Source organism: Ranitomeya variabilis, chromosome 4 (genome assembly GCF_051348905.1).
Source record: "Ranitomeya variabilis isolate aRanVar5 chromosome 4, aRanVar5.hap1, whole genome shotgun sequence".
Classification (NCBI taxonomy): Eukaryota; Metazoa; Chordata; class Amphibia; order Anura; family Dendrobatidae; genus Ranitomeya; species Ranitomeya variabilis.
Genome location: NC_135235.1, coordinates 665,949,570 through 666,021,658, shown reverse-complemented (window position 1 = coordinate 666,021,658; position 72,089 = coordinate 665,949,570). Strand labels below are relative to the sequence as shown.

Here is a 72,089-nt window from a genome sequence, read left to right as displayed (position 1 = left end):
ACTTTCAGCTTTCATTTGAGGGTATCCACAATAAAATTGGATGAAGGGTTTAGGAGTTTCAGCTCCTTAACATGTGCGACCCTGTTTTTAAAGGGACCAAAAGTAATTGGACAATTGACTCCAAGGCTATTTCATGAACAGGTGTGGGCAATCCCTTCGTTATGTCATTCTCAATTAAGCAGATAAAAGGCCTGGAGTTGATTTGAGGTGTGGTGCTTGCATTTGGAAGGTTTTGCTGTGAAGTAAACATGCGGTCAAAGGAGCTCTCCATGCAAGTGAAACAAGCCATCCTTAAGCTGCGAAAACAGAAAAAAACAAGCTGAGAAATTGCTACAATATTAGGAGAGGCAAAATGTACAGTTTGGTACATCCTGAGAAAGAAAGAAAGCACTGGTGAACTCATCAATGCAAAAACACCTGGGCGCCCACGGAAGACAACAGTGTTGGATGATAAGAGAATAATCTCCATGGTGAAGAGAAACCCCTTCACAACAGCCAACCAAGTGACGAACACTCTCCAGGAGGTCGGTGTATCAATATCCGAATCTACCATAAAGAGAAGACTGCATGAAAGTAAATACAGAGGGTTCACTGCACGGTGCAAGTCACTCATAAGCATCAAGAATAAAAAGGCTAGACTGGACTTTGCTAACAAACATCTAAAAAAGCCAGCACAGTTCTGGAAAAACATTCTTTGGATACATGAAACCAAGATCAACCTCTACCAGAATGATGGAAAGAGAAAAGTATGGCGAAGGCGTGGTGCAGCTCATGATCCAAAGCATACCACATCATCTGTAAAACCCGGCGGAGGCAGTGTGATGGCTTGGGCATGCATGGCTGCCAGTGGCACTGGGTCACTAGTGTTTATTCATGATGTGACACAAGACAGAAGCAGCCGAATGAATTCTGAGGTATTCAGAGACATACTGTGTGCTCAGATCCAGCCAAATGCAGCCAAACTGATTGGTCGTCGTTTTATACTACAGATAGACAATGACCCAAAACATGAAGCCAAAGCAACCCAGGAGTTAATTAAAGCAAAGAAGTGGAATATTCTTGAATGGCCAAGTCAGTCACCTGATCTCAACCCAATTGAGCATGCATTTCACTTGTTAAAGACTAAACTTCAGACAGAAAGGCCCACAAACAAACAGCAACTGAAAACCATCACAGTGAAGGCCTGGCAGAGCATCAAAAAGGAGGAAACACAGCGTCTGGTGATGTCCATGAGTTCTAGACTTCAGGCAGTCATTGCCAACAAAGGGTTTTCAACCAAGTACTAAAAATGAACATTTTATTTAAAAATATTGAATCTGTCCAATTACTTTTGGTCCTTTTAAAAACAGGGTGGCACATGTTAAGGAGCTGAAACTCCTAAACCCTTCATCCGATTTTAATGTGGATACCCTCAAATGAAAGCTGAAAGTCTGAACTTCAACTGCATCTGAATTGTTTTGTTTAAAATTCATTGTGGTATTGTCTATAACCAAAGCTAGAAAAATGTTGTCTCTGTCCAAATATATATGGACCTAACTGTAGATCTGACCACCTCAAGGATGCTATTTAGTGATGAGCAAACGTGCTTGGATAAGGCGTTATCCATGCATGCTCGAGACCTAAAAGAGTATCTTCGGCGTGCTCTAAAACTATGTTTGAGGCGCCATGGCTCCATATCTCGCGACTGTTCGTCTCGCAACAGTTGTTGTGGCTGTTGAACAGTTGCGAGATATGCAGCCATGGCGACTTGAACATAGTATTAGAGCACACCAAAGAAACTCTTTTAGCTCTTGAGCATGCACAGATAACACATTATCCGAGCATGTTTGCTAATCACTAATGCTTTTCCATTTGTCGTCTGTAATTACACATACAATCAAGAGAATAATTTTCCCCATATTTAGATAGTGGCATTTTATAAAGTTCAAAAATCTTACCAGATGGTCTCCCTGAAATTTCTATTGTGCTTAGCATCATGTCTAACTGAATCTCAAGGTTTTTCATCCTGTTTTGTGTAGAAAAGGTGTCTAATCTGAATATACTGATAAAATTATCTATGAGAAAGGTAACATTCTCCTTTAATTGCTGAGATGAACAGACAGCATTATTAGACAATAGATGGCTAAGTCTCGTAATACCTGATGAAATCCAATTCTCAAACCCATCTAAATATACGACTTCAGGTAGGGTCTGGTTGTTCCACACAGTTGTATACAAAGTGAGTCCTTCAACGCCTCTTGTTCTATTTTTTACTACAATTTTTGGTTCAGCACAACGGTAAGCTGACTGGACCTGTGTGATGATGTGATATGGTATCATTCTATGTTCATATTTCTACTGATTTTAGGAGTGTTGTCGTGTTGCTCTGTATCCTTCTGTGTATTCCCCATCTGGTCTAGAGTCTTAATTACTTTACAAAGGTTCCCATAATTGAATTAGCTAAGTTACCATCTGCAGCCTGAATGTTTCCATGCCTCTTGATGAACCACTGCTGACATTTTCAGACTGTCCATTCATGACCCCTCTGCTCTCCAAATGCCGCAAATCACCCACAGTAGTGCCTTAATCTCTGAGGCACCGGTCCCAGGTCTGGAGGGCCTGCAAACTGTCCAACCTGTCTCCCTACCCCTGGATATAAGAAAGAGGTCCTGAGGAGGACATTGAGACCAGTAAGATAGATCGTTTGTTGGATGCTGATGCTAAAGCCAGCACCCCAGAGAGACTTGGAGAAACCCTGATTACCCTGGAAAATAAGGCCGGAGGAGCTCTATATGGAGAAGTATTTGGAGCCACACTGTCATATCGATCTCTAGCAGAGGATTGTGACTCTCATCTCCTGAGGCATTTATCCCATTACTGGACTGCAAGGCTGCCACCAGGAATTTCAGGGCCCCCTTGAGACTCTGCCCAGTCTATTTTCCTGCTCCACCTTTACTCAAACCTTCCACAGTTGCACCACCTACTCTTGGAAAAACTCTATTTCTGCACCACATCCTCACACAATATCAGTTCCTATCAAACACCATATCACCTTATCCAATACACTTTAGGTATATTTTATTTATTTTTCTTTAAGTGACTGTATTGCACACATTTTATAAAATGACCAATAATACCACATACTAGAGACAAAAAACGGTCACGCCACGACCAGACCACATATTACCACCACATAGTGACTAAATAATAACATACAAGGACCAAATACCACCACACCGTACCAAACCACATATTACCACCACATAGTGAACAAATAATACCACATACAAGGAACAAATACCGTCACACCATGACCAGATCACATATTACCACCACATAATGAATGAATATTACAATGCTGATCATTAATAAAAAAAACAATACTAATACCATAAGTGCCATTATACACAGGAGCTCTGTACATAATACTATACAGTGTATAGTGTCTGTACAGGTAATTCTATGATTACCAGTGACATTACACCAAGGAGCTCTGTACATAGTGTGTTATCTGTATACTGACACTACACGCTGACTCACCAGTTACATCTGTAGTTGAAGTCCTTCATCTTTGCTTTTCTTCATTCAGCACAGGCCTCCATCACTTCTTCCAGCCAGTACTCGTCTCTTCAGAAAATAGCAAACTTATCTAGAGCACCGCTTCCGGAGCACATTCCCCAATTTTTATCCAGCTTTTACACTACGTCAGATAAAGAAAAAAGTGACCGTGCCTCCATGCACAGTAACAGGACCCCCCTCAATTCATCATTTGCGCTCTGCCACCCTCAGGACAACCTTGTATGCGGATTGATTCATACGTCCTTTGCAAAGATTAAGCTGCCCAATTCCAGCCTAGCTGAAGCATCCCAAGATCAACACCTGGTCGTCTAATGGTTAGATGGAGACCTGGAGAGGCGTAGAAGCCACAGTGTCTTGCACCCACTGTGAAATTTGGTGGAGGATCGGTGACGATCTGGGATACTTCAGCAAGGCTGGAATTGGGTAAGTTGTTCTTTGCGAAGGACGTATGAATCAAACCGCATACAAGGTTATCCTGGAAAAACAGTTGATTCCTTCTGCTCAGGCAACGTTCCTCAACTTTGAGGATTGTTTTTTCCAGCAGGGCAATGCGCCATGCCACACAGCTAGGTCAATCAAGGTGTGGATGAAGGACGACCACATCAAATCCCTGTCATGGCCAGCCCAATCTCCAGGCCTCAACCCCATTGAAAACCTTTGGAATGTAATCAACAGGAAGATGGATAGTCACAAGCCATCAAAGAAGAACTTCTTACATTTTTTGTACCAGGAGTAGCATAAGATCACCCAAAAGCAGTGTGAAAGACTGGTGGAAAGCATGCCAAGACGCATGAAAACTGTGATTAAAAATCATGGTTATTCCACAAAATATAGATTTCTGAACTCTTCCTGAGTTAAAACATTAGTATTGTTGTTTCTAAATGATTATGAACTTGTTTTTTTTTTTTTGCATTATTTGAGGTCTGCAAGCAATACATTTTTTTTGTTATTTTGACCATTTCTCATTTTCAAAAAATAACTTGCATTTTTGCAATTGGGTTATTATAGGAACAAAAAAATCTGACTTTTTCTTCACCTCTAGAATACAGGGACCTAGAAATACATCGATATATACAGATGTATCTCTAAGTACCAGTATCATCTGCCTGTAGGTTCGGAGCCTGCAGTGCAGCTTCAAATATACAAAATTCTACATATCTTAGTGATTTTGAGATTGTTTTATTGTGACATGTACTTCATATTAGTGGTAAATTTAAGTTGACATGATTTGCGTTTATGAAAATATCGAAAATTTGATTTAAAAAAAATAGGAAAATTTCACAATTTTCAAACTTTTAATTTTTAAATCTGATAATTATACCACATAAAATAGATCATAAATAACATTTCTCACATGTATACCTTATACCACCACACTTTTTTGTTAGGAAGTTAAAAGTGTTAAGAGTCAGCAATTTATCATTTTTTGCACAATATAAGACATTTTTAGGGAACACATCACATTTGAAGTGACTTTGAGGCTCTATATGCCCCTATTTTAAAAAAAACTGCACCCCTCAAAGTGCTCAAAACTGCATTCAGGAAGTTTACTAACCCTTTATGTGCTTCATAGGAATTAAAGCAATGAGGAAAGAAAAAATGAAAATTTTAAATTTTCACACAAAAATACTGCTTTAGCCCCACATTTTACATTTTCACAAGGTTAACAGGATAAAGTGGACAAACAATTTGTTTTGCAATGTGTCCTGAGTATACAGATATCCCATATGTGGTGGAAAACTGCTGTTTGTGTGCAGGGCTAGGAAGGGAAGGAGCACCATTTGACTTTTGGAGCGCAAAATTGGCTGTAATCGATAGCGGACGCCATGTTGCATTTGGAGCCCCTGTTGTGCTTAAATAGTGGAAACACTCCACATGTGACCCCATTTTGGAAACTATTTATTGTGAGTGTGGTGAGCATCTTAAACTCGCAGGCGCTTCACAGAATTTTCTAAGGTTGAGCTGTAAAAGTTAAAAAAATATATATCGTCCTGTAAAAATGTTGATTTAGACCCAAATTTTTCTTTTTCAAAAGGGTAACTAGAGAAAATGTTATGCATACACAGATACCCCATATATGGTGGAAAACTAGTGTTTGGGTGCATGGCAATTTTGGCTAGAATAGAGTGCGGACGCCATGTCACATTTGAAGAGCCCCTGACATGCCAAAACAGCATAAACTCCCACAAGTGACCCAATTTTGGAATCCACACATCTGGAGGAATTCATATAGGGGTGTATTGAGCATTTTTACCTCTCAGAGGAGTAGTGAGCAGAAGCATTCGATTGACATCTATTTTCTAATAAGGTGTTTGTTCTTCCATGTGGGTGTGAGCGGACCAGTGTAGGATATAAATTGATAAAATATATTTACGTCCTGGACCATATGACGAAGAAAATTAGATGGAGCAAGGCAATATGCATCGGATTCTTGGAATTCAATCCAATCTATCCATATCACACAATATTTATCAACATCCGCAGGTGATAGAGCAATCAAGTTTTCCATGCTATTGAGGGGCGAGACTTGAGAGAACCATTCCTCTAGGGTGGGGGGAGAGCTGCTCTTCCAGTGATGGGGAATAACAGTTTTGGCTGCTTTTCTTAGGTAGCCTATCAGGGATTGTTTATATTTCCAGAAACTAGTTGGTAATATTAAAAGCAGTAGAGTCTAAGGTATATTAGGGCCAGATAGGCTAATGACTGTATTTGTGTCCACAATTATTTTTTTATTATAGGACATTCCCACCATATATGTGTCATCGTACCTCCCCCACTTCACAACTCCAACATCTATCTAAAACCGCAGGGTATGATCTATGGAGTACTGTCGATACTTGGTACCATCTAGAGACTATTTTGAAGGAAGTCTCATGGGCCTCGGTTCCAGTTAAGGAAAACATTTAGCTCACTGCCAATCATCAAAAGATTTAATCAATTCCGTTTCCCACATAGAACAGAATGATGAACTGACACCAGCCATTGCCATATTTTGAGAGTTATAATTTTCCTTTATTTCTGCCAACAGAGTCATGTTATGGCTTGTTTTTTTGCAGGAGGAGTTGTTTTTATTGGTACCATTTACTGGCACATGACATTTTTTTATCGCTTTCTTTTTCGATGTTTGGGAGGCAGAATGAACAAAAACCAGCAAATCAGGAATTGTTTTTTGTTTTAAATTCCGTTCACTGTGCGGTAAAAGTGATAAGTCAGATTTGGGAGGCAGAATGAACAAAAACCATCAAATCAGGAATTGTTTTTTGTTTTAAATTCCGTTCACTGTGCGGTAAAAGTGATAAGTCAGATTTATTCTTTGGCTCCGTACGATTACAGTGATACCACATTTACATAATTTTTTTATGTTTTGCCGCTTGGACACAAAAACGATTTCGTAGAATAAACTAAATTTTATTTGCATCGCTATATTCGGAGAGCTACAGCTTTTTTATCTCTCCGCCGACGGAGTTGTATGGTGGTTTGTTTTTGGAGGATAACGATGTTTTAATAGATAATATTTAAATATTTATTTATTTACATTTGACTTTTTGATCTCGTTTTACAGTATTTTTCTGACTATAAGACACATCGAACCATAAGACGCGTGTCTGGAGGAGGAAAATAGGAAGAAAAAATTTAAGCAAAAAATGTGGTCACTATTATAAGGGGTGGAGGGGGGACTCTGCTGCTGACACTGTTATAGGGGTAGTGTCCCACAAACCTGCACTAATATTTCTGATCCTGGTATGTACATGCCCATATAAAATATATATGATCCCCATACAGGTATACATGGCACCCTCATCCCCTTCCTGATATACATGGACCTCTCATCCCCCTCCTGGTATACATGGCCCCCCATCCTGGTATAATGGCCCCCATCATCATCCTGGTATTCATGGCCCTCATCATGCTGCAAACACAAAAACATTAACCATTTTACTTACCTTCCCTCAACTCCCTTGTAGCATCTTGTTTTGATGCCAGATTATTCCAGCTTGTAAGCAGCGCATGGCAGTGAAGTCATGCGCTGCTTACATGCTTAGGTCAGCTGCTGGAATACTCTCTGCTGCCCACATACGGGACTATGGTCGTGGAGAGCTGTGAATATTCATCTTCTTTGATAGCAGGCACACTGTTAGCTGCAGCCGCCGGCTTCCTGCAGCGGCTGGGTGATCATGTGTGCCTGTTATTAAAGGGAATGAATATTCACTGCTCTCCACTCCCATTTTCCCTCCCACCTCTCGGTGTCGGCTTCACTGCATAGAAGTGGGAGGGACTATGGGTGTGGGGAGCAGTGAATATTAATTTTCTTTTAACAGCAAGCACAGGTGTCACCCACAGCAGTCGGCTCCTATGACCCAGTGGTCCGCCACTGCCGCTCCCCCACACCCCCCTATCCACAGCAGGTTCATCTGGACTATAAGACTCACCCCCATTTTCCTCCAAAATTTTGGAGGAAAAAAGTGCGTCTTATAGACCAAAAAATACGGTATTCCACTTTTTTAGCACTTTTTTAAATTTTAATTTTACATTGCTCACTGAAGGGGTTAACTAGTGTGACAGTTTTATTGATCAAGTCATTTCGGACATGGCAATACCAAGTATGTGTACTTTTTTAAATGTTTTTACATAAATATATTTATTGATATAATTTTTTTAAATGTTATTTTTAAAAAAGTATTTTTCAAATTTTTTTTTAATTTAGTCTCTTTCTCTGACTTGTGCATTATAGCGATTATCGTTACAATGACAGAACGCCTTTTAGACCATGCCAGAGGTCATCAGGTGATCTCAGGTTGCCATAACTATCATTGGGCCCTGGTGATTACCTTGCTGGAATGCCAATCTCCTGGGAGAGGGACCCCCTTCCTCTCCTGGCCACCTATATGCAGCGATCAATATTTATCATGGCATTTAGGGAGTTCAACAACCGAGGCTTTGCGGGCACCGTGCCTGGCTGTGACAGCTGGGGCTCAGCTATCACTTAAGTTGAGCTCCTGACTTATCATGAGGGTACGAATGGTAGTCATGGGAACCTGAGGTCACATGATGACCTCTGGGTCTGCCAGCTATGGTGGCCGGTTAGACTATTCCATGGTCTAAAAAGTGTTCTGCCAGTGTAACACTGATAGCTGTAATGCACAAATCACCGAGAGAGATCATGGAGGCACAGATTCTGTGCCCTGCACAATTCCCATGATGTAGCTGTACGTCATGGGTTGGGAACCCCTTCCTGGCCATGACGTATAGGTATGTCAAAGTTTGTGAATGAATTAAAAAGACTTGAATACAAGAACTAAACTTAGTACAGCGATCAATTGTTATGGCAATTCAGCCCCGTATACAATTGTATCGCACAACCTAAAACTCCCAGTGTGTCCTTGAAATGGTAAGGAGATGCTGGGAGTTGTTGTTACAAGCCTCATCAGACTGTGGACCATATAGGAACCACAGTACTAATAAGACGTAGTCAGGATCACAAATAAACATTTACCGTATTTTTTCGGACTATAAGACGCACCGGACCATAAGGCGCACCCCAAATTTGGGGTGAAAATTGCAGAAAAAAAGATTTTTTATAAGATGGGGGTCCGTCTTATTGTCCGAATTTACAGTATCTTACCTGAGGGCTGGCGGTGGCAGAGCAGGGTCACAGGAGGCATGGTGTCGGCAGAGGTGGGGTGATGCGGTACGGCATGCACCTGAGCAGGGTCCCTTCCTGCTTAGGTGGGCGACGCCACGGCCTGGTGTCCATGGGAGGGTTGCAGCAGTGGTTACCGGCAGAGGTGCTGGGATGAGGAGGTGCTGGGATGAGGTGCTGGGATGAGGAGGTGCTGGGATGAGGAGGCGCAGTGAGAGGTATGGTGTCAGAGGGGTCCCTTTCCCAGGTGAGGTGATGCAGCAGCCCGGTAAGCAGCAGAGCTGGGTGAATCCTGTTGTTAGCGGTGGTGGCGGCCATCTTCCCGAGGCCGCGCGTGTGCAGATGAAGCGCTCTGCTTCCCGGGGCTTCAGGAAAATGGCCGCGGGAGGTCGCGCGTGCGCAGATGGAGATCGCAGCGGCCATTTTCCTGAAGCCAAGAACTTCAGGAAAATGGCTGCCGCGATCCCCATCTGCGCACGCGCGGCATCCCGTGGCCATTTTCCTGAAGCCCCGGGAAGCAGAGCGCTCCATCTGCGCACGCGCGGCCTCCGGAAGATGGCCTCCACCACCGCTAACAACAGGATTCACCCGGCTCTGCTGCTTACCGGGCTGCTGCATCACCTCACCGGGGAAAGGGACCCCGCTCACTGCGCCTCCTCATCCCCGCACGTCTGCCGCCACACCTCTGCCACCGCACCTCTGCCGCCACGGTAAGCCTGCATTGCGACTATTAGACGCACCCCCCATTTCCCCCCCCCCCTTTTTTGGGGGAAAAAGTGCGTCTTGTAGTCCGAAAAATACGGTACATCCAGGTACCTTATAGGTGACATCTTCTCTGATAGGGGTCGTCTCTTTTTTATCGTCTCCATCTTGTCTAGATGCCACGATGACTTTTCACTCTGCAGACTTCCCTTTTCTCTGGCCTTCTTTAGCACATCCCAAGACAGCGAGACAGTGCCCTTAAAAATAGGAGTATAATTCAAATGCCCTTTGCATTAAAATATCTGTCCATACTATGCCCTAAATAAGCCTCCTCTAGTATATGGCCTCCACACTGTCCACCTTAATGAGTTATAACCACCCTACTGTCTGCCATTATCTGTTATAACCACGACACTGTCCACCTTAATGAACTATAATAACACTGTTCACCTCAATGAGCTATAACCACCAAACTGTCTGCCATTATTTTTTTATTTATTTTACTCATTTATATAGCGACATTAATTCCACAGCGCTTTACACCAGCTATAATCATCACGTCATCCGCCTTTATGAACCATGGCCTATACCATGTCTGTCCCCAGTCTAGTTTTACCTTACCTTACACTCTCAACATTTCCATTCCATATTGTGCCTCCATTTCATGCCTCTTCTCCATATGCATTCTGTGCTCCCTCTTCACACTATGCCCTCATACTGCCTTCTCCAAACTGTATCCCCTCCTTCAATTGCCCCCCTATATGGTACAATGGTCACCACAGCTGCCTATACCAGTACGATATCGACAACCCCCAATATATACTATGATCACCACCAGAGACCCCATATATAGTATAATGGCCCCCAGTCACCCATACAGTATAATGGCCCCTACAACCTCTTATATACAGTATAATGTTCCCCACAGCACACAAGTCAATATGAAATCCACCACAGTTCCCTATCCACTATGGTCACACCAGACCCCAGTATAATGTCCCCAACAACACAATATACAGTATGGGCACCACAGCCCTTCATATACTATGAAGTCCCTCACAGCCCTGCATGGGATGTCCCCACACAGCTGCTCGTTTGATGTACACCAGTCTTTCATTTGATGTTCCCCAAACAGCTCATTTGATTTCTCCACACAGCCCCTCATTTGATGACTCCTAAACAGCGCCTCATTTGATGGCTGTGCATAGCCCCATTTGATGGCCGTGCACAGCCCCTAATTTGAAAGCCCTACACAATCCCTCATTTGAAGGCCCCACAGAGCCCCTCACTTGATGACCAGAACAGCCTCTCATTTGATGGCCCCTCACAGCCCCAATTTCATGGCCCATCACAGTCCCTCATTTGATGGCCCAGCACAGCTCCTCATTTGATTGCCCAGCACAGCCCCTCATTTGATGGCCCCACAAAACTCATATTTGATGGTCTGACACAGCACTCATTTGATGGCCCCACACAGCTCCCATAAACTGGTCACATAATATAAGTATACAAAAAAATCATATACTCACCTAATTCAGGTTCCCTATATACCGCCGCTACCGTCTCCTCTGCTATCCTGGATAGCAGTGGATGGCGCAATGCAGTGTTAACATAGAGCCGCCTGACATTCCCTGCATGCACCATCTCCAACAGAGCACAGGCCGGAAGTAGTCTGTTTTCTGATTAAGATCGCCGTGAAGAAAAGAGCTGATTACAGCTTCTCTGCTCCTATTCCGAGTTGTGCTCACATCAATTGCATTTTCATCTTACACACATGAATAGTTGATTGCAAGGAGGTAATGCCAACCAGTGCCCAGTGGTGAGCGAAGTTCGTGACTTAATGATACCGAACACCTGAGTGCCTGTGCCCTGGACATCAGTGTGGTGAATGCCTGCAGCCGAAAGAAGGCGCTGGGAGCAGCAGACATTCACATTTTTTTTTCAAAATGCACCACCTCAAGTAGGCAAGAGATAGCTGCCTAGGCGGGTGCATCCTGCCTACCCATTGTCTTGGCCCTACACACAGCTATGCTAAACATGCACATTTACATACACATTGCTCTGTTACACACGCACATTTACATATGCACAGAGCAATGCTACTTATGCACATTTACATACACAAACAGCTCTCTTACACATACCCACACGCACAATGGTATCACATTATCCCATTTTGTATTTCCTTCAGGTAATGTGATTGTTCAAATGACCTGAAAGGTCCTGGAAGTAGTCGGGTGGAAGGTCCTTCAGCTGCTGACTCAGGAATGCAGCCTCTGTGCAGGTCCCAATATCTTTCTCTGCAGTGTTCACATAGCTCAGTGTGGGGCAGGAGCAGAGACCAGTTGTTTCAAGTGATAGTGAATAGCTGTCTCAACATTCTCCTCCATGACAGGAAGCTTATTCCGGACTAAAAGGCACAGTCACTTATTAGCAAGTTTTTTCTTGTGAAAGGTGCATCTTATAGTCAAAACAATACGGCAAATTCTGAAGTAATTTTCCTTTCTTGTTTAATTATACAACTGTGTTATATTGGTTTTTACACAATGTCAATAATATATATAGTTTACCCCAATTTGATTTATTTTTGATGGTAAGCAAAAATTTTTTATAACATTCTGAACACGAATATGGCTTCTTCCCTGTGTGAATTTTCTGGTGCTAAACAAACATTGATTTATCTTCCCGACATTTCCCACATTCTGAACATATGGCTTCTCCACAGTGTGAATCAAGATGTGATTTTTCTGCAAAACATTTTCCACATTCTGAACATGGAAAAGGTTTCTCCGGTGTGAGTTCTCTAGCGTCTTTTAAGACCAAATTTCTGGTTAAAATACTTCCTTCACAACATGAATATGGCTTCTTTCCAATATGAATTTTCTGGTGCTTAACAAAACTTGATTTATCTGCCCAACATTTCCCACATTCTGAACATAAATATGGCTTCTCCCCTGTGTGAGTTCTTTGGTGTGTATCCAGGTGTGATTTTTCTGTAAAACATTTTCCACATTCTGAACATGGAAAAGGCTTCTCCCCTGTGTGAGTTCTCTGGTGTCTTTCAAGAATCATTTTCTGGTTAAAATATTTCCCACATTCTGAACATGAAAAAGGTTTCTCTCCTGTGTGACTTCTCTTGTGTTTAACAAGATATGATTTCTCTACAAAACATTTAAAACATTCTGAACATGAAAAAGGCTTTTCGCCTGTGTGAGCTCTCTGATGAGCAGCAAGATGTGATTTATTTACAAAACATTTGCCACATTCTGAACATGAATAAGGCTTCTCCCCTGTGTGATATCTCTGGTGCATAAGAAGCTGTGAATTATTTACAAAACATTTGCCACATTCTGAACATGAATATGCCTTATCCCGTTTATGAATACTTTGATGTCTAAAAAGAGATGATTTATGTACAAAACATTTTCCACATTCTGAACATGAAAAAGGCTTCTCCCCTGTGTGAGTTCTCTGGTGTATAACAAGAGTTGATTTTTGTACAAAACATTTTCCACATTCTGAACAAGAAAAAGGCCTCTCCCCTATGTGACTGCTCTGGTGTCTAACAAGAGTTGATTTCTGTGCAAAACATTTTCCACATTCTGAACAAGAATATGGCTTCTCCCCAGTATGAATTCTCTCATGTATAGCAAGAATTGATTTGTTTTTACAATATCTCCCACACTTGGAACAACAAAATCTATTCTCCTTTGCGTGAAGGTTTAAATTAAATTTTTTAACAACAGAAGTTTCAAGGGGAAAACTATTTCCATATTCTGGATGTGAATTTGGCTTCTTTGCTTTTAGAGCAGTTTGTTTTTTAATGTCTTTTGTGTTAATTTCTTTTTTCTTAGTAGTCTGTAATGAATCAGAAGATAGGACCTGTTCCAAAGAATCAGATGATAGATCGTTGCTGTGAAGAGATGATAGTATATCTGGAGTAATGGCATTCACTTGACTTATATCTTGTGTGACATCAAGGTCACTTGAGTTAAAAATTGAAGATGTCAGGTGTCCCTCTGATCTCCTGGTACAGTGATCTGCCAAGAATAAAACCAACTATGACCATGAAATAAAATATCCTTAAAATTTATATTTTCTAAATTTCTACATAAAAGTGCTGTAGAAATGGTAAGTTATGAAGCAAAATTGAATTATTCACTAAGACAATTATTCTAGTTACAAGTAATCTGAGCAGCAGAACTCAATATCAAGCAGCAACCGCAAACAAGACGGGCAACTAGAAAAGTTGGGTTTCTTTAACTTAGAAAAAAGAAGCCTCAGAGGAGATCTCATTTACATGTATAAATATATGTGTGACCAGTACAAAACACTGGCATATGACTTATTCCTTCCAAAGACCATATTGAGGACTAGGGGGCACTCATTACGGGTGGAAGAATGGCCATTCCGGAAGCTAAATAGGAAAGGGATCTTTACAGTTAGAGCAGTTAGACTGTGGTATGCCTATTACAAAAGGTAGTAATGACAGACACTATAACAGGTTTTAAAAAAGGGCTGGACAATTTCCTTCATACACATAACATTGCGGGTCATAGTTAAATTAGTGACTAAATGTACAATTGGTGGACAAAGGTTGAACTTGATGGACCTAGGTCTTTTTTGATCTACGTAACACTGACAGATCACAGTCGACTAGAAAACCTGTTAGCCTGAATCAGTAGAGCGTGGTGTTCAATCTTTTGTCCATTCTGCCTCCCAAGCATTGGAATAAAAATTCACCAAAAAATCTTATGTAGGCAAAAATGATACAAATAAAATCTTCTACTCATACAACAAAAAACAAGCCCCAAATCAGGTCCGTCATCTGTCAATGGAAAAACAGAGGTTTAAACATTATTGTTAGCTCAAAAACTCTTGAAAAGCAACATGGCTTCCATAAACAAATCCAGTAAATTCCGCTCTTCCAAAGCCAAATTTCCCCTGCGCTTCTGATTCCTGCAGTGTACCCAAACCACATTTAGCATCCATGTATTTGGTACTGCAGTAGTGAGAAGAACCCACTTAATTTACAGTGTGCATGTCTACTGGAGCAGAACATGAGCACTATGTGGTGGGTAATAAAATGGCAAATTTGCACTTTTCACTCTTCAACATCCTACTAAAGCTCGAAGCTTATTGCCGGAAGATGCCAGATATAGACTTGTTCTCCTCTGGTTCAGTCCTCTGTGCTCAACTCCTGGCTTGTAAATTTTTTCTCTGTTCTGACTCCAACCTATTTACGGACTACTCTTTTGTTTTCTGATTTTGTATTTTTTCTGCCCTCCTGGTTCTGACCCGGCAACTTGACTATTTATCTTCCCATCTCACACCAGTGAACAGCAGCTAACTCTGTGGCCCTAACCTAGTGGTTTCTGTGTAAATCCAGATCCATGTATAAGGGTTATAGGGTGGAGGGCAATGCAATCCCTGGGATTTGGAAAGCGGAGTAGCTAGGTCCAGGCATGTTCATGGTTGTTCATGGTAGCCATCTTTTGAGCTGCCAAATGACCACGAACAGTGCCCCCCTCTAGACCCTCAAAGTAATTTCAAAAGTGATGTTACCCAAATAATAGGTTTTGTACAAAGTTACTGAACATAAAAACCTTGTTGCTAAACTTGTAAGCATTCTAGCCTTCCAAAAAAAGGGGATGTTGGAAAAATGCTGCCAATCTAAAGAAATACAGCAAATGTTATTTACAGTATTAATGTTGTGCGGTATCTGTATATGTTTTTAGAGAATACACATTTGAAGTTTAAAAATAGCAAATCTTTCTAAATTATTTGGCAATTTTCATATATTTTTTAAAAATGCAAAATATATAAACCTAAAATTAGCAGAAACATAAAGCACAATGTGTTACAGAAAAAAAACTAAATCACTGGAATCAGAACGCATCTAAAGTTAACACCACATAAAGCAGGAGTGGGGAACCTCAAGCCCATGAGTTGCAAAGGGCCCACAATAACCTTTTCTCCAGCAGGTTCCTGGGGGCCGCACTGCTTGGGCCAGCAGCTGTGTGCGGTGCAACAAAATGTCCTGGCCAGTGCCAGCATAAGGACATACTTTGTAGACGGAGTTAGCACATGTTGCGCTCCTGTACCACAGAAAACCACAGTAACAGCCCCTGTGCCTCTTCATGTGATGTATATACCGCAGCCACTGTTCCTGCTTCTGTGATGAATATACCACTGTGTCTCCTGTTCAGATGTATAAACCGAAGCCCTTGTCTCCGCCTCTGATGTATATACCGCAGCCACTGTCTCCTCCTGTGAAATATACAGTACAGATCAAAAGTTTGGACACACCTTCTCATTTAAAGATTTTTCTGTATTTCATGAGTAGCTCATCAAGAGAATGCCAAAAGTGTGCAAAGCAGTCATCACAGCGAAAGGTGGCTACTTTGAAGAACCTAGCATATAAGACATAATTTCAGTTGTTTCACACTTTTTTGTTAAGTATATTAATCCACATGTGTTAATTCATAGTTTTGATACCTTCAGTGTGAATGTACAATTTTCATAGTCATGAAAATACAGAAAAATCTTTAAATGAGGTGTGTCCAAACTTTTGGTCTGTACTGTAGATATATATACCACAGTCCGTGTCTCCTCCTGTGTTTTATATACAGCAGCCCCTATGTTTCCTCGTGTGATGTATATAGCCCAGCACCATGTCTCTGTAGATATACTGTATATACTGCATTCCTTATGTCTCCTGAGATGTATCTGCTGCATCCCCAGTGTATGCTGTGTGATGTATATAATCCAGCCAAAGTGTATCCTACATGATGTATATATTCCAGCCCCAATATATCCTATGTGATGTACACTACCATTCAAAAGTTTAGGGTCACCCAGACAATTTTGTGTTTTCCATGAAAACCCATACTTTTATTAATCAAATGAGTTGCCAAATGAATTGAAAATCTAGTCCAGACATTGACAAGGTTCGAAACAAAGATTTTTATTTGAAATAATAATTTTCTCCTTCAAACTTTGCTTTTGTCAAAGAATGCTCCCCATGCAGCAAATACAGCATTGCATACCCTTGGCATTCTAGCAGTTAATTTGCTGAGGTAATCCGGAGAAATTTCACCCCATGCTTCCAGAAGCCCCTCCCACAAGTTGGTTTGGCTTGATGGGCACTTTTTGCGTACCATACGGTCAAGCTGCTCCCACAATAGCTCAATGGGGTTGAGATCTGGTGACTGCGCTGGCCACTCCATTACAGATAGAATACCAGCTGCCTGCATCTTCCCTAATTAGTTCTTGCATAATTTGGAGGTGTGCTTTGGGTCATTGTCCTGTTGTAGAATGAAATTGGCTTCAATCAAGCGCTGTCCACAGGGTATGGCATGGCGTTGCAAATGGAGTGATAGCCTTCCTTATTGAAAATCCCTTTTACCTTGTATAAACCTCCCACTTTACCAGCACCAAAGCAACCCCAGACCATCACATTACCTTCACCATGCTTGACAGATGGTGTCAGGCACTCTTCCAGCATCTTTTCAGTTGTTCTGCGTCTTACAAATGTTCTTCTGTGTGATCCAAACACCTCAAACTTGGATTCGTCTGTCCATAGCACTTTTTTCCAATCTTCCTCTGTCCAATGTCTGTGTTTTTTGCCCATATTAATCTTTTCCTTTTATTAGCCAGTCTCAGATATGGCTTTTTCTTTGCCACTCTGCCCTGAAGGCCAGCATCCCGGAGTCGCTTCTTCACAGTAGACATTGACATTGGCGTTTTGCGTGTACTATTTAATGAAGCTGCCAGTTGAGGACCTGTGAGGCATCGATATATCAAACTACAGACTCTAATGTACTTGTCTTGTTGCTCAGTTGTGCAGCGGGGCCTCCCACTTCTCTTTCTACTCTGGATAGAGCCTGTTTGTGCTCTCCTCTGAAGGGAGTAGTACACACAGTTGTAGGAAATCTTCTTCAGTTTCTTGGCAAATTCTCGCATTGAATAGCCTTCATTTCTAAGAACAAGAATAGACTGTCGAGTTTCACATGAACGTTCTTTTTTTCTGGCCATTTTGAGAGTTTAATGGAACCAACAAATGTAATGCTCCAGATTCTCAACTAGATCAAAGGAAGGTCAGGTTTATAGGTTCTCTAATCAGCCAAACTGTTTTCAGCTGTGCTAACATACTTGCACAAGGGTTTTAAGGGTATTCTAACCATCCATTAGCCTTCTTACACAGTTAGCAAATACAAAGTACCATAAGAACACTGAAGTGATGGTTGTTGGAAATGGACCTCTATACACCTATGAAGATATTGCATTACAAACCAGACGTTTGCAGCTAGAATAGTCATTTACCACATTAACAATGTATAGAGTGTATTTCTGAACCATTTAATGTTAGCTTCATTGGAAAAAAATGTGCTTTTCTTTCAAAAATAAGGACATTTCTAAGTGACCCTAAACTTTTGAACGGTAGTGTATATACTCCAAACCCTGTGTTTCCTATGTCATGCATACACCAGTCCACGTGTCTCTTATGTGATGTATATACAGTATACAGCAGTCTCGGTGTCTCCTATGTGATTTATACCGCAGTCTTAGTGTCTACTATGTGATGTATACGGTAATCTCAGTGTATCCTATGTGATGTATATGGCAGTCTCTGTGTGTCCTATGTGATATATACTGCAGATCTCCCAATGCCTGAGTTTTATAAAATGTAACGTGAGCAGTGATGAATATCCCACTGTGAGGGGACATGCACAGTGTAATATACATCTGTTTGGAACGACGTCTACAAATCCTTTACAAAACTTATTGCAAAGAATTGCCTGCGCTCCAGACTGACGCAGATCTCAAAAAGCAGTTGCGACTAGCAATAGAAAATCCACTAACATTAGAGCTGCCCAAAGAAAAGCAGTTCCAGCTATCACATTAGGAAGGAAGTACGGGAATTAAATGCTTGACCAAATATATTAGGATAAGTTTCAAGTTGATAAGTTTGTACCGCCCCGAAGAATGGTATAAATATCCACATTGCTCTTAGCAGAAAAAAAGGTTCCCCACTCCTAAAAAAGTGAAAGATCAGATTTAAAATATGCTGCCTGGTTAGGAACACAAAACTGGTTGCGGTCAGTGGTAAAATCAGAGTATTTGGGCCACTAATCAATGTAGTCAGAAACTGTGACTATAGACAATAACACATCTACTGAAATGATCAAACTCAACTTGTCTTCATCAGTAAAAAGTGAGTAACTAGTGGTTGTCAAGAGCCCTGCTGCAGACTTACTGCAGCAGTCTGTGCACGTTTTACAGAAGGACAGAAAGAGAGTAAGGAGCGCTGCGGTGAACCTGCCAGAGCTCAGGACCTGAAGCACGTGACCTCCGGGGGAGTGGACAGAGACGGGGCCAGATGCCGAGTAGCAGCGGTGACCGGCGAAGCTGGAGACTAGTCTGAACGTGCCAAGGTCAAGTCGGGAGGTAGATGAAGTGCCAGAAGGGTGAGACGTAAGTGTGGTCGAGATGTAGCAAAAAGGTCGGGGAGCCAAAGATAGCGGTGCAGTACAAACGGGGCAGACAGCAGGGAAGTTAGAGTACCAAGCCGAAGGTCAGAGCCAGAAACAGACAATAAGCACAGAGTCACAAGGCAAAGCACAGAACGAGAAAACAGGCAGAGTCATACACAAGAAAGCAATTGGACTAAATAGTATGCAAGCACACCACGAGGTCAGACACACAGGCAAGAGAGATGTATCACTGACAAGGATTCCCATGTTAAGGAGGGTAAATATAGCCCTCCCCAAACCAAAAGGAGGCTATACAAATTAACCCCAAAAGAACAGGGAAGGAACTCTGTCCACAACCATGACAGTGCCCACTCTTAACGGGGGGGCCACTGGACCCCCAGGCTCCTCAGGAAGCCTGGCATGAAAAGCCCGAACCAATTGATTGGCATGCACTAAACCGAGACCCATGACCGATCCTCCGGACCATACCCCTTCCAGTGCACCAAATCCTTCAGATTCCAGCGCGCCAACCGAGAATCAACGATGCGCCCCACCTCATACTCCAGATGGCCTTCCACCAACACAAGAGGAGTGACAGACAAGGAGTCCTCCTCGACCGCTCCCAATGGTTTCAAAAGGGACCTGTGAAAAACATTGGATATTTTGAAGGAGGCGGGAAGCTGTGACCTCTAGGCCACCGGGTTGACAACCTCAACAATTTTATATGGGCCAATGAACTTAGGACCCAGTTTGGCCGAGGGGACCTTTAGCTTAATATTGCTGGTGGATAACCACACCTTCTCGCTCACTCGGAATACAGGATCTGACCTCTTCCTCTTGTCCGCAAAAAATGTATACCTTCCCTGGGCCTTGGTGATGTTTCGCTGAACCTCCATCCACAGGGTTTTTAACCGTTGCACAGTACCCTCCACCCCCAACAACCTGAGTCCATGTGAGAAAACTCCCCAAAATGCGGGTTAAACCCATAGTTGACCAGGAAGGGAGACATTCCCGTAGACTGACTCATATGACTGTTAAAAGCAAACTCTGCAACGAGTAACGCATCACACCAGTCATCCTGTCTGGAAGATGCCAATCATCTCAGAATTTGCTCCAAGGACTGGTTAGTGCGTTCGGTTTGTCCATTAAATTCTGGATGATAGGCAGAGGAAAAAGACAGAGTGATTCTCAACTTCCTACAAAAAGCCATTCAAAACATGGCCACAAACTGCATACCTCTGTCAGACACCACATTAGTAGGCACACCATGCAGACAGACCACATGCAGCACAAACAACCTGGCTAAGGTTTCAGCAGATGGTAAAGTGGGCAGCGGTACAAAATGAGCCTGTTTGGAAAATCTATCCACCACCACTCACACAACGGAGTTACCCCTGGATGGAGGGAGATTAATGATAAAATCTCTGGACAAATGTGTCCATGGTCTATCCGGAATTGGTAAAGGAACCAATTCCACGGCCAGCCGGCAATGAGAATTTTTAGAACGGGCACAAACCCCAAATGCAGACACAAACCTTTTAACATCCGTGACCAAAGAGGGCCACCAGAAAACCCTAGCAACTGGCTCCTGGGTGGCCGAAATCTCAGGAGGAGCACTGAATACAGACTCATGAAACTCCCGCAGGAGTCTAAGACGGAATTGTTCCGGTACAAACAATTTCCCCACAGGTTTATTATTTGGAGCCAGAGCCTGGGCCTCAAAAATTTCTCTCTCCAAATCAGACGAGGTTTCAGCCACCACCACCCAGGCTGGAGAATGGAGGATGGGGGTTCCGGAGGAGACACCGGATCAAAGCTTCGGGACAATGCATCTGCCTCAACATTCTTAGACCCTGGACGGTAGGTGATGGAGAATTGAAATCGGAAAAAAAAGCGACCGGCGGGCCTGTCGTGGGTCAGTCTTTTGGCAGACTCGATATAAGATCACGGTGACCGGATGAACAGCCCCCTCCAAAAAATGCCTCCATTCTTTAAAGGCCAACTTGCCTGCCAGAAGTTCCCTATTACCCACATGGTAATTTCTCTCGGCAGAAAAGAACTTTCTGGAAAAGAAAGCGCAAGGTTTGAGGTTGGTCAGAGTAGCGGGACCCTGAGACAACACTGCCCCCACTCCCACCTCAGAAGCGTCGACCTCCACGATAAAAGGTCTAGACGGATCTGGCTTGACCAACACTGGCGAAGAAATAAAACACTTTTTTAAAGTCAGAAAATAATTTTTTGCAGAAGTTGACCAATTTTTCACATCAGTCCCATTGAGTGTGAGCTCAGTCAGGGGCTTAACTACTTGCGAAAAACCCTTAATAAACTTTCGGTAGTAGTTTGCAAAGCCCAGAAAGCGTTGCAAACCCTTTAAATCATGAGGTTGAACTCAATCAGTAATAGCCTGGACTTTTTTCGAATCCATGCGAAATCCCTCACAAGAAACAATCAAAACCCAAAAAAGACAATTCCTGTACAAAGAATGAACACTTCTCCAACTTAGCATACAAATGGTTTTCTCTAAGTCTAAGAAGAACACTTCGCAGATGGTGCAAGTGGGATTGACTATCAGGTGAGTACACTAAAATGTCATCAAGATAAATGACCACAAAACACCCAATCAGATCAGAAATAATGACATTAATAAAATTTTGAAAGACAGCAGGAGCATTAGTCAGACCGAAGGGCATGACCAGGTTCTCAAACAGTCCTTCCCCTGTTTTCCACTCACCCCTTCACGGACCCTTATCAGGTTATAGGCCCCGCCATAAATCAAGCTTGGAAAACCATTTGGTCCCCGAGAGTTGGTTACACAGATCCAGAATGAGGGGGGAGTGGATACATGTTTCCCACGGTAATGTTTTTGAGTTCCCGAAAGTCGAGGCATGGCCGCAAACCACCATCTTTTTTCTTAATGAAAAAAAAAAACAGCGGCTACAGGTGAGACAGAAGGGCGAATATGCCCTTTGCGGAGACTCTCCGCTATATACTCCTTTATGGCTTGGTGCTCGGGCCCAGACAGATTAAACAAACGAGCCTTGGGAAGTTTAGCCCCAGGAACTAAGTCAATGATACAATCAAAAGGTCTATGAGGTGGCAGCGCCTCAGCCTTGCTTTCAGAGAACACGTCTTCAAAGTCTTTTAGGTACTCTGGAATACCCTGCAGACCGACAGACGACACAGATACAGATTTTAAAGCGGTGGACATTGGCCCAGAATTGCAACACAGACTGGTACAATTGGACCCCCATTGGACAATTTCCCCAGATACCCAATCAATAAAGGGGTTATGCCTCCCACGATCAACCAGTGGAAAAAAATTAGTTAACAATATAATACCATATGAGAATATACTATATAGAAATAGAGGATGTCCCCAGAAGTTTCACAGGATTTGGGAGAGATGGTGTGACTCACCCTTAACACATTTATCCCCTAATGCCATGACTTCGTCAATTTCACATTACGAGCCCTGATGTGTGTTCCTTTAAACATATGGACATGTTCTAAATTTTGATAAGAAACTAGCTAATTTAGGTGAGAGTGCAATGCTTCATGACGGAACTTGTTCTAATACACTATGTTCCAACTTGTCTGTTTTTCTGTATTTGTTCACTCTATTGTTGAGAGTGTGATGTTCATTTTATTGTATTGAATGGATAAAGGCAAATGTTTGAATCATTCTGACATTATACTATGCTATTATATGCTTGTAACTTTTATCCTGTGGAATATTTCAATAAAAAGAGTTAAAAAAAAAATAACAGGGTTATCTCATTGAAGCCAAGGCATACCTAGAACCAGACCCGCAGGCAAATTATTCAAGACAAAACAGCTTATGTTTTCCACATGAGCACAACCCACTCTTAGTGAAAAAACCGCAGACACAAAACAGATTCCCTCTTAGGTGAGAGGAGAGGAGTCAATAGCCTAACTGTCCCTATCTTATAAAGAGTCACAACACGAGAGTCAATTAAATTGATGGTGGATCCACAGTCAACAAAAGCAGTAGTCAAAACGGGACCACCAACAATCTCCAACTCCACCTGGAGAAGGATTTTAGCAAATGAGGAAAATTGTGCCTGGGAAACCTCCTCGATCGTTACCCAGATTTAGACATTTCCTGACATCTTAAATGAGGAGGGACAAGGACAGTCTTTTTTCCGGTGTCCCGAGGCTCCGCAGCAAAAGCACAGCTGATTATCTCTGAGATGACTTCTCTCTCTCTTTGACTGAGAAGGCTCCCACCTCCATGGGTTCTGCAGGCGACACGGTGTCCCCTGAGGTGGAGTATAAAGGGGTTTCCTGCTGCATCACCCCTCTGGCATGGAGCCTACGGTCCATATGGACAGCCTGGGTCATGGCTTCCTCCAGGGTATCCGTGGAAGGATGCAAGGCCAAAGCATCCTGCAAATGGTTGGACAGGCCTCTGCGGAACAGCCCTCTTAAGGCATCATTCCAGTATATCTCAGCCACCCAACGTCTGAACTCAGAACAAAACCACTCTGCTGAGTACTTCCCCTGTGTCACACTCATCACTATATCCTCAGCCAGATGCACTCTATCAGGTTCATCATAAATATGTCCAAGAGCCTCAAAAAAAGATCCACAGACATAGGTTCTGGAGCGGAGGGAGAGAGAGAAAAAGCCCAAGCCCATGGAGCCCCCCGTAATAAAGAAATAATAATTCCCAAACTGTGGCTTTCATTCCCAGAGGCGTGCTGACGCATGGAGAAAAACAATTTACACCCCTTTTTGAACACCCTGAATAATTTTTTATCCCCAGAAAAGGAGTCAGGCAACGTAACACGTGGTTCGGGGGAGATTAGGGAAACATTGCCCTTACTAAGATGACCGATGTTGAATTTGTGAAGGTCAACTTGTTTCCTGTTTGGGTCCACTTATAGCCACATGGAACTCTTACCCATCGCTTGAGTATAGTGTCTAGCCTTTACTCTAGTTCCAGTCTCCAGCTCCAGAGAACTGTTTTATGCAGTTCTTGTTCCTTTGATTCCTAGAGCTAATTCCAAGAACTTCAACTGCTGTCCAAGTATCATATTCGCCAATGACTGAAAAGAATCTGTGACTCTCTATTTAATAGATGATACTCACCTGGGCAGTTATCTGTAGGAACCTCCTCTTTACATCGCTCATCACCCCACACATATGTCTCTGTAGTATTAATAAGGGTCAGATCTTTATCCTGAAACCAATATTGTAAAAGTCACAGACAGATGGAAAAGTCACTTCAATGATCAGTTCTAATCCTGCCATCTCCACCATTCTCATTACACAAGTATAAAACATAAAATATTGGTTGATAAAAAAAAAGACTGAACACAAGACATTAACAGCCATCTACACATCACTGTGGAGATCTCATGAAACCTTCGCTCCATCTACCTGATGATCTTGAGGAACATTGGGATCTTCTTGTTTACAGTCCTGTGGAAGAAGAGGACGGGGGCATCTCTCTGGTGTTGTCCTCTTACTGGATAGAACTGGAGGACACATAATTAGTGAATTCATTCTTTACATAAAGATAATTATAGGTTGTGTGTATTTAGTCATGTCTGTTACCTGGTGATGAGAGGAACTGGGGAACCTCCATTATGATGTCCTTGTACAGATCTTTGTGTATTTCTAAATATTCCCACTCCTCCATGGAGAAATAGATGGCGACATCCTGACACCTTATAGGAACCTGACACATACAATGATACCGTCATCCCCCCAATACCTTCATAGCGTTACTGTATAATGTCCCAGCATTCCCAGCAGTGTCACCTCTCCAGACAGCAGCTCAATCATCTTGTAGGCGAGTTCTAGGATCTTCTGGTCATTGATGTCGTCATGTATCAAGGGGTGAGATGGAGTCCCAGTGAATGGGCTCAGGGTTCTTCCCCATCCCACAAACACAGGGTCCTGACAGCGTTCTCTAGAGGTCTTCTTCACTACTGTGTAATCCTGGTTATGGGGAGACACATTAATATTAAAATATTAACATTTTCAGAGTCCTCACCTCTCCAGTTCTGTCTATCTGTCATGCTCATAGATAAAAATTATAAAATGTGACGTCAGAGTCTCTCACCTCTCCAGTAAGCCAGAAGAGGATCTCCAGGGTGAGGTGTAATAGTCTCTCTGCCATCTTATCCCTGTTCCTATCCATCCCTGATGGGTCAATCAGGAAAATTATACTATATAGAACATCTCCACTGAAGGGATTCGATATTGTAGAAACCTGTATGGGAAGAAGATGATCCGATGTAACACAAAGAATCCTTCTATATTATTTCAAAACACTCTTTTTCGGTGATTATTTTGTATCTCCGTTCATACTGCACCCCCACACACAAATTATACACCATTTGAAAGGTAAACTTGCCCCCTTCAGCAAGAAAATAGCCAAACAAACCACACATGCACGATATGCTCACACAATACACTTTAAACATTAATTTTCATAAACCTGTAGTAAGGAAAAATGACCTGCAGGTGGCACCACACTACCCCAAAGCATACAACCACAAAGCTGAAACAAATCCTAACATTTGCCTTGGGGGCTTTCCAGCTTGCCGAACTCCTTGCCCAGCCAATTTCAGGCAGGTACATAAAATATTTGCTATATATGTGGAAGTAGAATAAAAGTAAAACTTTACCTGTTTAAGACTTCAGCTTTAAAACTGAAAATATAAATGAATGCAGCCTAAAAGGGATCGGACAGGTTCTGAACCATCAGATTTTCCGTATTACTGGACAGTCATTAAAAAGTCTATCTGCCATCTAAGGTTGCAGCTTATCGGTGACCTGGAGTCACCTCTGGTTCCAAGTAAAAACTGCAGCATTGACATAACTCAGACTGTACATTGTTTCCCGATGGGAGAGATTGGTGGAAATATCCTTGCAAAAATTGAAAAAAAAAAATCCAATCGTAGGGAAAAAAAGGTAAAATAATCTGCAGATATTACTTTTTTTTAAAAGGGATATTTCCAATTATTATACAATGGTGTAAATACGCTCAGTTATGGGGTAAATTCTCCATCATTTTTACTGTCAAAGTGGCACTGCTGTACAGGGAGCTGCTCCGTTCACATGCATAGGGCTGTGTTGCACTTCCCTACATTGCAGATAGATGGCATTGCTGCTATGGAGGGGAAAAAAATGCTGCTGCCCCTGTTCTTTCACAAGGTCCTGACAATCAGACCCCTTCTGATCAGTAATTAAAATACCATTATGTTGGAGGATCTCCTTTAGGCTGGATTCACACACATCGTACAAAAAAATCGGTCCATTTTACACGTACGAGAATCGCAGAAATGTTCCCTGAACAGTGATCCATGTCATCCGTGTGCAGTGCGAGGATGCAATTTTCTCGCATGTAAGCATCCGTATGACATCCGTATGGTGAGATTTTCTCGCCGGCTTGCAAAATAGACATATACTGGATCCATGGGCTCAAATATTCATGAAAACATATATACAGTCTATATATATATATATATATATATATATATTTATATATATATATATGTCAGTGAGACACATACCTCTCTGTGTTCATCATCTCATTAAATACATTTACATTTGACAAGCTTAATTTTCCTGAAATTGCCTGCGCCCCCGACAACCAATGTGCGAAAATTTCGCACGGGTCAACTAGTTTCACATAATAATATATTATGTTGAAACATATATATACAGTGAGTACGGAAAGTATTCAGACCGCTGTAAATTTTTCACGTTTCATTGCAGCCATTTGGTAAATTCAAAAAAGTTCATTTTTTTCTCATTAATGTGCACCCCATCTTCACTGAAAAAAACAGAAATGTAGACATTTTTGTATATTTATTAAAAAAGAAAAGAATTCAGACCCTTTGCACAGACACTCATATTTAAGTCACATACTCTTCATTTCCTTGTGATCCTCCTTGAGATGGTTCTATTCCTTCATTGGAGTCCAGGTGTGTTTAATTAAACCGATAGGTGTGTACCTTTCCAAATCAAGCCTTGTCTATACAAGACCTCAGAACTCACACTGCAAATGAGAATCATAAGGTCAAAGGAACTGGCCAAGGAGCTCAGAGGCAGAATTGTGGCAAAGCACAGTTCTGGCCAAGGTTACAAAAGAATTTTCCCTTCCCCCATAACGGTACACCTGAGAGGGGATCCGCCCAGTCAGGACAGGAAACCCTACTGAAAATAAAAGGGCGGTAGCTCTCTGTCGCTTCAGTTGGGTTTCCTGTCCTGACAGGGACCCTTGTGCTGAACATGGCGGAGAAGTTTCCACTTACTCACTACCCGTCCTGGCGTGGAAGAACAGGCAGCGCCTGTGAGTCGGTCCTCGGGAACTGGAAGCACCGTCCGCGGGTCCTCCAGGGCTTTGCGTCCAAGCGGGCGTCTGTGCAGCACAGTTGGATGTCCGGGCTCCTTCCGTGGCTGCCACACCACCCTTCTCTCTCTGCCGGCTTCCAGGTGCGGGGGCCGCTTCCGGGTCGCCCGTCTGACGTCACGCGCAAGGCACGCTGGGAATGGGCGTGCCTGCGTGGCGTCGGGGGCGGGCGCCGGATCCAAGTTGGCGGCGCCCATGAAGAAAACGCCGGCCGGTGGAAAAAGACTTTGGCGGCGTGGCAGAGAAAGGGGGGGCCACCATTGGGCACCGGAGGAGGTGGGGAGTTCAGGGTATCCCCCATAAAAGTGGGGATGACCACAGAAGATGCGCTCATGCCCAAAAGCTTCATCATGGAAGTGGGGCAACAGAAGCAGCAGCACCCGTCACAGCAGCAGCAGCCGCATCAGGAGCTCTCGCCAGATGCCTTGCCGAGCTACCAGCATACCAGGAGCAGCCGCTCAAGTGGTAGGAGCAGCAGTTGTCCTGTCCGGCAAGACTCTTCAGCATCCACAAGGGACGCTGCACGTGCATCTGTCCAGCCTCCGAAACCGGTACCCTTGACTGGCAGCGGTAGTGAGTGATCTATGTCAATGTCACCCTTATGGTAACAGGGTCCATTTTTTCTGTTTGATCACTAGGGGTCGAGGAAATCTAGCGGCAAAACAAAGAACCAAGAATGTGCCCTTTGTAAAGTTCCGCTTGCAGTTCAGTGGCAGAAGGACCTCTGCGCTGACTGCATTAATAAAACTATACAGGAAGAGACCCCTAATTTCGCCACTAGCCTTAAAGCCATAATTCAGGCAGAGATAAAAGACTCCCTAAAACTGTCCCTTAAAAAAACAGGGAGGAAAAGCCGCAAGGTGTCTATGGATTCGGATGCCTCTCAGAGACAGGAGAGTCATAAATCATCCCGGTCTCCCTCTACCTCCTCCGCCTCTATCCAGTCCTCAGATTCATCCTCAGACAGTGATACAGGGGGTCGATGTTTTCCAACTGAGGATGTAGAAAAACTAGTTAAATCAGTCAGGTCTGCAATGGGTCTTAAAGAGGAGAAGACACCTAGATCACATGAGGATGTCATGTTTGGCGGGTTAGAAGAAAAAAGGAAACGTACGTTTCCGTTCAATGCAAAAAATCAAAGCATTGATCGAAAAATGAATGGAGAAAACTTGAGAAAATGGGTACCTTGCCTTCTTCATCAAACAGGAGATATCTTTTTGAGAAAAAAGACTCCGAATCCTGGGGAAAAAATCCCTAAAATTGACAGTGCGGTGGCCAAATCTTTGAAAAAATTGTCTCTTCCATTAGAAGATTCAGGTGTCCTAAAAGACCCGCTTGACAAAAAAGCAGATAGTTTTTTGAGACACATCTGGGAAGCTTCGGCTGGGGGCCTGAAACCAGCAATAGCTGGGACATGTGCGGCCCGTGCTCTCATGGTCTGGCTACAGCAGATAGAAGATCAGCTAAGGGATAAAGTTCCTAGAAATGATATCCTTGCGAACATATCTTTAGTGCAAGAGCAGCGGCTTTTTTGGCAGATTCCTCTGTGGATTCTGCAAGATTAACAGCTAGAGCAGCGGGCTTGTCCTATGCGGCAAGGAGAGCCCTATGGCTTAAAGGTTGTCCGGGGGATTTGCCATCTAAACATAAACTGTGCTCCATCCCATGCGACGGTCAATTCCTCTTTAGCAAAAAGCTAGAAGAGATCTTGGAACATGCAGGAGATAAAAAGAAACCCTTTCCAAGTTTCTCTAGAGATCCCAAAAAAACTTTCTTTCAGAGGAGAAGATTTAACAGAGGTCGTCCCCCAGGAGATAGGAGAAATTGGGACTTTAAAGATAAAAGGGGATCGGGCTATATGTTCAAAGGTCCCTCTACATCAGCAAAAAAATCCCCCCAATGACATTACATCAAAGGTTGGAGGAAGGCTCTCCCTCTTCTTTCTGGCCTGGATAAACATCTCCCCCAGCACCTGGGTTTTAAATATTATCAAGGACGGTGTAAAGATAAAGTTCATCCGTCCACCCAGGCAGAATTTTGTGATAACTCCCCGGAGGAAGTCCTAGCAGGACTGCTCTGGAGACAGACGTTTTCGGACTTGTTCACAAAAATGTCTTGCAAGAAGTCCCGGCTCGGGAGGTAGGAAGGGGGTTTTACTACCCCCTCTATTTGATACAAAAACCAGATGGCTCCTGGAGAACCACAGTCAATCTAAGAAAGCTCAATCAATCAGTAGAGAACTACTCCTTCAAGATGGAGTCTATCAACACGACCACAAAACTTCTGTTCCCACACAGCTTAAAAGATGCATATTATCGTATCCCAATACATCAGGAATATCGGAAATACTTGAGAGTAGCGCTCTACATACAAAACCAAGTAAAACATTACCAATATGCAGCCCTTCCATTCGGCCTGTCTACAGCTCCCAGGGTCTTCACCAAGGTGATGGTAGAGGTAATGTCATACCTCCGATCCTGGGATGTGGTGAGTGTCCCATACCTGGACGACTTCCTTGTGGTAGGGAGGACAGAGACCCATTGCTCCCATCAAGTAACAGTTGTAACATCAACTCTAATAGAGTTGGGATGGATAATAAATACCCCCAAATCAAGATTAGTACCAGTAAAAGTGCAGTTCTTCCTAGGATTAATACTGGACTCCAAGCGTCAGCTCTGCCTCCTTTCCGGAGAACAAAGTGGCCAAAATAATGAACTTGACCAGTACAGCAATGCATAAGCCAGCGATGACCCTAAGAAAAGCAATGTCCCTACTAGGCTCATTAACGTCATGCATTCCGGCTATAGGATGGGCGCAATTTCACCTGAGACAATTGCAGTGGGAAGTTTTGTCAGCTCAGAAACTGTTAAGAGGGCATTTGGAAGGAAATCTATGTCTTTTTCAGGGCGTAAGAGATTCCCTAATTTGGTGGACTGTGAAGGAGCATCTCACAATGGGGGTCCAGTGGCAGAAACTGGTCGAAGAAATCATCACGACTGACGCAAGCGGTATAAGTTGGGGGGCTCATCTGAGGTCTCATTCAGTACAAGGAACCTGGTCCTTGCAAGAAAGGAATCAGGGTTCAAACGAAAAAGAACTATGGGCAGTGGGAAAGGCCTTGAAACATTTTCTCCCCTTGCTCCAGGGCCGCCATACTCGAATCATGATGGACAATCGAGCAGTGGTAGCTTATATCAATCACGAAGAGGGGAAGAGGTTCCGGGGCCTCATGGAGGTATAAAATCTACTTTTCCAGTTGGCAGAACAACACCTGTCGTCCCTCACAGCACTACACATAAGGGGTGTAGAAAACACACAGGAAGACTTCCTGAGTCGCAGAGGTCTGAGACAGGGGGAATGGTCCTTAAACACCCAGGTGTTCCAACAAATAATACAAGCCTGGGGTACACCAGAAATAGAATTATTTGCCACCTCACACAACAAAAAAGTCAAAAAATTCTGCTCCCTAAACCCAAGAGAACATCCTTCTGCAGTAGATGCCCTGCTAATACCATGGAGGATCTCTCTGGCCTACGCATTCCCCCCGATAGTGATGATTCCAACAGTAGTCCGGAAAATCAGAGAAGACTGAGCAAAAATAACACTCATAGCTCCATTCTGGCCAAGAAGGCCATGGTTCTCCCTTCTAAGGCAGATGTCATTAACAGACCCATGGATTCTGCCAGAAGTTCCGGACCTGTTAACCCAAGGACCAGTGACCCACTCTCAGGTGAAGAGCTTCCATCTGGCAGCCTGGAATTTGAGAGGGCGTTACTGAGTCACCAGGGATTCTCACCAGGGTTAGTCTCCACCGTACTGAAAAGCAGAAAGCCTATAACATCTAGAATCTACGGTAGGATATGGAAAAGGTTTCTTGACTTCCCAGGTGAACCGTTGGGGGATGTAGCTCCAGTGGGACCCATCCTAGAGTTTCTGCAAGCAGGGTTGCAACTTGGGTTAGCGACTAGCACCCTTAAGGTTCAAGTTTCAGCCTTGGGGGCCCATGCAACTGCAACCTAGCATCAAATAGGTGAGTTTCACGATTCATAAAATCCTGTGGCAGGTCTAGACCGGTTGTTATCCCAAAAATCCCTCCTTGGGATCTAAATTTAGTCTTAGAAGCCTTAACCAAAGACCCTTTTCAGCCTTTGCGGGAGTTGTCACCTAAATTACTCACCCTGAAAACAGTTCTACTGGTAGCCTTAACATCGGCCCGTAGGGTAGGTGATTTACAGGCCCTGTCGATATGCCCTCCTTATACTCAGGTTCTTGATGACAGGATAATTCTAATACCAGACCCGGCGTATCTCCTCAAGGTGGTCCTAAAATTCCATAGCAGTCAGGAGATTATGTTACCATAGTTTTGTAATAATCCTAGAAATCCTGGGGACCAAAAGTTCCATATGTTAGATGTAAGAAGATCTATGTTACAATACATGTCCATGACTAGTGAGTGGAGGAAAGACCAAACCCTATTTGTAGCCTTCCAGGGTAGTAAAAAAGGGTGCGGGGTAGCTAAAAGTACCATTGCTAGATGGATCAGGGAGGCCATTAGTTTTTCCTGCTCTGCGAGTGGCACTCTGGTTCCTGAAGGCATCAAGGCTCACTCCACCAGAGCCGTGGCTACCTCCTGGGCAGAAAAGGCTGAGGTATCGATTGATCAAATTTGCAAGGCCGCTACCTGGTCCTCACCCTCAACTTTTTTCAAACACTACCGGCTAGACCTTTCCTCCTCTGCTGACCTAACCCTTGGTAGAAGGGTACTGCAAGTGGTGGTCCCTCCCTAAGGTTTTATTCTACAAAAGTCTCTCAGGTGTGCCGTCATGGGGGAAGGGAAAACACCAAGGTTACTTACCGCTAGCTGTTTTTTCCGGAACCCATGACTGCATCTGTATATTCCCCCCCTTTATCACCCCTTTGGTGTGCACTATAGTTTGGGTGTTTTTAGTTCATATGATGTGGTGATGGATTTGCCATGTGCACTAACCAGGGGGGCCTCTCATGCTCTGAAAACCAACTGAAGCGACAGAGGTACCACCCTTTTATTTTCAGTAGGGTTTCTTGTCCTGACTGGGCGGATCCCCTCTCTCAGGTGTGCCGTCATGGGTTCCATAAAAACCGGCTACCAGTAAGTAATCTTGGTGTTTCTGCAGTACTCAAGGTTCCTAAGAGCACAGTGGCCTCCATAATCCTTAAATGGAAGAAGTTTGGGACCACCAGAAGTCTTCCTAGACCTGGCTGTCCAGCCAAATTGAGCAATAGTGGGAGAACAGCCTTGGTGAGAGAGGTAAAGAGGAACCCCAAGCTCACTGTGGCAGAGCTACACAGATGCTGTAGGGAAATGGGAGAAAGTTCCACAAAGTCAACTATCACTGCAGCCCTCCACCAGTCGGGCCTTTATGGCAAAGTGGCCCGACGGAAGCCTCTCCTCAGTGCAAGACTTATGAAAGCCTGCATAGAATTTTCTTAAAAACACATGAAGGACTCCCAGACGATGAGAAATAAGATTCTCTGGTCTGATGAGATGAAGATAGACCTTTTTGGCGATAATTCTAAGCAGTATGTGTGGAGAAAACCATGCACTGCTCATCACCTGCCTAATACAATTCCAACAGTGAAACATGGTGGTGGCAGCATCATGCTATGGGGGTGTTTTTCAGCTGCAGGGACAGGACGACTGGTTGCCATTGAAGGAAACATGAATGCGGCCAAGTACAGAGATATCCTGAAGCATTACAATGAAACCTGTTATGATCCTTAGTGGCTGAGGATCACGAATAGACCAGCAAGTGAATAAACTAAGGACAAGCTCTAGGGAGATGGTAACTGGACTGATCGCAAATCTGAACCTATCCAACACAACTAGAGGTAGCCGGTGAACGTGCCTAAAAAATTCCTGGATGTCTCGAGCCAGCCTGAGGAACTAGCTACCCCTAAAGAGAAAGAAAGACCTCGCTTGCCTCCAGAGAAATAATTCACAAAGATATAGAAGCCCCCAACAAATATTAACGGTGAAGTAAGAAGAAGGCACATACGTAGGGATGAAATCAGATTCAGCAAAAGAGGCCCACTAGTACTAGAAAGCAGAAAATAGAGCAGGGGTCTATGCGATCAATAAAAAACCCTTACAAAATATCCATCCTGAGATTTCAAGAACCCACGCACCAACTAATGGTGTGTGGGGAGAAACTCAGTCCACTAGAGCATCCAGCAAGCGAGGGAATCACATTTTAGCAAGCTGGACAAGACAACATGATAAACACTTCTGATCAAAAAATGAGCAAACAAAACTTAGCTTGTCCTGGATGGACTGGGAGCAAGGTAGTCAGAAGGAATCTGAGTAGCACTGATTACATCGACAGCCGGCAACAAGTGGAAGTAAAACAGAGCTAAATAGAAACCTCCCAGAGGATAACGAACCAGCTGATAGCCAGAGACCAGCAGGATAACAAACAAAGCCACCAGGGGGAGCCCAAAGCAAAAGTCACACCATACCACCAGTGACCACAAGAGGGAGCCTGAAAACAGAGTTCACAACAGAAACCCTGCAAAGTGCCCTGAATGAAGCTGCTCCTCCTATACATAGAGCAACTCGACACAGACGGTGACAACCATGGCACACGCTGCAAACACGTTTCCTGCAGCGGTGCTCCAGGTGCGCCGAACGTCTGTGGAGAAAATCTAATCTACCCGAAGATTTCATCCATTATAAGTTCATGCTAAAAACATACAACTCTGCCCTTCACCTCTCCAAACAAACCTATTTCAACACCCTCATCACCTCACTGTCCAATAACCCTAAACGTCTCTTCGACACTTTCCAGTCCCTACTCAACCCAAGAGAGCAGGCCCCAACCACAGATCTCCACGCTGATGATCTGGCCAATTACTTCAAAGAAAAAATTGACCACATTCGACAGGAAATCATCTCCCAATCTCTTCATACCAGGCACTGTCCTCCCTCCCCCACTGCATCTAGTTCACTCTCTGACTTTGAACCAGTTACAGAAGAAGAAGTAAGCAGGCTCCTTGCATCTTCTCGCCCGACCACTTGCACCAGTGACCCCATTCCGTCACATCTCCTCCAGTCCCTTTCCCCGGCTGTCACCTCTCACATAACAAAAATATTCATCCTTTCCCTCACTTCCGGTATTTTTCCCTCCTCATTTAAGCATGCCATCATACATCCATTACTTAAAAAACCCTCCCTCGACCAAAACTGTGCCGCTAATTATAGACCTGTCTCTAATCTTCCCTTCATCTCTAAACTCCTGGAACACCTGGTCCACTCCCGTCTTACCCGCTATCTCTCAGATAACTCTCTTCTCGACCCTCTTCAATCTGGCTTCCGCTCTTTACACTCTACTGAAACTGCCCTCACTAAAGTCTCTAATGACCTACTAACAGCCAAATCTAATGGTCACTACTCCATGCTAATTCTCTTGGATCTTTCCGCAGCATTCGACACTGTGGATCATCAGCTCCTCCTCACTATGCTCCGCTCCATCGGCATCAAGGACACCGTTCTCTCTTGGTTCTCCTCCTATCTCTATGACCGATCCTTCACTGTATGTTTTGCTGGTTCCTCCTCCTCTCCCCTTCCCCTTACTGTTGGGGTTCCTCAAGGATCAGTCCTAGGCCCCCTCCTCTTCTCTTTGTATACTGCCCCTATTGGACAAACAATCAGTAGATTTGGTTTCCAGTACCATCTCTATGCTGACGACACCCAATTATACACCTCTTCTCCTGCTTTCACTCCGACCTTCTTAGAAAACACCAGTGATTGTCTTACCGCTGTCTCTAACATCATGTCCTCCCTCTATCTGAAACTGAACCTGTCAAAAACTGAACTCCTCGTGTTCTCTCCCTCTACTAACCTACCTTTGCCTGACATTGCCATCTCCGTGTGCGGTTCCACCATTACTCCCAAGCAACATGCCCGCTGCCTTGGGGTCATCCTTGATTCCGAGCTTTCATTCACCCCCCACATCCGATCACTGGCTCGCTCTTCTTATCTGCATCTCAAAAATATTTCTAGAATTCGCCCTTTTCTTACTTTCGACTCTGCAAAAACTCTTACTGTCTCACTTATTCATTCTCGTCTGGACTATTGTAACTCTCTACTAATCGGCCTCCCTCTTACCAAACTCTCCCCGCTCCAATCTGTCCTGAATGCTGCTGCCAGGATCATATTCCTCACCAACCGTTACACCGATGCCTCTACCTTGTGCCAGTCATTACACTGGCTACCCATCCACTCCAGAATCCAGTACAAAACTACTACCCTCATCCACAAAGCACTCCATGGCTCAGCACCACCCTACATCTCCTCTCTGGTCTCAGTCTACCACCCTACCCGTGCCCTCCGCTCCGCTAATGACCTCAGGTTAGCATCCGCAATAATCAGAACCTCCCATTCCCGTCTCCAAGACTTTACACGTGCTGCGCCGATTCTTTGGAATGCACTACCTAGGTTAATACGATTAATCATTAATCCCCACAGTTTTAAGCCTGCCCTAAAAACGCATTTGTTCAGACTGGCCTACCACCTCAACGCATTAACCTAACTATCCCTGTGTGGCCTAATAAAAAAATAAAAAAATAAATAAAAAGAAAAAAGAAAAAACATAATCAGGTTCCTCGCATCATGTTCTCATACACTTTATGCAGTCAATAGCCTCTGTGTCTGTACTGCTACATACTTAGGCAGTTAACTGGTTCGTGCAGCTTTACATGAACACCCGAGCCTTACACTATGGCTGGTCCAAATAACTAAAGCAATTGTTACCATCCACCTCTCGTGTCTCCCCTTTTCCTCATAGTTTGTAAGCTTGCGAGCAGGGCCCTCATTCCTCCTGGTATCTGTTTTGAACTGTGATTTCTGTTATGCTGTAATGTCTATTGTCTGTACAAGTCCCCTCTCTAAGTTGTAAAGCGCTGCGGAATATGTTGGCGCTATATAAATAAAATTATTATTATTATATTATTATTATCCTGGATGGAAACCTTTTCCAGAGTGCTCTGGACCTCAGACTTGGCTGAAGGTGCACCTTCCAACAAGACAATTACCTTAAGCACACAGCTAAAATAACAAAGGAGTGGCTTCAGAACAATTCTGTGACCATTCTTGACTGGCCCAGCCAGAGCCCTGACCTAAACCCAATTGGGCATCTCTGGAGAGATCTGAAAATGGCTGTCCACAAACGTTCACCATCCAACCAGATGGAAATGGAGAGAATCTGCAAGGAATAACGACAGAGGATCCCCAAATCCAGGTGTGAAAAACTTGTTATATCATTCCCAAGAAGACTCATGGCTGTACTAGCTCAAAAGGGTGCTTCTACTCAATACTGAGCAAAGGGTCTGAATACTTATGACCATGTGATATTTCAGTTTTTCTTTTCTAATAAATTTCCCAAAATTTCTACATTTCTGTTTTCTTTTCTGTGAAGATAGGGTGCAGAGTGTACATTAATGAGATAAAATTAACTTTTTTTAATTTACCAAATGGCTGCAATGAAACGAAGAGTGAAAAATGTTAAAGGGTCTGAATACTTTCCGTACCCACTGTATTCTCTTTGTCTCACATGGACTGGAACATAAGTTGAGTTGCTGAATAAAACATCTCCTCCATGCTTTTAATCACTGGCTATGTCGGTCACTGCTTCAGCTACTGATTGGCTGTAAGGATGACTTGTTTGTCTGGACTGACCAGGGAATACAAAAACTGGTGGGGTACCAAAGCAGTGGTAGCACTAGAGTAATCAGGGATCATTAATATACTACTAGTTTTTTTCTGCTTCTAAAGTCATGTTTCTATTGATTCCGCCAAAAAACAAAAGACTCCTTACTTTGGTCTCTAATATAAGCATATTCTACTTTATCAATGGACCATGCCTTAAGTAAACATGTAACCTAGAGATCCCAATAAAGAGTTAAAAAGGGGTTTGTTAATAAAGAAAGTATACATTTTATTGCACATATTTTAACAGACAAAAAAACACAAAGGCAGTCATATGTAAGAAGCAGCTAAAAAAATCATCGGTAACATGAAAAGTTGGTAAATATGATACCAGATAGAAAAATAACCGTGCCTGGATTGGCACTATAACACAGGGCAGTAATAAATAGTAGGTAGATCTAGTGCACCATATTAATCAAGTCATTGGGGCAGGTTAGAGGCTAATATGAGGACTGTGCCTAATAGCCTGTGTGCAGAGTGAATGTAGTCTGCACCTATAGTTCCCAATTGCTCTCCATCACGGAGTTGAAATAGAGTTCACATACGTATGAAGTTACCAATTTGTCAGGATTCCTCACCTCTGCCACCAACATGTCACGATTCACACCGTGACCGTCACCCCTACGTCACGGATCGGGGTGACTTTAGGCCAACAGACGGCTATCACATGTGCAGGGGGCTTATCTGAGTTATCCCTCCACTGCTACAATGTGATGGAAAAACACACACAAGGCTATTGACCTCTTAGTTTACAGCAGGGGCTTATTTTAGGTATCCCACTGCTCTTCAATATACCACGAACTGCAGGGATTTATGTATATCCTGCTTACAGTTCCACTTGAGACTTGCAGCTCTCTGGCGCCCCCCTTACTCTCAGGTCAGATTAGGTACTGCACCTAGGGTAATTAGTCGCCAGAAAGGCTGCCTGCTATGTACTGGCTATTGGGCACGCTGCCACGAGGCGATATAACTACTCTCGCTCAGGCAGGAACAATAATTATCAATGTCGCCGTCGCTACACCGACTCCCAAAGGCACAGTGCACGGTATTGCTGCCACCAGCTTCGATTAAATGGGTCCGAAGCTAACCCAAAACAGTAGCGTAATTCCCTTCAGAAGACTTAGGGTACGTTTTAGAACAGGAAGAACGAACTAGTATTAAATATTATACTCCATAAAGTTTAGGCAGTGTTTATATAAAAATATTACAAGGATGTTACAAAATGAGACAATTGCAAATATGTACAAGGTACCTATTAAAAAAACAAGGATTACATGAGAAATCAACACTTACATGTGTTCAGAGCATTGCAGGCAACCAGGCTAGTTGGCGGAGTTCCCAAATGTCCCAATTCATCAGGTCTGGAGTAAGATCAGGCTCACACAGACTCCAGCAGACAGACTCCAGGCTGAGGTGCCTGGCAGACTTATAGCTCAGCCTGATGACATCACAAAAAGGGGTTGGTTTACCCAGACCCTCCTACCTCTTCAGTCTTAGTAAATGTAACACAAGTTTGTCTAATGCCTGTATCTCTGCTACAGAACATGTTAGAATCATAACACACCCAGCATTCATCTTGTATTAACGTTGGCATTCTAATGAGATCAAATATGTTCTATTTGTGATGCATAATTACAGAGAAATCCCTACTTTTTACCTGATGGAGTTAGAAGCTCATGCTTACAGTGATAGATAGATGCGCCGATGGACTTTAGGAATATGTATTTTTCCTTTTGCTAGCCTTCATCGTGGGCCCAATATCTTACAATAATAGGACAAAGGACCTCATGGTTTAAAAGGGAGATTTGTGCCTATGCAAGCGTAATAAACCTTCCTGGGATTGGGGGGCAGGGCAGAGCATTGAGAAGGATAGCTTCACACACACTTCAGCAAACAAAACAGAGTGAAGGGAGGGGTTTTAGCCCACCGCATGGCACTAACAGGCAAGAGAGACTAACTTAAATAGTATATTTCATACAATATCGTGACACCTCCCCCTTTTGGTCTGCGCTAGGGCGGCAGAACCCCACGGTATGCCTCCATGCGCACCTCAGTAGGTTCACCCTGGCGGGACAGTTCATCTGCATTTCCATGCTCCCTGCCCGTTTTGTGTGCAATGGTGAAGTCAAACTGCTGAAGGGCAAGGCTCCAGCGTAGCAACCTGCCGTTGGTTCCACACATGGCGTTTAGCCAGCGTAGAGGGTTGTGGTCGGTCATCACAGTGAAGGTGCGACCGTACAAGTAGGGCTGCAAGCGCTGCAGGGCCCAGACTATGGCCAGGCACTCCTTCTCAATGGTGGAGTAGGCCACTTCCCTCGGCAAAAGTTTCTGGCTCAGGTACAACACGGGGTGCTCGTGGTTCTCCGAGTCAACCTGGCTGAGCACAGCACCGAGGCCAAACTCGCTGGCGTCAGTCTGTACCAAGAACGGTCGACTGCTGTCGACTGCTTTCAACACAGCGGCGTTGCACAGTGCGGTTTTCAATGCCTGGAAGGCCCCCTCACAGCCATCTGTCCAGTTGACGATGTGGGGTAGCTTCTTCCTGGTGAGGTCCATCAAAGGTTTTGCCAGGCTACTATAGTGCGGTACGAAGCGCCTATAGTACCCTGCAGTGCACAGGAAGGACATCACCTGTTTCTTGGTCCCGGAAGTGGGCCAGTTCACGATCGCACCAACTTTCTCAGGCTCTGGCTTTAGGGTGCCTCCGCCTACCTGGTAACCCAGGAAGTGGACCTCCCTCATGCCCATCTGGCACTTTCCTGGCTTGATAGTCAGTCCTGCCTGGTGAATTCGCCTGAGCACCTCCTCGAGATGCTGCAGGTGTTCCTCCCAGGAGGGACTGAAGATGGCAATGTCATCCAAGTACGCCACTGCGTACTTCTCCAGTCCCTGAAGCAGGAGATTGACCATCCGCTGGAAAGTGGCAGGGGCATTTTTCATGCCGAAGGGCATGACCGTGGACTCGTACAGTCCAAAGGGTGTGATAAAGGTGGACTTCTCCTGCGCCTCAGGGCTCAGGGGAATCTGCCAGTATCCTCGACTCAGATCCATTATTGTCAGGTATTTTGCGCCAGCTAACTTCTCAAGCAGCTCCTCGATGCGCGGCATTGGGTGCGCATCAGAGGCTGTAATGGCGTTGAGCCCCCTGTAGTCCACGCAGAACCGGGTGGTCCGGTCCTTCTTTGGCACGAGAACTACGGGTGAGGCCCACGTGCTCTTTGACTGTCAAATCACCCCCAGCTGTAACATCTCATCGATCTCCTGTCGAATAACCCACTGCACCTGGTCAGAGATTCGATAGGGTGTTCACCATAGTGGGGCATGATTCCCGGTGTCCACCTCGTGGACTGCTAACTCAGTCCTTCCAGGTCGGTTGGAGAACACCTGAACACTGACCCCCACCCCCCTGCTTCCTCTCCCTGGGGCACTTTGGAATGCCCGCTCTATATGCAACAAGCTCCACGTGATCCATGATCTCTTTACTTCCCGCAACCTTTCCTTCCTGGCCCTCACTGAGACCTGGCTGACACCCGATGACATGGCCTCGCCTGCAGCACTGAGTTACGGTGGCCTCCAATTTACCCACACTCCTCGCTCTGGCAACAGACATGGTGGAGGAGCGGGTATCCTTCTTTCTAAAAACTGTTTTTTCAACCCTATCCAACCCCCACCCTCCCTTATCCTCCCTTCTTTTGAGGTTCAATCTGTCCGTATCTATGCTCCCTCCAATCTCCAAATGGCTGTCATATACCGACCACCGGGCTCAGCCACTGCCTTCATCGACCAATTCTCCACCTGGCGCCTTCACTTTCTCTCCGCTGACATCCCCACCATCATCATGGGTGACTTTAATATCCCTACTGACACCCGCCAGCCAGCAGCCTCCAAGCTACTGGCCCTTACTTCATCCTTTGGACTCACCCAGTGGTCCTCCACAGCCACCCACACAGACGGACATACACTAGACCTTATCTTCACCCGCCTCTGTTCCTTATCTGATCTTGCAACCTCTCCCTTCCCCCTATCTGACCACCATCTACTCACCTTCTCATCCTTGTCCTCCTCACCTGCCCCCTATGTCCAGCCATTACCACATCCACGCAGAAACCTCGCACATCTAGACATTCACAGACTCTCAGACTCTTCCCTACCCCTGTCCTCCATATCTTCACTCCACAACACGGACAGCGCCACCGCGTTCTATAACTCCACTCTCACATCAGCCATAGACTCAGTCGCCCCTCTCATGCATGGCAAAGTGCGACGAACCAATAGGCAACCTTGGCATAACAACCTCACAAAAAAACTTAGACAAGCATCCAGGGTTGCAGAGCGACGTTGGAAGAAAACACGCCTGCCAGACGACTTCACTGCTTTCAAACAAGCTACATTTGACTTCAAATTAGCCCTCACCTCTGCTAAACAGACCTATTTCACTAACCTTGTATCTTCACTATCCTACAACCCAAAACAACTGTTCAGCACATTTAACTCCCTCCTCCGCCCACCACTGCCACCCCCAACTCCCCTCATCTCCTCCGACGACTTTGCCACCTACTTCAAAAACAAGATCGACCAAACAAGGCAAACCCTAACTGTTCCACGTCCCCAACCACTCCATATACCAGACCTCTGCCCTTCCCTAATAACCTCCCTCTCCAACATCACTGAAGGAGAGCTTACTCACCTCTTCTCCAAATCACACCTCACCACCTGTGCACTTGACCCCATCCCCTCCCACTTGCTCCCCAACCTCACTAACATGCTCATTTCAGCCCTAACACATCTCTTCAACCTATCGCTATCTTCTGGTACCTTCCCCTCTGTCTTCTAACATGCTAACATCACACCCATCCTCAAAACAACTAACCTTGACCCAACTGCTATGCAAAGCTACCGCCCCATATCACTGCTCCCGTTTGCTTCAAAACTCCTTGAGCAGCATGTCCATGCTCAAATTTCCTCCAACCTCTCATCTAACTCTCTCCTTGACAACCTCCAATCTGGCTTCCGCCCCAACCACTCCACCGAAACTGCCCTGACAAAAATTACTAATGACTTACAGCCAAAGCTAACAGACAGTTCTCCATCCTCCTCCTTCTTGACCTGTCCTCTGCTTTTGACACAGTCGATCACTGCCTACTGCTACAGATTCTTTCTTCCCTTGGCATCAAAGATCTTGCCCTGTCCTGGATTGCCTCATACCTTTCTGACCGCACATTTAGCGTTTCCTACTCCCACACTACCTCCTCATCCCGCCCTCTCTCTGTTGGAGTCCCTCAAGGCTCTGTCCTAGGGCCCCTACTTTTTTCCATCTATACCCTTGGCCTAGGGCAACTCATAAAGTCCCATGGCTTCCAGTACCACCTGTATGCGGACGACACTCAGATCTACCTCTCTGGCTCAGATGTCGCCTCTCTTCTGTCCAGAATCCCGGAGTTTCTGTCAGCCATATCCTCCTTCACCTCTCGCTTCCTAAAACTCAATGAAGACAAAACCGAACTCATCATCTTTCCCCCATCTCACGTATCCCCCCTACCTGATCTATACCCCTATATCTCTGAACTAATCTCCCACTACCTTCCCTCACGTAATCTCCGATCCTCCCAAGACCTCCTACTCTCCACCACACTTATTCTGTCCTCACACAACCGCCTCCAAGATTTCTCCCGAATATCCCCCATCCTCTGGAATTCCATGCCTCAACACGTCCGACTATCCACCACCCTCAGATCCTTCAGACGGAACCTGAAAACCCATCTCTTCAAGAAAGCCTACAGCCTGCAATAACCATTCTGCCGCCTCGCCATCGCCAGAGCAGCCGCCTCACCACCGCCAGAGCTGCTGCACCTCCGACCTTCTGTCTCTTCCCCACTATCCCATAGAATGTAAGTCCGCAAGGACAGGGTCCTCTCCCCTCTGTACCAGTCTGTCACTGTGAACTTGTTTACTGTAAACGATATTTATAACCCTGTATGTAACCCCTTTCTCATGTACAGCACCATGGAATTAATGGTGCTATATAAATAAATAATAATAATAATTTACCTTGAGACATGGTAACTGCCGTGTGCTGGGGTGCCAGTGAGACACGCAGGAGCCTCGACACGCGTTTCACCGCCCTCGGCTTCGTTAGGAGGCATGGTTAATAAGATGAGGTCAGGGGTATATGTATGGAAGGGTAAGGATCAATCAGCGAATCGACGCACTGCCTTGCGTGATGCCCCGCGGCAAAGCAGGCTGGCGCGCGCCATGCATGATGGGAAGGAGGATGTGCGTCGTCACTTCACATCGCCATGGCAACGCGTCCATGCCAGCGACGCCGCGGGGAGACTGCAGCGCACGCATCAGGCGCCTCTGCGCATTAGTAGGTGCTTCCATTCGATGTTGCAGCTGGTCGGTAAGTACTTGTATAACAGGGGGACAAAGCATCTCTCAAAAACCACAGCAGCAAGTCAAGCTGACAGTCAGATAAACATAGGTTTGAAAAGATTTTGGGGTAAGTGCCAAAAGCTATTCTATGAAGATCAAGAAAGCCGTGCAATGGCACATAAATCCCTGATAGATATACTTCCAGCTGACAGAATAAACACAATAATAAATAACCAAAGAAGAAAAAATGTAAAGTGATAGCGCCTAACATAGCATAGGATATAGGTCAAACTTCCAAAATAAGATTATAACAATGACTGTCAATCGAATTCTGGAGTAAACAGCTAAACCTTTGGCAGTGCAATAAATAATTACATAGCAAATGAATATTATAATGCTGCTGCGTCAGATAAATATTATATACGTATCAGTGCCAATGTATTTATCCATAGAATAGACACTAGAGTATCGCTATAATAATATCTCTCCCATGCACAGACAAAAATCAACATGCACATATCAAATATTGCATAACTACTGACGTTTAAAGAAATCAAAAATATAAAAAATCAGAATAAGAAAAAGTATAATAGTATTGATTATGACTCTATAGTCCAGGGTACATATCATAATCCATCATAGATAGACACAATATGTGTTGAGATTTTGAAGTCCCAAAACGGTTTTCTTGAAATATTTCCATTTAGGCTATGTGCACACGTTGCGGATTTGCCTCTGGAATTTTTTGTGCTGATTCTGCATCTCTTGGCAGAAAACGCAGGTGCAGATTTGATGCGTATTTTTATGCGGATTTTGTGCGGATTTACTGCGGATTTTGTGCGGATTTCTTGCGTTTTTACCCCAGCGGATTTCTATAATGGAATGGGTACAAAAATGCTGCAGATCCGCACAAAAGAAGTGACATGCTACTTCTTTTAATCCGCAGCGTTTCCTCACCATCTGCACAGCATTTTTTTTTTACATTGATTTACATTGTACTGTAAATCACTTGTGGATCTGCAGCATTTCTGCGTGGAAAAAAACACTGCGGATCAGCAGGAAATCCGCAACGTGTGCACATAGCCTAACTGTAATTAGCGCTGATGATTGATCTGGAATTATGGTACGATGATGATTCATCATGAAAATAGTAGGATAGAATATATCTACAAAATTCAGAAAATGAATTAATCACTAGTGATGAGCGAGTGTACTCGCTGCTCGGGTTTTCTTGAGCACGCTTGGGTGACCTCCGAGTGTTTATGACTGCTCGGAGATTTAGTTTTCATCACGGCAGCTGAATGATTTACAGCTACTAGCCTGCTTGATTACATGTGGGCAACCAGGCAACCCCGAAATGTACTTAGGCTGGCTAGTAGCTGTAAATTCAACTGCCTCGAAAACTAAATCTCCGAGCAGTGATAAATACCCGGAGACCACCCGAGCATGCTCGGGAAAACTTAAGCAACGAGTATACTCGCTCATCACTATTAATCACACCAAAAAACTAAAAACAGAACCCATGACCTATATGAATAGTGCACATATAAAGATTAGAAAAAAGACTTGAAACTAATGGCTTCATTAAGGCCGTTGAGTGTTAGCGTGTCCAGTGTAACCATCCAACGTGTTTCTTTCCGTAAAAGTTTTACCACCACGAATGCCCATTTAGACGTGGTCTATGCCCCGAACGATAAATCCCTTTGGGTTACATTGATGGGCCTCAAGGAAGTGTTTCGGAATGGTTTTTAAAAGGTGTGATTCCAGACAAACTGCATTTTTTATATCCCTAATGTGCTTCTGTACACGAATTTTGAGTGGTCTGGTTGTTATGCCTATATATATGTAACCACAGGGGCAGCTGACATGATAGACAACTGCCTCTGTGTTACACATAATATGGTGAACAATTTTATAGGTTTTGTCTCCCTTTGAATTCAGAAATTCCTTTGTCCTGATAATACAGCGGCAGACCGTACAATTTCTGCAAGAAAGCCTTCAATTTCCACAAGGGGGCCTTTGCTGTTTGTCAAAAAAAAGATTATTTTTAGGAGGGATGTAGTGACTCTGACAGAGCATATCACCCAAGGTCTGGGATTTGCGCCAAGTAATGGAGGGGTAAGGTGTTAATTGTCGTTGTAGATCTTTATCTGTTAACAATACTGACCAGTGTTTTTTAAAAATCTGGTTGATCTCAGCCCAATTTGAATTAAATTTGGTGATAAATCTAGGTAATGCATCTGATAGTGTAGTTTTCTTTTGAGTAGATTTTGACAGGAGGGTGGATCTGTCTTCATATAGAGCACGCGAGTAGCCTCTCACTATGTCTTTATTTGGGTAGCCCCTATTTTTTAATCTATAATGTAAATCTTTGGCTTGCTTATGGAATGTCGCATCATTAGAACAGATGCGATGTGCCCGCAAAGATTGTCCTAGGCGAATAGAACTTTTAACCTTAGGTGGATGTGAGGATGTAAAATGTAGCAGCGCATTGGTCGCGGTAGTTTTTCTGAAGATATCTGTACAGACAGTCCCATCATTCGATTTTGAAATTTGGAGATCTAAATAGTCAATTGTAATTTGACTATACTTCCAAGTCAATTTAATATTGAGTGTATTATCAGTGAGATGACAGAGGAATTAATCAAGTTTCGACGTGGAGCCCTGCCATATGAAAAATAGATCGCCGATGTAGCGTAGCCACGAGAAGACAAAGCTGTGACCAGGTGTGTCAAGGACTGTATCCCTGTCCCACAGCCCCAGGAACAAATTAGCATATGAAGGCGCACATGATGCCCCCATTGCCGTACCCTGGAGCTGAAGGAAGGGGCGGTCCTTGAACACAAAAAATTATGAGCGAGTATGAAATTCAACAAGTTTAGAATAAACTGTATCAGTTCAGGATGAAGATTAGTCATAAATGTATAGCAGAAAAAGAAAAGAAATGAGGGCACTCACCAATCTTCACGTTTTTAGTCCTTTATTGCAACACGATCCAGTTAAAACACATGGCCGGGGAAGAGAGGGAGCCAAAGCTCGTGCGAGCAGGCGAGACTGTCTCTCGCCTGCTCGCACGAGCTTCGGCTCCCTCTCTTCCCCGGCCATGTGTTTTAACTGGATCGTGTTGCAATAAAGGACTAAAAACGTGAAGATTGGTGAGTGCCCTCATTTCTTTTCTTTTTCTGCTATACATTTATGGACACATTTTTTCATTGAGGTGCACCACCAAGTCACAGCTGTATGGTTTGACCGTCTAAAGTCTGCACAGTGCACCTTGATTGGAGTCTATGAGAAGTTGTAAAGACAGATACAGTGCCGCTCTTTCTGTTTTTTCTTTTTTGATTTTGAAGATTAGTCATGTTGAGAAAAAATTGGGCAGCCGTGTCCTGTGGCTATGGGCAATCAACGTATAGAGGGACTCCACATCACAGGTAATGAACCACATATCTTCATCAAGGGTAAGGCCGTCGAGTCTCTTGAGGACATTAGTAGTGTCCTTTACAAAGGACGGCAATGTCTCTACATATTTCTGCAAATAAAAATCGATAAATCTGCATGCTGGTTCACAAAGACCCCAATGCCTGAGTCTATGGGTCTGCCAGGTGGGCACTGGTTGTCCTTGTGAACTTTGGGAAGCACATAGAACCTGCCCTCACTAAGGTTTGGTCCAGGAGCTGCACTCTACCCCCTCCGCCTCCATTTTATCTGTAAAAGGTTACTGCCCCCGCCCAGTAATGGGGAATCCCCAGCACCTACCTCCACCTGCAGAGCCGCACACCACATATATGGCTGCTCTGTGCGCACAGGACCTGTGATGAGGTCACAGGAGGGGAGGAGTCAGGGGTCACATGATCAGGGGCCTCAGTGTATGCATGAGGGGAAGTTTATGTGTGGTGTCAGGAGGTGTGTAAGGAGCGGAGCCGTGTGTGTACGTGGTGTGCGGAGCGGAGCCGTGTGTGTACGAGGTGTACGGAGCGGAGCCTTGTGTGTATGGAGTGTAGCAGTGTGCGTGCAACCTATACAGAGGGGAGCCATGTGTGTGTACAGAGCGGAGCCATGTGTATGTACAGAGTGGAGCCGTGTGTGTGCGATGTGTACAGAGTGGATTTGTGTGTGTGCGATGTGTACGGAGTGGAGCGGTGTGTTCGGAGCAGAGTCTTGGGTGTACGAGGTGTACGGAGTGGAGCCGTGTGTATAAGGTATACAGAGCGGAGATGTGTGTTCGAAGTGTCTGGAGTGGAGCCGTGCTTGTACAATGTGAACGGAGCGGAGCAGTGTGTGTGTACGGAACTGAGCGTGTGTGTTTGACGTGTACAGGGTGGAGCCGTGTGTGTACGGGTAACCTATACAGAATGGAGCCATGTGTGCATGACCTATAAGGGGTGGAGCCATGTGTGCATGACCTATAAGGGGTGGAGCCATGTGTACAAGCTGAGCGGAGCTGTATGTGTACGATGTGTGCAGAGCGGAGCCATATGTGTATGACGTGCTGAGCGCAGCCATATGTGTACGATATTGCGGAGCACACCGTGTGTACAACATTTGCTGAGCAGAGCCGTATGTGTACAATTGTGCGGAGCAGAGACGTGTGTAACAGGTGTACAGAGCAGAGCCATGTGTGTACAATGTGTACAGAGCGGAACTTGTGTGTATGAGGTGTATGGAATGGACCCGTGTGTTTATGGAGCTGAGCCGTGTGTGTACGAAGTGTCTGGAGAGGAGCAGTGTGTACAAGGTGTATGGAGCGGAGCCACGTGTGTACGGGGTGTACGGAGTGGACCCGTGTGTGTATGGAGCGGAGCCATGTCTGTACTAGGTGTACGGAGATGAGTCGCATGTGTACGAGGTGTACGAAGCAGAGCCACGTGTATACGAGGAGTACGGAGAGAAGCCGCGTGTGTACGAAGTGTCTGGAGCAGAGCCTTGGGTGTACGAGGTGTACGGAGCAGTGTGTGTGTATGGAACTGAGCCATGTGTGTACGACATATATGTAGCGGAGCCGTGTGTGTACGAGGTGGAGCTGTGTGTACAACGTGTACAGGGAGGAGCAGTGTGCGGGCGACCTATACAGAGCGGAGCCATGTGTGTAAAACCTATATGGAGCGTAGCCATGTATACGAGATGTAAAGAGCATAGCCGTATGTGTATTATTGTGTGGAACAGAGCAATGTATGTACGACGTGTGTGGAATGAAGCAGCATGTGTGGGGACCAGAGCCATGTGTGTGCGATCTACTGTATGTGGAGCAGAGCCATGTGCGTGCAACATGTACGGAGCTGAACTATGTGTGTATGACTTGTATGGAGCGGAGCCGTGTGTATGCATTTAAAAGATTGCCCCCGATGTGGTGCACATCCTGATCATTGTGTCATTAGTATACGAGGTTCATACAGCAAGCTATGTATAAAAATGGCTAGTCACAGCTCTAAGAAAGGGGAAGATTCAGTCCTGAGTGAGGTCACCACAGGGGGAGTGCTTTGGTTTTAGGCTGGGAAATAAATGAGTGAATCTGCAGTCTCCCAGGGTCTTTTTGTCCGGGGTCTCGCTGCTATACAGATGTGTGATATGCATCTTGATGTGTCCCCTTGAGCACATGGGCAGCCAGAAGATTAAATGATCTGAACGAAATGTAATTGTACTGTACATACGATTCTTGTCTTCTTTATAATATCTTTTTATACTTCTGTAAACACTGCCTACCTTTTTTGGAGTACAATATAAAATTACTAGCTTTGTCTCTCCTTGCTCTATAACGAACTGTCACGTCCTCTGAAGTGAATTACACTACTAATTTGGGTTGGCTCTGGACCCGTTAACCCCTTAATCCCATATGACGTACTATCCCGTCGAGGTGGGGTGGGCCTTAATTCCCACCGACGGGATAGTACGTCATAGCGATCGGCCCCGCTCACGGGGGAGCGCGGCCGATCGTGGCCGGGTGTCAGCTGACTATCGCAGCTGACATCCGGCACTATGTGCCAGGAGCGGTCACGGACCGCCCCCGGCACATTAACCCCAATCAAACATGATCGCAGTATTTCGGCGGTACAGGGAAGCATCACGCAGGGAGGGGGCTCCCTGCGGGCTTCCCTGAGACGATCGGTACAAGGCGATGTGCTCACCTTGTACCGAGCGTCTCCTCCCTGCAAGCCCCGGATCCAAAATGGCCACGGGGCTGCATCCGGGTCCTGCAGGGAAGTGACGTCACAGCGCCTGCTCAGAGCAGGCGCCGGGAAGTCTCCCTTCCGTGCACGTCAGATCGCCGATCTGACACAGTGCACAGCAAAGTGTCAGATCGGCGATCTGTCACTTTACTGTGATGCCCCCCTGGGGCAAAGTAAAAATGTAAAAAAAAAAAAATTACATGTGTAAAAAAAAAAAAATAAAATTCCTAAATAAATAATAATAATAAAAAAATATATTGTTCCAATAAATATTTTCCTTTAGCTAAATAAAAAAAAAAACAATAAAAGTACACATATTTAGTATTGCTGCGTCCGTAACGACCCGACCTATAAAACTGTCCCACTAGTTAACCCCTTCAGTGAACACCGTAAAAAAAAAAAAAAACGAGGCAAAAAACAACGCTTTATTATCATACCGCCGAACAAAAAGTGGAATAGCACGTGATCAAACAGACGGAAATAAATAACCATGGTACCACTGAAAACGTCATCTTGTCCCGCAAATAATGAGCCACCATAAAGCATCATCAGCGAAAAAATTAAAAAGTTATAGTATTCCTCAGAATAAAGCGATGCAAAAATAATTATTTTTTCTATAAAAGAGTTTTTATCGTATAAAAGCACCAAAACATAAAAAAATGATATAAATGAGGTATAGCTGTAATCAGACTGACCCAAAGAATAAAACGGCTTTATCCATTTTACCAAACGCGGAACGGTATAAACGCCCCCCCAAAAGAAATTAATGAATAGCTGGTTTTTGGCCATTCTGCCTCACAAAAATCGATATAAAAAGCGATCAAAAAATGTCACATGCCCGAAAATGTTACCAATAAAAACATCAACTCATCCCGCAAAAAACAAGACCTCACATGACTCTGTGGACCAAAATATGGAAAAATTATAGCACTCAAAATGTGGTATCGCAAAAAACATTTGTTGCAATAAAAAGCGTCTTTTAGTGTGTGACGGCTGCCAATCAAAAATCCGCTAGAAAACGCGCTATAAATAGTATATCAAACTCCCCCTTCATCACTTCCTTAGTTACAAAAAATGTAAAAAATGTATTTATTTCCATTTTCCCATTAGGGTTAGGGTTAGGGCTAGGGTTAGGGTGAGGGCTAGGGTTAAGGTTAGGGCTAGGGTTAAGGTTAGGGTTAGGGCTAGGGTTAGGTTTAGGGCTAGGCTTAGGGTTAGGGTTGGGGCTAGGGTTAGGGCTACAGTTGCGGTAAGGGTTGGGGCTAAAGTTAGGGTTGGGGCTAAAGTTAGGGTTAGGGTTTGGATTACATTTACGGTTGGAAATAGGGTTGGGATTAGGGTTAGGGGTGTGTCAGGGTTAGGGGTGTGGTTAGGGTTACAGTTGAGATTAGGGTTAGGGGTGTGTTTGGATTAGGATTTCAGTTATAATTGGGGGTTTCCACTGTTTAGGCACATCAGGGGCTCTCCAAATACGACATTGCGTCTGATCTCAATTCCAGCCAATTCTGCATTGAAAAAGTAAAACAGTGCTTCTTCCCTTCCGAGCTCTCCCGTGTGCACAAACAGGGGTTCCCCCCCACATATTGGATATCAGCGTACTCAGGACAAATTGGACAACAACTTTTGGGGTTCAATTTACACTGTTTCCCTTGGAAAAATACAAAACTGGGGGCTAAAAAATAGGTTTTGTGGAAAAAATAGGATTTTTTATTTTCACGGCTCTGCGTTATAAACTGTAGTGAAACACTTGGGGGTTCAACGTTGTCACAACACATCTAGATAAGTTCCTTGGGGGTCTAGTTTCCAATATGGGGTCTCTTGTGGGGGTTTTCTATGGTTTAGGTACATTAGGGGCTCTGCAAATGCAACGTGACGCCTGCAGACCATTCCATCTAAGTCTGCATTCCAAATGGCGCTCCTTCCCTTCCGAGCTCTCCCATGTGCCCAAACGGTGGTTCCCCCCCACATATTGGGTATCAGCGTACTCAGGACAAATTGGACAACAACTTTTGATGTTCAATTTACACTGTTTCTCTTGGAAAAATACAAAACTGGGGGCTAAAAAATAATTTTTGTGGAAAAAAAAGGATTTTTATATTCATGGCTCTGCGTTATAAACTGTAGTGAAACACTTGGGGGTTCAAAGCTCTCACAACACATCTAGATAAGTTCCTTAGGGGGTCTACTTTCCAAAATGGTGTCACTTGTGGGGGGTTTCAATGTTTAGGCACATCAGTGGCTCTCCAAACGCAACATGGCTTCCCATCTCAATTCCAGTCTATTTTGCATTGAAAAGTCAAATGGCGCTCCTTCCCTTCCGAGCTCTGCCATGCGCCCAAACAGTGGTTTATCCCCACATATGAGGTATCAGCGTACTCAGAACAAATTGGACAACAACTTTTGGGGTCCAATTTCTTCTCTTACCCTTGGGAAAATAAAAAATTGGGGGCGAAAAGATAATTTGTGTGAAAAAATATGATTATTTTTACGGCTCTGCATTATAAACTTCTGTGAAGCACTTGGTGGGTCAAAGTGCTCACCACACATCTAGATAATTTCCTTAGAGGGTCTACTTTCCAAAATGGTGTCATTTGTGGGGAGTTTCAATGTTTAGGCAGATCAGGGGCTCTCCAAACGCAACATGGCGTCCCATCTGAATTCCAGTCAATTTTGCATTGAAAAGTCAAATGGCGCTCCTTCGCTTCCGAGCTCTGCCATGCACCCAAACAGTGGTTTACCCCCACATATTGGGTATCGGCGTACTCAGGACAAATTGTACAACAAGTTTTGTGGTCCATTTTCTCCTGTTACCCTTGGTAAAATAAAACAAATTGGAGCTGAAGTACATTTTTTGTGTAAAAAAGTTAAATGTTCATTTTTATTTAAACATTCCAAAAATTCCTGTGAAACACCTGAAGGGTTAATAAACTTCTTGAATGTGGCTTTGAGCACCTTGAGGGGTGCAGTTTTTAGAATGGTGTCACACTTGGGTATTTTCCATCATATAGACCCCTCAAAATGACTTCAAATGATCCCTAAAATGGTCCCTAAAAAAAATGGTGTTGTAAAAATGAGAAATTGCTGGTCAACTTTTAACCCTTATAACTCCCTAACAAAAAAAATGTTGGTTCCAAAATTGTGCTGATGTAAAGTAGACATGTGGGAAATGTTACTTATTAAGTATTTTGTGTGACATATCTCTGTGATTTAATTGTATAAAAATTCAAAGTTTTGAAAATTGCAAAATTTTCAAAATTTTCGCCAAATTTCCATTTTTTTCACAAATAAACGCAGGTAATATCAAAGAAATTTTACCACTATCATGAAGTACAATATCTCACGAGAAAATAATGTCAGAATCACCGGGATCCGTTGAAGCGTTCCAGAGTTATAACCTCATAAAGGGACAGTGGTCAGAATTGTAAAAATTGGCCCGGTCATTAACGTGCAAACCACCCTCGGGGCTTAAGGGGTTAATAATTAAGAAATCGGAGCTGGTGGCAGCAGAATTTGTCCTGTGCATTTGGGGGGGCTTTGTAGCGATGGCGGCGTTGATAATTATTGTTCCCGCCTGAGTGGGAGTAGTTATATCGCCCTCGCTGCAGCGTGCCATTAGTTAGCCTTTCTGGCGACTAATTATCCTAGGTGCAGTGCCCTGTTTGACCTGAGGGTAAGGGGGGAGCCAGAGAGCTGCAAGTCCCAAACCGGAACTGGGAAGTGAGATATAGATAAATCCCCTTCAGAAAGTACCAGGGGAAATCAAACAACCCCCCGTTCATGACAAATTGGTGTGAGTGGTGGGGATGATAAAGGTATCCTCCCCGTGAACCGTGACAATGTGTATGGAGCAGAACCGTATATTGTTTACGACATGTGCGGAGCCATCTGTGTGTATGACGTGTACTGAGTGGAGCAACAGGGCACTCGGGAAGAGCAAAGGTGACGCGCCAGAATTGGCTCATCTAATGTGATCCTCCACTTCTGGGGCAGCTGCAGGCTGGTATTTTTAGGCTGGGAAAAAGTCCAGTAACCATGGACCCTCCCAGCCTGATAATATAAACCTTCAGCTGTCTGCTATAACATAGCTGGTTATCAAACATAATTTATTATGTTATCAAACCATTTATTTATTAGATCAATATGTACAGTAAACTACACACGCAAAGCACTAATTATATATCATACAGATATCTATTTTTCGATCATATATTTACCCCATTTCTATCTGTATCTTTTGCACATCTTTAACACCTAAAATCTCTATTCTGCCTTCGGTTCCAGTACATGGCACACGGATGTCACACATGCACAGCCAAAAGAAAACTACACGGATAGTAAAAACAGACAGGCTCACGAGTGAAGGAGCCCTTACAGGAGCCTTCAGTGAATCCCTCACTTCTCACAATCACACCAGGAATTTCCGGGCCCCATACTAGCAAAATTTTCAGGCTCCCTTGAGACTCTGCCCAGACTCCACCCCAGCTCCACCTCCAACACTTGAACTTTCCGCAGTTCCACCGTCCACTCATAGAAAAACTCCACTTTTGTATTAATCACACAGTAACGGTTTCCATCGAACACCAGATCACATACACAGCCAGCAGCTTTTGTATTGGCCAAAAGATTTTTTTAAACTACCACTACGACAAGGTAGACTCTTTTGGCAGGGCCCTACTCTACTCTAACCTATTAAACATTTGTTAAAATATCCTGTACTCCTTTTAGGTATATTTTAATTTGTTTCTTTAAGGGAATCTGTCGCATACATTTTTTAAAATATACACTATTACCACATACAAGGGACAAATACCGTTAGACCATGGCCGTAACACATATTACCACCATACAAGGAACAAATACCGCCATATAGTGACCAAATAATACCACATACCAGTAACAAATATCGCCACACTGACTAGACCATATATTACCACCACATAGTGAATGAATAATACTACTTACAAGGGACAAATACCGCCACTCCATGACCAGACCACATATTACTACCATATAGTGACCAATAATACCACATAAAAGGGACAAATACTGCCACACCATGACCGGACTACATATTACCACCACATAGTGACCAAATACTACAATACTGATCATTAATTAAAAAAAATAATACTCTGTCTTGTGTATATATACACTGCACAGTACCACTCCTCCTGTCCTGTATATATACACTACACAGTACTTCTCCTGTCCTGTATATATACACTTCACAGTGCCACTTCTCCTATCCTGTATATATACACTGCACAGCACCACTTCTCCTGTCCTGTATATATACACTGCACAGTACGGCTACTCCTGTCCTGGATATATAAATACACTGCACATTACCACTTCTCCTATCCCGTATATATACATTGCACAGTACCACTCCTCCTGTCCTGTATATATACACTGCACAGGTCCGCTTCTCCTATCCTATATATACACTGCACAGTACCATTTCTCATATCCCGTATATATACTGTATCTATCGTATCTATCTACTGTATCTATCTATATATTATCTATCTATCCCATATTGATCTATCTATCTATCTATCTATCTATCTATCTATCGTATCCATCTACAGTGCCTTGCGAAAGTATTCGGCTCCCTGGAACTTTTCAACCTTTTCCCACATATCATGCTTCAAACATAAAGATACCAAGTGTAAATTTTTGGTGAAGAATCAACAACAAGTGGAACACAATTGTGAAGTTGAACGACATTTATTGGTTATTTTACATTTTTGTGGAAGTTCAAAAACGGAAAAGTGGGGCGTGCAATATTATTCGGCCCCTTTAACTTAATACTTTGCTGCTCCACCTTTTGCTGCGATTACAGCTGCAAGTCACTTGGGGTATGTGTCTATCAGTTTTGTACATGGAGAGACTGAAATGCTTGCCCATTCTTCCTTGGCAAACAGCTCGAACTCAGTGAGGTTTGATGGAGATCGTTTGTGAACAGCAGTTTTCAGCTCTTTCCACAGATCCTCGATTGAATTGAGGTCTGGACTTTGTCTAGGCCATTCTAACACCTGGATGTTTATTTGTAAACCATTCCATTGTAGATTAAAATTAGTATCTTTATGTTTGAAGCATGATATGTGGGAAAAGGTTGAAAAGTTCCAGGGAGCTGAATACTTTCGGAAGGCACTGTATCTATCTATTGTATCTATCAATATATCTATCTATCAATATATCTATCGATATATTTATCTATAGATAGATATATCTATAGATAGCTGTATAGATATACTGTATATCGATAGATAGATAATAGATAGATATATCGATAGATAGATACGATAGATTGATAGATAATACCAAGCCCGATGTAATAAACATAATAAAATGGTACATAAAGAGTTGGGCTCGGATCACACAAGCGAGAAACTCAGACGAGTCTCGCATCCTAATACCCGGCACTGCCACCGGCACTCGGGAGCGGAGCGTGCAGCTGCATGTATTTCTATGCAGCTGTACGCTCCGCTCCCGAGTGCCGGCGGCAGTGCCAGGTATTAAGATGCAAGACTCGTCCAAGTTTCTCGCATGAGTGGTAAATAAAGACACATACACACATGAAATCTGCGTTAGGCCGGGGTCACACTTGCAAGAAACTCGTGTTGAGGGAGGATTTAAATTGATCCTTCACGGTTAACCCAGTGATTTCCAAATTAATATACAAGGTGTTGCCGGCAACTGAAAATGACCAGACGGAGACGTGTGTCTCTGTATGGGGGATCGAGCTGATCTCTGGCCCCCGTTTATTCTGTATGACTTATCATTGTCATAGAAATTATACTTCAACCAATCAGCATAAGAACACGCTCACAATTCTTAACCTATAAGAATGCAGGAAAAACTTAACCCATGAGGATACAGAAAAAATGGAAACTACAGATATAGTCTTGTCTTTTTGGCACAGTATGTGTTTTTCTAACAGATGCCTCAGTCTTGTATAGTGATACACCCCCGAATCTATTATCTGGCTCGAGACAGAAGACTCAAGGTCTTTATACCAATTATGAAACATAGCCTAGTTGCATACCAGGCTTGTGAACAAAAAGATAAAGTTACTTCATGGCAGCTGTAACCTTTTACCTAATTAAATAACAGAATTTATCTTTAAGCAACAAGAAAATGGAGTCAAAAACACAAAATGGAGAATCTAGCACAAAATGGAGAACCTTTCATAATTTGTTCCTTCACATTCCCCCCTAGATAAATTTTGTTAATTAATGTCCAGCATCAGAGATACTATCCCGAGCTCTAAGCTCGAGGGGTACTGGTCTTCACATGACTGGTGCCATGTTACCAGCCATTTTAAATACAGTTTCATTAATATCTACAAGCGAGGGAAAAATCTTATTATTTCAGAGTCTAAGATATAGCAGTACAAAAAATATATAAGAAAATATATTTTCACCTTGACAATCCCCCCTAAACACTAAGTTTTTTCCCTTAAAGAAAGATCCTTCGAGACTGTCCATGTGATGGGAAAAGGGGAGGTGGATTTCTTCATCCAGACACCTCAGAAACTCTCCCCTAGCGAGAGGCCTCCAGGCAGCTGAACCCTTCACTAACCTCACATGGAGTTCTCCCACTGTCCCTAAACTAAATCTCTTAGCATCATCTGAGAATGGGGGGTTCTGTCTACTCTCTTGAGGGGGACATACTTAGGGATCTCCCCTGGATCAGTACCATCGTACTATGGTGGGTCTACTTCTTGATTGAGGAAGGTGCCAATCGGAGTTGCTTTCACTAACTACCTAGGCCTGCCCAGGTGCACTTATACATCCATCATATGGTCATTATTTGTTTGTAAAATGAGAAAGGTTGGTTCTCAGGGTCAGCCAATTGTTTTTGCATAGCTAGCTAGTCTGAGGGCCTCCAGGGATAATACTCCTGTATCTGTCTTGCCCTACCTGATGTGGTTGGTTCTCTGGTGGTGGGGGGCGACATGACATGCTGGTCTACAGCTCCTTCCCAAAAGGATTACTGTCAGCCTACTCCCAAAAGTTAATGTCTCCACTATCCACCAACCACAATCCTGTGTCAGCTTCTTATGTCACTGCATGTGATCTTGTCTGGACAGGATTCAGTGTAATTCTCTTAGGTCGGGTTGCAGCACGGGTCATACAAGTGTTAGGGCCCAAATCCTCAACTATATCCTGAAAGGCATCACAGCTATAATTGACAAATCTTTGTTCACTGTAATATATATATATTTGATCCATTCAACATTTTTATTAATCTGCACCTGTGGGATTATAGAAGCAATGCCGGCATAAATCTGGTTCTGGGCTTTAAACTGGTCAGGCACCCCCCTTGGCACTCCAATGGCATCAATATATATACTAGTGGATCTTCTTCATAACTCATGTGGAGCTGATCGAGACTTCTCCTCTTTCTGGTAGGTTCATCAGGTATCTTTGGTGTACATATATTGTGTATGTTTAATTAGCAAATCAGTATCTAGAGAACTGTTCTCTTTGCAGAAACTTGTCTTGAAGATCCCTACTGGTATACCTGTGGTGTCGTGGGAATTATAGCAGGTGTAATTGTCAGCTAATACGGTTACTTCTCCTGGGACCTTTAGTCTAGGTTCCTTATGAATTAGTGGGACATAATCTGGGCAATCAGTGGACTTCAAACCTTTCAACAAATTCATGACACAGGCAGTGGTGTTGTCATCAGGAAAAAGCAATGCATGTGTGTAGAGGTGTGTATTCGCAGCAGCACAAGCAATACATCCTACAGAGATATTCTGGACTCTTACATTGTATCTCACCCATTCTAACCATAGGTTTTTCCTTGGGGCTGTTTGTGTTTCTATGGAGAAAACTTCTTGCCAACTGAGACCTGGAATGGGTATCACTTCATTAACTACATTTTGCAAACGCTCACCTGGGCTTGTTTTAGGTGTACTGGTAACAGGGGTCATGGTTGGTCTGAAGCTAATATCCCGGAGCTGTATATGGCCTAAATTCCCATGGTATCCACTACTAAATACATAATTATAATGCCTTCCCAGTACAAATGTCTGCAGGTCAGCAGATTGGGGGCTTTCAAGATTTAGGAGGAGGGGGTGACAGCTTCTACCCCATTTACAGCCCCTAAGTGGTTGCAGAAGGGCTGTTAGATGCATTCTCTCACAAAGACTGCTACCCGTCCCATCCTTAGGGAACATGGCTTCGCTAGGTTTATATCCCCAATCATCTCCCGTACTCCAGGCAGCATCTGTGTAATAATAACAGTTATTGTTGTCATTTCTGGTAACACATATATAAAACTGGATGATTCCCTCTACCACCCGTTCAGTCTCAAGGCACTTGACTACATCACAGAAATCAAATCGCCAGATATTCACCGGGGCTGTCAGGTTTACCCAGAGAATAGTGGGACCAGAATTCTTATTTACAATAGGGGCCGAAGAGGTAGGGGCAAGGATGGCCCTCAGTTCCAGGATCAAAAACAACAGCAACATTTCCCTTCAGTCACTACTGTGACTAAACACTGGTTCGGTCTCTTTTACAGTGTGAGGCGTGGATCCGGGTGCTCTTTCCTTCAAGTTTTACTGCAGTGGGGGTGACCAGGATCACCGTGTGAAGTCCTTCAAATCTTGTCTGGAGACAATCTCTGCACACAAACTTTTTCACATACACCAGGTCTCCTGGCACAAAGGGATGGTGTCCAGGAACCTTGTCTGGGTCTGGAAGAGAACTGAAGACAGTTAAATGCACTTTGGCAAGGTGTCCATGTAAGGCCTGCACATAGCTAGTTAAGTCCTGGTACTTGAGCTGCAACTGTTGTGGAAAGAAACATTCAAGATTGGGGCTCCTGCCAAACAGAATCTCATACGGTGACAGTCCTGTCTTCCTGTTTGGGGTATATCTTACTGGAAACAAAACTAGAGGGAGGCATTCTGTCCATGGTTTACCAGTCTCTGTCATTGCCTTCTGGATTTTAAGCTTAAGAGTTCCATTTAGTCTCTCCACTCTTCCACTACTCTGCGGATGGAGTATGCAATGCTTGACTTACCCCCAGTGCTGCCATTACCTCTGACATGATCTCTCCAGTAAAATGGGAACCCTGATCGCTTTCAATGACTTCAGGAATTCCATACCTGCATATGATCTCAGCCATCAGTTTCTTTGCCGTTGTCTTAGCCGTAGCTTTGGCAACTGGGTAGGCTTCTGGCCAACCTGAAAATAAATCAATGCAGACCAACACATACTCATACGTCCCTACCCTGGGTAACTGAATATAATCATTCTGCAGTCTCTGGAATTGGTTAAAGGGCCGGGGAGTGTGTTTGGATGGAGTTTTCACTGTCCTACCCTGATTATGTGTGGCACATATCATGCAGCTCTGTACCTGCCTTTCTGCGCAGGTGGAAAACCCGGGGGCAATCCAATGTCTCTGTAGGGTGTCACACATGGCCGTCTTCGAGTGGTGCACATTCCCGTGCAGAACCTGTGCCATCATTGGGTACAGTACCTGTGGTAGGCAGACCTTTTCACCCCTCCCCCATAGCCCAGTGACGGTATCAGAGCAAGCCCCTATCCTTTGCCACCTATTTTTCTCCTCCTTACTTGCCTGTTCTTGTAACCGGGCTAAGATGTCTTTCAACACAAGTGGAGATGGTGGGGTGTCTAGGTGATGTACTCTAGAAGCCACAGGAGTGCTTGCTGCTTTCTTCGCAGCCTGGTCTACCAGTGCGTTACCCTTTTGTCCGTCCATCAGTGCCTTTGGTATGTGCCTTTACCTTTATGCCTGCTTGGGTGGGGAGCTGTAGTGCATTCATAAGTTGCTGGACTGCCTCAGCATGTTTAATGGGGTGGCCATTTACTGTCAGGAAAGCCCTGGCTCTCCAGATAGGCCCATAACCGTGTGTAATGCCAAAAGCATACCTGGAATCAGTGTAGATATTTACAGTCTTACCTTCTACTAGTTTGCTCTGCTTCTTGTGCACACATATGAGCTGCCATTGACTCTGCCTTGATTACCTCATGTTCTGAGACCACAGCATATCTGGTACAGTAGCGTCCTTGGTCATCTTGGTGACGGGATCCATCTACAAAAAGCTCAAAATCAGCATTAGAATAGGCACACTAGAGACCAGCCGTTTCCTGAAACATCAATTCTAGACAATCATATGGTTTGGAAACCTAATCTTGTTCCTCTGGATCCATTCTAGAAAGAAAAAGAGTGTCCTTTTTCATGTCACCTACTCCTCCCCCCTTTGGATCCATAGGAACTAGGAGAAGAGTAGCGGGGTTTAGGACAGTGCACCTTTTCAAAGTCACATTAGTAGGCATGAGAATAGCACACCGAAGTCGCAGCTGTCTGGTCATGGACATGTGGCTAGACTATACTTGGTTAGGGATACTATATACATCGTGTGGGGTATGGACCATCAGTGGGTAATTTGATTGAGTCCATGAGGGTTTTAACAGCTTCAGCATTCTTCACTGGAGTCCCGGCGGTGGTAATAAACCCTCGATTGGCCCATAGGGCTCCTAAATCATGAGCAATACCAAATGCATACTGTGAGTCCGTGTATATATTAGCCCGCCTGTCTTTGGCCAGAACACATGCAGTAGGCAGAGCCTGAAGTTCTACTTCTTGTGCTGACAGTGAGGGAGGGAGTGCAGCTCCGTGCACTACAGTATCTTCCGTAGTAACAGCGTATCTGGTGTGGAATCTGCCAAATCATCAGCATATCTTGAACCGTCTTTCAGGGCATTGTAGAAAGGTTGCATTATACGGGATGCGTCCGGTATCCACTGACAACAATAAGTACATAGTCCAAGAAAACGCTGGAGTTCAGTCTCATCTTTTGGTAAAGGAAGGGAGCTGACGGCTATTTTTCTTTCTTTTGAGAGGTGTCTGGCACCTTGAAGGAGACAGTGACCCAAAAATATCACTTGACCAAGGCAGAACCGAAATTTCGAGGCCGAAACCCGACAGTTCAGATCTGCCAGATACTTGAGAAAACTAACAGTGGCAACAATGGTTTCCTGCTCTGTCCGTTCACACAACAAAAGATCATCCACATACTGAAGCAGCGTGACATAGGGGTGTTCTAACTGCCAGGGTAAAAGACACTCTCCCATATTTTTTTGCAAACTGATTGGGACTTCTTTTTTTTTTGGGCCCCCTGTGGCATAACTGTCCGTGTCAATTGTCATCCCTGATAAGTGAATGCAAACAGAAACTGGCAATCTGGGTGTAATGGAATGCTGAAGAAGACATTGGCAAGGTCAATAACTGTGAACCAAGCAGCATCCTGAGATATCTGGGACAAAAGAGTATGTGGATTAGGCACCGGAGTTTCTGGAACAGTAACTGCATTAACTGCCCGTAGACCTTGTACCAGCCGGTACACAGGGGGTTGGTCGGGTGGAGTCTTTTTCTTAATGGGAAACAAGGGCGTGTTCCATGGGGAAACACAGGGTATCAGGACACCATTATCGAGTAACGTTTGTATTTGCCCCTTGAGGCACTGCTCCTGATCATGTTTCAAAGGGTACTGATGGACTTTGGGAAAAGGGGCACCAGGTTTGAGAAACACTTTTACTGGTTCTACAGGCATTATTGGGGGAGAATCTGGGTCTATCAGGACCATCATAACTGTGGGAAGGGCATGTAGGATACAGATCTCATTATATTCATCTGCATAGGAGTTATATAACGCAAGGACCATCTGACCATCATCTTGGAATTGTATTCTGGAGCGGAACTGTGATAATAAATTTGCCCCCAGTAAATTTACCGGACATGAGGGAGAGATTACGAACTGAGCAGTAACTTCAGGGAAAGGTCCCACAGGGTTAGGTTTTATGAGTATATTTATTGGGTCTGTCATCTACTCTAATTAAAACAAGCTCTTGATCTGAGAATTGACATGGGGCTGGGGAGGGACCTTATCATCAAGCAGGGAGACCCCCTGTTCCAGATCATCATTTTTAATTGTTTGTCTTTCTGACACATTATTCTCAAACGCTTTCTCAATACCTTCCTGCACCACAAAACATCCAGACTTTATCATAGGAGTAGACAGCTTTCATTTTTCAACGTAGCAAAAAACAATCAGAATTCATTTTCTCTGTTGATCCTCAATTTGCTATATATCAACCACTCAACTTGCTTTTACCAATCACTTACAAATTTCCTTCTAAAACTAGACACTAGATTTCACTTTCAAATTCCAGATTATAATATTTCTTTATACTTAAAAACAATGTTGTCGCTTTAAACAAGACACAGATCTACCAGAGAAAATACAGAGAACACCGTTACAGTATGTGCTCTCTCCATTCCAAGGACACAGAGATAAGAGAGATCACAGCATTCCTCTACACAGAGAAAAGAGACAAGCAATAGCGCAGCTACGCGACCCCTCCCATCGGATATTTCAAAGACAAACACAAACGAAATACAGTAGTTCTTAGACTTAATTAATTTCTACAAAATCTTCATCGCACAATTCACATACCAGAACACCTTAGAAAAACCAATGATTGAGAATATTTTCCCCGTCTTTGGGCAAACAATATCAGATTCATAATACAACTTCAAAGACTTCTTTTCCTTCCACAAAAACGGATTCTCCTTTAGAGCTAAATATCCTTCTTAGTTGTGCATAATACCGACGGCCTTACGGTTTTATTCCACTGGGTCTCTCTCTGTCCCCCGCTGGGACAACCCAAAAACGCGGTACTCAGTGAAAGGAGGAGGGCGTCTTAGACTTAACCCTCCGGACACCCCTGGAAATACATAAATATATGATTCCTGAGTTACGCATCCTACCCAATCTTCGATCACCTCACCGCGCCTGATTCTAACAGTGATCAGGAATTCAGGATATTTTGACTATAAAGAGAATTACATCACTGGTCAATCCGGGGTGTCCGTCCCTTATGAGGTACGGTTCGAGCACTGGGCTTCCAACGGAACTACACCTCTATATGATTCCACCCAAAAATCATCCCACCTCCGGGGACAAACCTCAGATCCTCTTTGCAGCAACAAACACAGGAAAACCACACCAAACGGTCAGTCTGGACAGTATAACTGCCAACTTACCGTGGTTGTTGTGGGGGATGATCAGTCCCAATTTTCCAGTGCCTGTGTCCGGTCCGAGGGTCCTTTGTCTTGTTGTCCTCCGGGCGGCAGAGGCGTTCCTGCTTGGAGCCCCACGTTGGGCGCCAACTGTTGAGGGAGGATTTAAATTTATCCTTCACGGTTAACCCAGTGATTTCCAAATTAATATACAAGGTGTTGCCGGCAACTGAAAATGACCAGACGGAGACGTGTGTCTCTGTATGGGGGATCGAGCTGATCTCTGGCCCCCGTTTATTCTGTATGACTTATCATTGTCATAGAAATTATACTTCAACCAATCAGCATAAGAACACGCTCACAATTCTTAACCTATAAGAATGCAGGAAAAACTTAACCCATGAGGATACAGAAAAAATGGAAACTACAGATATAGTCATGTCTTTTTGGCACAGTATGTGTTTTTCTAACAGATGCCTCAGTCTTGTATAGTGATACACCCCCGAATCTATTATCTGGCTCGAGACAGAAGACTCAAGGTCTTTATACCAATTATGAAACATAGCCTAGTTGCATACCAGGCTTGTGAACAAAAAGATAAAGTTACTTCATGGCAGCTGTAACCTTTTACCTAATTAAATAACAGAATTTATCTTTAAGCAACAAGAAAATGGAGTCAAAAACACAAAATGGAGAATCTAGCACAAAATGGAGAACCTTTCATAATTTGTTCCTTCACACTCGCATGAGACTCGCACCTCATTACCCGGCACTGCCGCTGGCACTTGGGACCAGAGTGTGCGGCTGCATGCATCTCCCAGCCTCCCCAGAAATGGCGCATCTGGAAGATGCGCCAATTCCGGTGCTTAGCCTCTCTCTTCCCACTGCCCTGTAGCGGTGGCATATGGGGTAATAAGGGGTTAATGTCACCTTTGTAAGGTGACATTAAGGCGGCTTAGTAATGGAGAGGCATCAATAAGACTCCTACTATTACTAATCCTATAGTTGGTAATGGGTTACTAAAACACACACATGCAGAATAAAGTATTTTAATGAAATAAAACACCACACAGTTTTGTCATTTTTATTGTACTGGTAATACAAGTGAAGCCATCGATCTTCTGAAAAAAATAAATAAACCAACAGTATACTCCATGTATCCAACGCAGTCCTTAATAACGAGTGTCCCACGACGAGTCCAGCTCTGCTACATCTGGATGCCTGACATGCAGACATCTACACTGTGTTCCAAATTATTATGCAAATTGGATTTAAGTGTCATAAAGATTTAATTGTTTCGTTTTTCAAATAAACTCGTGGATGGTATTCTGTCTCAGGGCTCAATGGATCACTAAAATCAATCTTTCTTTCTTTCAACTTTCTTTTTATTGAAGAAAAAGAAACACCATTGAACAGGAAATGAAAAAGAAACAGAAGGAGTTTCATGAAACATTAAGCATCCAATAGGACAATAACAAGAGTCCAACAAATTGTAAGGATACATTAAATTTGAAAAACTGGATGAGATTCTTAGATCGGACTTCGACATAGGGACAAGAAAGGAGCTAGAAATGGTGATTAGGGAAGACAATGGAAACATGGGTAGAATTTTAGGGTAAGGGTAGTAAAATTGAGAGGATTAACGGAAAGGGGGGGTAGCAGAGAGGTAGGAGAAGGGAAGGAGGGGAGACTGAAGGGAATATTTGGAGGAAGGAGGGGAGGAAAGAACCGATGGTAGAGAAGATCTTAGGGAATGGAGTCGAGAATGAGGGGGTAGCTCAGTATATAGGTTTTGGTGAGCTGGAGTGGGTCAGGTAACATCCGATATTGTTGATAGGAAGTCAGGGCTGGAGCGGAAGGTAGTCCACGGTTCCCATGTACATCTAAACAAGGTGAGAGATTCTTGTGTATTGGCAACTAGCTCAGCAGTATGGTATAAAATTTTATCTAATACATGTTTTTTGGTAGGGGTGATAGTAGATTTCCAGAAAGTGGGGATTAGGTATTTTCCGGCTGCTATTATGTAGCTTGCCAGTTTCGAAGCCGGAGGATTCCCGGGCCATAAGGGTTGGTTAAGTAGAGTGGATTGAGGATGTAGGAGAGTGTACTGGCCTAACACCGTGGAGATTATGTTCGAGACCATTTGCCAAAAGGGGGCAATTTTTGAGCATGACCACCAGATGTGCAAATAAGAGCCTGAGTCTGAACAGCATCTCCAACACAATTCGGAAGTGGAGGGGTGCCAATGATGAATTTGGGTTGGGGTGCGGTACCACCTAGATATCACCTTGTATGAGTTTTCTTGTATTTTTACACATTGTGAGGATCCATGAGATTTGATGTAGATAGAGGCAATCTGGTCATCTGTAAAAGAAATATTGAGATCTCTCTCCCAGAGACCTATGAAGGCTCTTTTGATATAAGCACCGTCCATCAACAGAAGGTTGTAAATTTTTGATAGGACTTTTTTGGGTGGGTTTTTATGGGCGCACAGTTGTTCGAAGGGAGTTAGTGGACAGAGCAGGTCTAATTGTCCTTTGTACTTATAGCAGTAGTCTTTCAGTCTTTTGTAGTGGAGAAAAGTAATATTTAGTTGTGGTCTTGAGGCCTGGAGTTCAGCAAGACTCATTAAGGACCCATCGATAAAAAGATCGTCAAGTGGTAGAGGTGGATTAGGTAAGTCACTAGTGGAGCTGGAGGGATCTTTGGGCATTTTAAAGGGGATGGGACCCGCGATGTCTTGTAACGTCAAAATTGGGGAGATAGGTGGGGTTAATTTGGGGAACTCTGTTCTCCAAATTTTAAGAATAGCGATTGTAATTTCGTTGAAAAGCAATTGGTTTAGGTTTGAGTGGTTATGCAAAAGGGCCAATGTCCTGAGGGGAATAGGGGCTAGTTGTTCTTCAATAGGTATCCACAATTTTTCCAGAGGGTTTCTAATCCAATCTACTACTCTAGTAAGCATCGCTGCTCGGTAGTATTTGAAGATCACTGAAATCAATCTTAAACACATGTGATAATTGGTTTTCCAGGTGATTCTAATTAAAGGAAAACTACTTAAAAATGATGTTCCACATTATTAGGCAGGTCACAGTTCTCAAGTAACATGAGAAAGAAAAAGGATCTCTCTGCTGCTGAAAAGCATCAAATAGTGCAATGCCTTGATGAAGGGATGAAAGCAATAGAAATTTCCCGAAAACTTAAGCGTGATCATCGTACTGTTAAGAGATTTGTGGCTGTATCTGAGCACAAATGTGTTTGTACTGATAAAGGCATAATGAGGAAGGTTTCTGGCAGACACGTTCATCGGATTAAGAGAGCAGCTGCTAAAAAGCCATTACAAAGCAGCAAACATATTTGAAGCTGCTGGTGCCTCTGGAGTCCCTCGAACCTCAAGGTGTAGGCTCCTTCAAAGGCTTGCTGTGGTGCATAAACCTACTATTCGGCCACCCTTAAACAGTGTTCACAAGCAGAAATGGTTGTATTGGGCCCACACATACATGAAGACTAATTTCCAAACAGTCTTGTTTACTGATAAGTGTTGAGCAACCCTGGATGGTCCAGATGGATGGTGTAGTGGATGGTTGGTGGATGGCCACCATGTCCCAACAAGGCTGCAACGTCAGCAAGGAGGTGGAGGAGTCATGTTTTGGGCCAGACTCATGGAGAAACAGCTGGTGGGGCCCTTTAAGGTTCCTGAAGGTGTGAAAATGACCTCTGCTAAGTATATAGCGTTTCTGACTGACAACTTTCCTCCATGGTATAAAAAGCAGAAATGTGCCTTCAGGAGCAAAATCATCTTCAAAAGTGTTGAGCATTCCGATACCGCAAGTATCGGGTATCGGCCGATATTTGCTGTATCGGAATTCCGATACCGAGTTCCGATATTTTTGTGATATCGGAAATCGGAATCGGAAGTTCCCAGTGTATGGTTCCCAGGGTCTGGAGGAGAGGAGACTCTCCTTCAGGCCCTGGGATCCATATTCATGTAAAAAATAAAGAATTAAAATAAAAAATATGGATATACTCACCCCTCCGGCGGCCCCTGGACCTTACCGATGTAACCGGCAGCCTCCGTTCCTAAGAATGCAGTGAGTTTAGGACCTGCGATGACGTCGCGGCTTGTGATTGGTCGCGTGAGCGGTCACATGAGCGGTCACGCGACCAATCACAAGCCGCGACGTCATCGCAGGTCCTTCACTCGCTCATTCTTAGGAACGGAGGCTGCCGGTTGCAGCGGTTACTACCAGGGCGCGTCAGAGGGTGAGTATATCCCTATTTTTTATTTTTATTCTTTATTTTACACATGAATATGGATTCCAGGGCCTGAAGGAGAGTTTCCTGGGAACCATCAGGAATACCGTCCGATACTTGAGTCCCATTGACTTGCATTGGTATCGGGTATCGGTATCGGCGATATCCGATATTTTTCGGATATCGGCCGATACCAATACCTTTGAGTATCGGAAGGTATCGCTCAACACTAATCTTCATGCATGACAATGCACCATCTCATGCTGCAAAGAAAACCTCTGAGTCATTGGCTGCTATGGGCATAAAAGGAGATAAACTCATGGTGTGGCCACCATCTTCCCCTGACCTCAACCCTATAGAGAACCTCATAGAGGTTGGAGCATCATAAAGCAAAAGATCTATGAGGGTGGGAGACAGTTCACATCAAAACAGCAGCTCTGGGAGGCTATTCCAACTTCATGCAAAGAAATACAAGCAGAAACTCTCCAAAAACTCACAAGTTCAATGGATGCAAGAATTGTGAAAGTGATATCAAAGAAGGGTTCCTATGGTAACATGTAACTTGGCCTGTTAGGATGTTTTGGCGTTACATAGCTTTTATGTTCAGTGAATGTGACCTCCTAATGCTGCAAATTCCACAAATGAGCATTTTCAGTTCTTTAAAACATATCAAATGTTTAGAAATTCTACTGTGCCTAATAATTTGGAACAGTGCATTTTGAGTTTTTATTCATTTTGGAGATTATACTGTTATCATTGGGAGGTTTCTTCAATAAAATTTGATGTATACTCTAATGGGTGATTACTTTTATTAGACTATATAGTATAAAGCGGCTATGATCGGGCGCGGCTATGACGTGGAGCGCTGATGTTTACATCTCGGCGCCGGTGTCTGTACCTGCGACTCGGTGCTGATGCCTGATTGGAGAATGCCGCTACTGACGTAAGTACACTGCTTAGAAAAGCAAACTAGATTGGTGATCAGGTTTCAGCGATACTATATTAAGGGGCCAGATTGGCTAAATCTGGAAATCGGCGCCACCGTTCCTGATTGGTAGGAAGCCTAGGAGGAAGTTCGGTTTATTGGCTGTAGAGCACCATGGTAACGGAGACGCAGCGTACAACTACACGGAAATTGGAAGATAAACATCATAAGTTTGCACATTTGCGGATTGATTAATGTATTTATTTATATGGCGATGATTTGTGCTTATTTTATCTGTATATACACATTTGTTTGATGTCTGTTTTGGTTATTTTTTAACATTTGTATAAAGATATGGATAAGTGGGCGGGCACTGGATAGTGATTGGCTCCCTGCGTGGTGTCCACACTATTTAAGGCAGCCCCAAACACCATGTTGTATGCTTGAAAAAGACCGGTTGATTGGTCGAAACGTTGCTGTTTGCTGTTTTATCATGGCTGAAATAAAGACTTCTTTTATTGGACTATAACACCTGGTTGGAGCGCTGTCCTTCTATTCTGGAATATATACTTTTATTAGACTGACTGTCATTTGCACCAACAATTTAGGAAAATCCGATAAAAATGTAATTTGCATAATAATTTGGAACATAGTGTATTGCAAAAGAATGGGGAGACAAAAAAGTGGAATAGGGTCTTATCCACGTTACAAATGGGAGAATATACGACGAAATTTGCTCACCTGGTTAGGATGAGATAAGAGCATATAGGCTGGCAGCTGCTGCAGATCCACAGGTCCTCAACGACCAAGAAAGAAACTATATTCAGAGGGAATTCGTAGTTAAAACTGCGCTGCCACAGGGATAAATTCCAGGAGAATGTCGGAAATTCATAGTGGTTTTATTCAACGGGTTTCAGGGGTCTCATGCCCCCTTCATCAGGATATACCACACAGTAAATACAGGCATCACAGGCATATATAGTTTTGAGAGGACTCTGAATTTCAAAAAAATGAGCGCCAACAGATCAGATGACATAGTGTCAAAGTTCATAGACGTCAAACGATTTAACAATTCTAATAGGTTATATTATAGAAGTGTGTGTATAGTAAAAAAATATTAACCTCATTTACATTTCTAGGCTTCAAGTCCAAGTTGCAACATTTACAGAAGAAATAAAAAGAAAGAGTACAGAAATCTGATCTCCACTCAAATAGACAAGAACCTGTAATAAAAGGGTCATTCCAGTTCAAGAGCAGATACCTTACAGGTGGACTACCACATGAGACTAACAAAATCCTTTATTTTCTCAAAATAGTCGATTAGAATCTTAATAATAAATGTGAAATAAAAATATTTTTTTATTATTTTCCATTAAACTATATACAATGATTTGTGATGACTTCTTGTGGATATAATAAGTGAGTTTAAAATTATGTTATAAAAGGATCTTATATGCGACAATACGAAGATAGCTGTTAACATCAAGCTGGTGCTCAAATAATCACAAGACAGCAGGATATAGTGAATACACCGCTTCACACATCCAGAGAAGAGAAGCAGATCTCACAGGCAACAAGAGACAACATTAATAATTCTATTTCAGGGGAACGGGAGTGAGTCTATGTGAAGCACTCACCCATCTCAAGAAGATCAGCAGGACAAGAAGGGACTCACGGAAGCCAAGCGAAGGAGGATCATCTCCCCCATCAGTCACGACAATTCCAACCCGTGAAACCACCACAACCAACATCATCTCTCAGGACTCAATCCCAGGACAAAACAGACCACATTCAGGGAACAAATATATATAAGACAGTTTGTGAAAGTTTAAGGAGTGACAACGGTTGCTCCCAAGAGCAAACCCAGACAACACAAATATAAGGAATTGGCTACATAAAGCGTATAAGAAGGAACTACTATATAATTGTCTAAGGGTCACTTCAGTCTGTCTGTCTGTCACTGATATTCATTGGTTGCGGCCTCTGTCTGTCATGGAAATCCAAGTCGCTGATTTGTCGCGGCAAAACGGCCACGACCAATCAGCGACGGGCACAGTCCGGCGGCAAAATGGCCGCTCTTTACTCCCCGCAGTCAGTGCCCGGCACCCGCTCCATATACCCCTCCAGTCACCGCTCACACAGGGTTAATGGCAGCGATAATGCACTCCGTAACCGCTGCTATTAACCCTGTGTGACCAACTTTTACTATTGATGCTGCCTATGTGGCATCAATAGTAAAGAGATCTAATGTTAAAAATAATAAAATAAAAATAAATAGTTATATACTCACCGTCCGTCAGCCCCTCGGATCCAGAATCGGCCTTTCCCGCTCCTCGCGACGCTCCGGTGACCGCTCCATGCATTGCGGTCTCGCGAGATGATGACGTAGTGGTCTCGCGAGACCGCTACGTCATCATCTCGCGAGACCGCAATGCACTCTTGGGACTGGAGCGCGCGAGGAGCATCGGTAAACGCTTCGCTTGGACCCGGGGCCAACGGAAGGTGAGTATATAACTATTTTTTATTTTAATTCTTCTTTTTAACAGGGATATGATGCCCACATTGCTATATACTGCGTGGGCTGTGCAATATACTACGTGGGCCGTGCAATGTACTACGTGGGTTGTGCAATGTACTGCATGGGCTGTGCAATATACTATGTGGCTGTGCTATATCCTACGTGGGCTGTGCAATATACTACGTGGGCTGTGCAATATACTACGTGGCTGTGCAATATACTACGTGGGCTGTGCAATATACTGCGTGGGCTGGGCTATATACTGCGTGAACTGTGCA

The 72,089-nt window shown here is 43.8% G+C and overlaps 1 protein-coding gene across 1 annotated transcript; it reads right to left on the bottom strand.

Moving 5' to 3' along the window:
• Positions 1–12,400: 12,400 nt before the first annotated feature.
• LOC143766239 (uncharacterized) lies at positions 12,401–47,685 on the bottom strand. Its single transcript, XM_077253756.1, has 7 exons — positions 47,637–47,685; positions 25,469–25,618; positions 25,165–25,344; positions 24,958–25,081; positions 24,781–24,878; positions 24,490–24,580; positions 12,401–13,941 (listed from the first exon to the last, which is right to left on the bottom strand). Exons 1-7 carry the CDS (start codon positions 47,661–47,663, stop codon positions 12,563–12,565), a joined length of 2,049 nt encoding a protein of 682 aa, XP_077109871.1. The 5' UTR covers positions 47,664–47,685; the 3' UTR covers positions 12,401–12,562.
• Between the last annotated feature and the right edge of the window lie 24,404 nt (positions 47,686–72,089).

Excerpts from the sequence above, each read along its gene's own strand:
- LOC143766239 (XM_077253756.1), bottom strand. The coding sequence starts at position 47,663 with ATGTGGTGTGCGGCTCTGCAGGTGGAG. Across the intron at positions 25,082-25,164 it reads TTGAGCTGCTGTCTGGAGAG|GTTCCTATAAGGTGTCAGGA; the intron begins GTGACACTGCTG and ends TGTATGTGTCAG. Across the intron at positions 13,942-24,489 it reads TCCTACAGATAACTGCCCAG|ATCACTGTACCAGGAGATCA; the intron begins GTGAGTATCATC and ends TATTCTTGGCAG.